The sequence below is a fragment of the Lygodium microphyllum genome, chromosome 9, assembly GCF_053477565.2.
Source record: "Lygodium microphyllum isolate KBCC chromosome 9, Lygodium_microphyllum_v1.1.10, whole genome shotgun sequence".
Taxonomy (NCBI): domain Eukaryota; kingdom Viridiplantae; phylum Streptophyta; class Polypodiopsida; order Schizaeales; family Lygodiaceae; genus Lygodium; species Lygodium microphyllum.
Genome location: NC_141143.1, coordinates 23,537,343 through 23,609,431, shown reverse-complemented (window position 1 = coordinate 23,609,431; position 72,089 = coordinate 23,537,343). Strand labels below are relative to the sequence as shown.

The 72,089-nt window shown below is 42.1% G+C and overlaps 1 protein-coding gene across 1 annotated transcript in view; it reads left to right on the top strand.

The window, feature by feature from the left end:
* The window catches only part of LOC148030870 (cytochrome P450 71AP13-like), a 2,283-nt gene extending 1,367 nt beyond the window's left edge, over nucleotides 1-916 (top strand). Inside the window, exon 2 of the mRNA XM_087684397.1 lies at nucleotides 1-916. This exon is cut by the window's left edge and continues 98 nt beyond it. Coding sequence (XP_087540523.1) covers nucleotides 1-535 — 535 coding nt within the window. The 3' untranslated portion in view covers nucleotides 536-916.
* The last annotated feature ends 71,173 nt before the right edge of the window (nucleotides 917-72,089 follow it).

Genomic DNA, 72,089 nt, shown 5'->3' with positions numbered 1-72,089 from the left:
CGAGCTGGACGCGGTGATAGGGAAGGAGCGGCTGCTGCAGGAAGTCGACGTGGCGGAGCTGCCGTTCCTGCAGGCGGTGGTGAAGGAAGGCCTGAGGATGCACCCGCCGGCGCCACTCATGTTCCCGCACGAGTCCACGCAGGCGTGCGAGGTGGCGGGCTACCACATACCGGCCAGGACGCGGGTGATGGTCAACATCTGGGCGATCGGCAGGGAGGAGAAGTCGTGGGAGAAGCCGCACGAGTTCCGCCCCGAGCGCTTCATCGGCAGCGACATCGACGTGCGGGGCCACCACTTCGAGCTGCTCCCCTTCGGAGCCGGCCGCCGCGGTTGCCCCGGCTGGACCCTGGGCCTCCTCACGGTCCAGGCCAGCATCGGCATGCTGGTGCACGCCTTCGACTGGTCCGTCCACCTGCCCAACGGCGCCTCCACCATCGACATGACGGAGAAGTACGGCCTCTCCGTCGGCAAGGCCCAGCGCCTCGTTGTCAGCGCGACGCCCCGACTGCCCAGCCACGTCTATAACCGTCAATAAACCGGCTGCCCAGCCACGTCTGCAACCAACCGTCAATAAGCACACTCACAGTAGACTCGTCACTCGACTCTCGAGTGGGCACTGGGACAGTGGGACGTATTATTATATCACTCTTGGACGTCAGCTGTAAGGAGATCACGTGTGGGTACAGACACGATTGTACAAACACTTTGTTTCTTTCCCAGACACCAAAAAAAAGAAACCCCGCAACTTGCAAGAACGGTCCGAAAAACTCGCCGCCACTCGTGTGAACACGTCAATCTAAACCGCATTATTTAAATAAAAAACTTGTGAATATGTCAACAACTATTACTTCAAACAGTCGTGTTTATCAAGTTATCAACAATCGTTTGGTGATCAGTCACATCTCTTGAAGCTCATATTGTTAATAATGCTTTTAAAGTCCATGTACGACAATTTGGTCCTCCTCATTTCCCTTAACCTTTCCTCGTCAAGTTGCAATGCTCGAATTTGAAAATTTTAATTTAAAGAGCTGCACTAAAACCTCAATTTCTTTGTCTAGACTCTAGAGAGTGGAAGGCTACATTACTCACACGTTTACTCATATCAAGTCTTCAATAATCCTTTTAGTGTAATCTGTCCCACATTCAAACTCATGCTGTGGACAATGCTTTTCTGGCATGGAGATCTAGATACATTTGGTCTCATCATGCGCCTTGACCTTCCATCCTTTTTTTATAGAACTTGCACTACAACAGAAACGAGGCATAGACGTGCAAAGTCGGGTGCGTCTATCATAGTGTCTATAAGTGCGTGTAAACGTGCGTGTAAATAGACGCGAATTGTGCGTTTATATATCCGCGCAAATAGACGCTAATATAGACGCGCCAGCAGACGCACAATTATTTAACCATCTAAAATTGCAATTCACATAATTAAAAAATTAAATTTAATAATTATTTAACCACCTGAAATTGATTCTTGAGCATGTACGTGTGCGTATGATAAAAACCATAGAATTAAGAATACACATATATTGAATCATTGAATTAAAAAAATAGAGTTAATAATTACTCAAAGTACCATTGGCATCCTCGAAGTGAGCAAGGACACCACAATCTTGGGTATTTCTCTTTTCATCTATACGTTGAGTTCGAAGATGTTTACCCTCACACCAAAGTGCATTGAATAATGTGCACTAGTCGTAAAAGATAAAAGATCAAACTAGACATGCTGGACCCTCACGAGGTGTTCAAATAACTAGATATGCTGGACCCTCACAAGGTGTCTGTAGCAAAATATACTGGGTAGATGAAAGAGCCCTTAAGCTATTGTACACTTACTTGGACCTTAAAACAAAGATCAGCATTACTCTTACTCTAGACTTGGATAAAAGTGCCAGTGAAGACTCGAGTGTTTTATGGCTCGAGACTCAATCTATGAATGGAAAAACATCACGTCCACATCTAGGTTCTATCCCACCCTTCAAGTTCAAAAAGGGCATGGGGTTTGGAATTCCTGGCTTTTTTAAAGGCAAGCCAAAACCATTGAATAGTTTGATGAAAGGCCCTCTCTTTTTCTATTTTGAAAATGTTGAGAACGTTCCCAATTCAGAGTGGGAGACCATCAAACGGAATTTTAATGGCATAGATCCAGAGTTCACAGACTCTAGATATTTTTCAGTATGGTTTAGGCTTTCCCCTGCTCCCATGACAATCTTTAAGATGCTTCCAAAAACAAAGAAGTATTGGCCATGGGATCCAAGAGAGAAGTTGAATTGCATAAACACACGGGATGCCCCTAGCACTATATGTGGATTGATTAGAAAAATATTTTCTTCCCACAAAGAAAGCAAGATACCTTCTTATCTTCAACGTGAGATTGTCCTGGCATGCAAAATATGGAACTTGGTTTGGGTCAGCCCAGGCCAAGCTGCCCCACTTGAACCCCATGAGATTGAGCTGGTGCTTGGATATGATCGTGACCACACTTGAGGCTGCTCTACCCTTTCAGATCGGTATATTGCATTGGGCAACTCATTTCAAGTCAATACTATTCCGTACAGTCTTTCACCACACTGAAAGAATTATATCCGCAAGGTTTAACAGTTCTGTCCTTATTCTCGAGCCTTGGTGGGAAAGAAGTGGCATTGCACAAATTGGGTAGAATTTTGAAGGCTGTTGTTATTGTGGAGATCAATGATAAATGTAAAAATATAATAGCCAGCTAGTGGAACAAAACCTTACAAACAGGCCGATTTCAAATGGAGGATGATGTTAGAGATATTACTGATGATAAGTTGGCTGAGATTGTGGATGCAGTGGGAAAGATTGACCTCATAATTGGGGGAAGCCCCTGCAACAAGCTCACATATAATTTTAGATAAGGTGGACCACATGTAACCAATGTGCACATGTCCTCTTTTCATCATCTTTAGCCAGTGTGTCCACTTGTTGGTGACTAATACCAACAAGCCAACTACAAATCTCTTATCTATGAAATGTATAAGTAAATTAACTTGGTTAATTTGATGAGGCCAAGTTTTCCTTCCATGGACAGTGTGGTTGGCTATATTCTACTTCAAGGTTATAGCAACTTACAGAAGTCAATGGAGCATCCTAAAAATGACGATACTTTAATTACTATATTAAGTCACTTCATGTACATATCTTTGATTGATTGATGGATAATATGCATTTCTCTATCTCTTTCGTGTACATCTTCATTGCATTATCTTTCTCTAGCTAAAAACCATTCGTGCTTTATCCACCTATTGATACGTAAGTGGGATAATATGCAATTGTAAGTGGGATAGTCTAGTAAGTCACTACATATATATGTGCCAATTGACTTGCCAATGTGTTATCTCTTATCCTCAAGCTTTGTTATATATGTCCCACATAGGTCAATTAATTCCCTAAATGCATGCATTGATTCCTTAAATTGTTCATGCGCGTCTGTAAGCGTGTGTAGCAGGAATTATTTGCGTATATACACGTGCCATTACACACGCTGACAGACGCGCCACGCAAGTATAGAAAAATTTAAAAAAAGTTGTGGCTTTCTTTTCAAACCTGTGCTTTCCTGCGTTTTTTGCGCGTTTTCTGTAGTTCGAGCTCGACATCACTACTCTGTCTATCTATCACTTCATGAAGACAATGAGGCAAGGAAATAAGAGTAAAAAGAGGACAGGAGGAAACAAGAGCCAAAGAGTAAAGAATAAGAGCCAAACAGCAAGGAAGAGAACAAGATTGAAGCAACTTACCAAGGGAAGGGAGAAGGAGGACAAGGAGCTTGCAACCTAGCCACCGCCACCTGTTGGAACAAGCAAAGAAGGTGAGTTCTTCTTCTCTCTCTCAATCTTGTTTGGTTTCTCTATTTGTTTGTCTCTCTCTTCACATGTTGGATCTTGTCATCTATGGAGGTTTTTTAGCTTTGTTTTTTAAGCAAGTTTGAGAAGAAATGGTGTGACTGTGCGCGTCTGTCAGCGCGTCCAGATGACAATGTAGACGCAGCTATAGATGCGGAAATAGACGCGCTGACAGACGTTCACAGAGACGCATGTATAGACGCACACAGAGATGCAGGTATAGACGCTGTATGTAATATGTTTTATCTGCACATGGTAATATGATTTTTCTTGTGTAGATGTGAAATCTTGGATCCTCCAGCACCCCATTCAACAAGGAGCAATTCATGGGGGAGATGACCAATTATCTTGGTCGCCCTCCCACTGCAGATGAGGTTTTCAGTGTGATGTCTGGGACACCTATCACATCTTTGCCTACACAGGGATCAGCTGAGGTACATGGATCAGCCAAAGCACGTGCATCTGCAGAAGCACGTGCATCTGCAGAAGCACGTGCATCTGCAGAAGCACGTGTATTGAGTGAGGTAGAGGGTAGTGCACGTCAAGGGAGGAGGGAGAGTGATGCGGGAGGACGAGGAGGTTGAGGGCTTTGTGGGGGTTGCCTAGGTGGTGGCTCTTGATCATCCTCACCGGAAAATGAGAGAGGTGAGCCTCCACAAATGTACTACTCTATCACTGATGTTGGTGGTATCTTGCATGACTTTGAGGGGAGGGAAGTGATAGCCTACTTGAGGAGTGTCGTGCATGCCACATACAAAGATTGTATGATTCCCTTCAAGCACCAAAAAAATGGTTTGTGGCAAGAGGTGCTGCGGGCAGTACATAAAAGGTACCCTAATCCCAAGAATTCACGATTCTCAAAAGATTGGGGACGGTCAAAGGTGAGAGACGCGCTTCATAACAAGAGGTCTCACCTTATGACGCGAGCCAAGGAGTCATTGCGGAGACAAGCGCAGGGGCGCCCTGGATATGGCCAACCACCCAATTGTCAAGATTGTGGGAGAGAAGGAAGGAGTCTCGCTTGAAGCTTTCTTGCTTGCACAATGGGGGAAGACACACAAGGGTGGAGGCTGAAAACAATTTTCCTCTTCTTAGTTGTGTAAGCCAAAAGAACTCAAGTACAAAGAAATAGAAGAACCCTATATATGGGTCTCAAACCAAACTCAACTAACTAAGGTGGCATACTAACTGAGCCACGAACTAGAGTAGATAAGGATAGCTATCATGTAGCTATTATTCATGGGCGGTGTACCAACCGCGTTTGCAACTGACAAGTCGGTGACATAAATATACAACGGTCACCCTGGCGTATCTCGAGTGGAGCTCGATATCTCAACACTCCCCCTCGAGCTCAATCCCAATTCCTGCACACCAAGCAGGTCTCTGAACTTGTGCAGCTTCTCTGCGCCCAATGCCTTCGTGAATATGTCAGCTACATGATCCTCTGTGCTGACATAAACTAGATCAATAAGACCTAGTAAAACCCTCTCTCGCACATAGTGATAATGCACCTCAATGTGCTTTGTTCTAGCATGATAGACTGGGTTATTTGCCAAGTGTATACTACTCATGTTGTCACAATAAATGACAATTGGCCCATCTGTAGACTGATGCATATCATAAAGTAGCTTATGCAACCAAGCTACCTCACATGCAGCCATTGCTACACCCCTGTACTCAGCCTCTGTGCTCGACAAGGCAACTGTAGGCTGTTTCTTGCTACTCCAAGTGACTGCAGCACTCCCAAAAGAGAATACATATCCACTGGTAGATCGTCTATCAGAAATACTACCAGCCCAATCAGCATCAGTGTATCCATGCAACTGTATCTGAACCCCAGTCTCATAAAATAGTCCATACTGCAATGTGGACTTCACATACCTAAGTATGCGTCTAGCCGCATCCAAATGTGGTTTCCTTGGAGCCTGCATAAACTGACTTACCAATCCAACAGCATAGCTCAAATCTGGCCTGGTAATAGTCATATAAATCAAACTTCCTACTATGCGTCTGTACATAGTAGGGTCTTCTAGAAGCTCACCTGCATCTGTGCTCAGCTTCACATTTTGCTCCAAAGGAACTGAAATAGGCTTACAGCCTGTCATCCCATATTTGGACAGCATGTCCAATCCATACTGCCTCTGCAAGAGCTGTATCCCACTTGGTGATCTAATCACCTCAATGCCCAAGAAATAACGCAGCTCTCCCAAATCCTTCATCTCAAACTTCTGCTTCAATAGCATTTTCACATGAAGGATATCTTCATCACTGTCACCTGTCATAATCAAATCATCAACATAAATGACAAGCAGCATAATACCTTTCTCTGTTTTTCTCACATAAAGTGAGAAATCTGCCTTGGAAATCTGAAAGCCAATAGTGACAAGATACTGTCCTATCTTGTCAGACCATGCTCTAGGTGCTTGCTTCAAGCCATACAAGGCTTTCTTCAACCTGCAAACAAACTCAGGATGAACAGCATGCACATAACCTGGTGGCTGCTCCATATAGACCTCTTCTTGCAAATCACCATGCAAGAAGGCATTCTTTACATCCATCTGATGTAAAGACCATCCCTTTGATGCAGCCATAGCAATGACTGCTCTTACGGTTGCCATCCTTGCAACCGGACTAAATGTTTCTTCATAGTCAATGCCATATGTTTGTGCATACCCCTTGACTACTAATCTTGCCTTGTATCTGTTCACAGAACCATCAGCATTGTGCTTCACCTTATAAATCCACTTACAGCCAATTGCATTCTTACCTTTAGGCAAAGGTACTAACTCCCATGTAGCATTTGCTTCCAAGGCATCCATTTCTTCATCCATGGCTTTCTCCCATTTTTCTTTTCCCATGGCTTGCTCAAAAGATGTGGGTTCTTGTTCCTATATCACTTTGACCATATATGCATAGTGAATGGCTGTAAATCCATCATATTTCAGCCTATCCACAGGATACCTAGCTCTTGTAGACCTGCGCAAAGTAGGTTCACTCCCAGGTGCTCTCAAAACATCCCTGGTCTTCCTTACTCCAGGTGTAACAATAGAAGGAATACCCAACTCATCATCAATGCTCTGTTCTGAGCCACTGGATTCACCATCCACATAAGAGTGACCTGCATTCACATCAAACATGGGCTGATCAACCTTCTCTTTTCCTTTTCGTGATACCTGCATACCACTATCTGCATTGCTTTGAGAAGATTCTCCTGATCTCAATCTGCCTGTCCATGGCGAAGAATGTGAACCACTGCTAGAGGACGCTCCAGGTCCACTAATATTTTGTGACTGCTGCTGTGAATTCTGTGTAGCATTACCATTTTGTGCATCTTCATCATCAATCACATTTACTGGTTTATACCAGCTACTCATCTCATAAAAAACAACATCTCTGCTCACTGTAAACTTACGAGTAGAAGGGTTATAGCATCTATACCCTTTTTGCTGCAGAGAGTAACCAATAAAGATGCACTTCTCAGCTTTTGGATCCAACTTGGATCTCAGCTCATCTGGCACATGTACATAGGCAATGCAACAAAAAATTTTCAAATGAGAAATATCTGGTTTCCTACCAGTATACCTCTCCTCTGGAGTCATTCCATGTATTGCTGCAGTGGGAGTCCTGTTCATTATGTAGACTGCTGTAGCAACTGCTTCAGCCCAATAAAAATCTGGCAAGTCTTTTTCATTGAGCATGGCACGAGATACCTCTCCAATATGCCTGTTTTTCCTTTCTGCAATTCCATTTTGTTGTGGGGTATAACTGCATGAATATTGCTGCTTTATGCCATGCTCCTGCAAGAACTTTGCAAACTCATTTGAGAGGTACTCTCCCCCTCCATCTGACCTTAGGCATTTTATCTGCAAGTCTGTTTCTTTTTCAACCATAGCTTTAAGAGTTTTGAAATGCCCAAAAACTTCACTTTTCTTTTTCATAAAATACACCCAAACTTTTCTGCTATAGTCATCAATAAAACTAACAAAATAATGACAGCCTCCAAGAGATGCAGCTTTAGTTGTCCACACATCAGAGTGAATTAATTCCAATGGCTTCTCACTCTCTTGAACATGTCTAAGAAATGGTTTCCTTGCCTGTTTTCCAAATTGACAGGCTTCACATACCTTATGCATTTCTGCAACCTTGAATTTGGGCAATCCTGCAACAATATTTTGGGCCTGCATTGATTTAAGTCGCTGTACATTAACATGACCAATGCGTTTATGCCAGATATCAATATCTGCAACTACACCGGTCCCATGTGCAAACATTGCTGCACTCAATTCAGACATGTCTGCATCCAATGTAAACATTCTGCCCTTCTTCTTTCCTTTTGCTATCAAGCGACCTTTATTTTTCATATCCTCAACAAAGCATCCATGAGGATTAAATCTGACCTGCAAGCCCTGTTCAACCATTTGACCAACTGAAACCAGATTCTTGGTGATATTCGGGACATGAAATACATCGGACAGGTATTTCTTTTTCCCACCCTGCATAGACAAGGGAATTTTTCCAATCTGCACAATAGGATGTGCAGTATCATCACCAGTCTCCACAAATCCTGGTTTTTCCATTTTCCTTGCATCCTCCATCCATTCTGCATGACCTGTCATGTGGTTTGATGCACCTGAGTCAACATACCATACATCATTGCTTTCTTCTGCACTTGTCATAGAATTGTTCATGTGCTGCACCATGAACAAATGCTCATTTCTGTCATCACCCTGTCTACTAGAAGATGCATAATTCCCTTGTTGCAGTTTTCCATTCATGATGTCATTCTGCTTTTTATAGCAGTCTTTAGCCATATGACCCATTTTACCACAGTAGTAGCATTCAACATTACTGTTTGCATTTTGGCCTCTTTGCCATCCACCACGACCTCTTTGGCTCCCCCTGCCTCTAGAGTTACCACGTCCTCCTCCATAGGACTGGTTTTCTTGAGTTTGCTGCATATTCTGATTTCTGCCACGGCCTCCAAATCGGCCTCCTCTACCTCTGCCTCTACCTCTTCCAGCATTTGAGTAGAAGACAGCTTCTTTTGAAGTTCCTCCTGAAGAAGATGCACCACCATTTCTCTGTTCCTTAGAAATTAGAAGAGCAATCAACTCCTCAAAATCAGGAAATCTTTCACGAACTGAAATGGATGTCCGAAACTGTGCATAATCCTTTCCTAGACCATTCAAGGTCACGGAAACTAAATCATCATCTTCCACTGGCGACCCAATGGAAGCAAGTGCATCTGCAATCTTCTTCACCTTCATGTGGTAGTCGTTGATGCTCATACTTTCTCTTTGCACATTATGCAACTCTTGCTTGAGCTGCATTTTCCTGGCTTGCGTATTTGTGCTATACATTTTTGACAAAGTATCCCATGCCTCCTTTGGCGTACTTGCATCCTGAATATGCACAATCATAGAGTCTGAAATACTGATAGACAGCCAATACATAACTTTCCTGGCTCTCTCATGCCATGTTTTAAATGCCTGCATTTGTTGTTGATTGGGAACATCAGGAAGAACTGGTTCTTCTTCATTTCCTGCAACAAATTCCCAATATCCTTTTCCCATAAGGAAATTCGTCATTCTAAACTTCCATGCCTGGAAGTTGTTCTTGTCAAGCTTTTCAGTGACAATCTGTGAAAGAGAATCAGACGCCATTACAGAATACTGCAAGAAATTCTGTCACTGCAAAAAACACAGCTTCACCCTCACAAGGACAAATCTGCAAAACTGGCGAAAGTGGTATTTGACCACACAGTCACTTCCTAGTGACGATTTTGCATAAACAGGAACCAAGGATGATTCTGAAACTCCCAATGTCTCTGCGCACAAGCATACGATGCAATTTCTACAGTAACTTTTCACCGACCTGTAGAACAGTGGTCGCACAGCATAAAACTGAGCCTTTTCTTGAGTGCGTGCAGAAAACTTCCGTCTGCAAAACAGGCCCCGAAATGGCCTCAAATCAAAAAAACAAGGTCGCCAAGGGCTAAAGCCCTTGCCCCGCAGCATATACTGCCCTCTTGCTTCACCGCGAAGGGCGTCTCAACCTGAGACAATGCACTCCTGCAATTTCCGGCTGTGCTACCTGCAGAGATCTGCTCCCAAAACAGGAAATGAAAGCAACACTACTCCTCTTACCAGACCACCGCGAGCTTGGCTTGCTTTCTTGAGCTCCTTACCACGAACAAGGCTCTGATACCATGTCAAGATTGTGGGAGAGAAGGAAGGAGTCTCGCTTGAAGCTTTCTTGCTTGCACAATGGGGGAAGACACACAAGGGTGGAGGCTGAAAACAGTTTTCCTCTTCTTAGTTGTGTAAGCCAAAAGAACTCAAGTACAAAGAAATAGAAGAACCCTATATATGGGTCTCAAACCAAACTCAACTAACTAAGGTGGCATACTAACTGAGCCACGAACTAGAGTAGATAAGGATAGCTATCATGTAGCTATTATTCATGGGCGGTGTACCAACCGCGTCTGCAACTGACAAGTCGGTGACATAAATATACAACGGTCACCCTGGCGTATCACGAGTGGAGCTCGATATCTCAACACCAATTGCCACCGCAAGGAGTGGAAAGAGGCCAAGAAGAGAGCAGCGGAGAAAATGACAAGTCGCCAGCATGCAGAGGCACGACGTATCCAGATGGCAACTGTGGGATCGTCGCATTATGGATCGGGTGGCAGGGAGTCATGGGAGGCTAAGTTTGTAAGTATTATTTGATTTTTTAAAAAAAATAAATTTTGTAATTTGTTTCACTTCATTATGTAGTGTGTTTTAATACGTTGTATGTTCAAATTGTTTTGTAGTATCATATCGTTGGTAGGATGCCTACTCCTAGAAAGGTAGGCTACCATCGAGGTCATATAACTGGGCGTCCACTTGGCAGCATTTCTACGAGGAGGGACTCATAACGGAGGAGCAATATAATCGCGCCATGAGGATTCCACCACCAGAAGAGGTATGTTTTATTTTTTATATGAAAAGTATAGATAACTCTAATTTATTATTTATAATGGTATTTATATACCTTAATCCTTTGTGTAGGCGAACCCTGATGCAGTTGAGTGTTTTATTTTCAGTATCCAATCTTCGAAATAAGCTTTCTGTGTTATCCCTAAGCATACAATTTGATGTTGATGGGGGGAAAAAAACCAGAGAGCATGTGGATTTGCAAGCCACATGCTCTCTGGTTTTTTTCTCATACCTCTATTTTGCGCATCTATCAGCGCGTCTAAATTGCAGGATAAATGTGCGTCTATTTTCGTCAAAAACTTTCAAAGTAAACGCGGTTTTAGATGCGTAGATACACGCTTGTATAGACGCACAATATGAATATGTCCACTTTTTTAAAAATATGATTATATATTTACGTAGCGCGTTTATACACGTGTCTATAGGCGCGTCTAAGTGTGTGTGTAACTCTGATCATAAGCGCGCTTTTAGACGCGATTTTGTAGACGCGCAAATAGACGCATTAATAAACACGCCCGACATTTTTTTTCACAATTCAAATATTGCGTCTACAAGCGCGTCTATGAACCCTTTTCGTTGTAGTGTTGGAAGTTAGAGGAACATTTCTTTGTCGATTAGAAGGGAGTAGCTAGCAATATGTAATATATGGCTCCAAAAAGGAATCTTCTCAAGTTATGTATGTTTCCTATCTTAAACACCAAAAATAGCATGGGTATAGTAGGATCTATGCCAACTGAGATGTATGCTCTTTCAAGTTGGTTAACAGAACGCTTGTCAAGCTAATTTCATCTCGACACAGATATCACAAACTTACATTCTTTCACATTTCTTTCAAACGGTAGCTTTGACATGACATTATATTCTCGATTTTTCAAGGTAGTAACATCCATAAAACTTAAAGCTTACGTTATCCTTCAAAAGGGCGTTTGACCTTTTGAGGGTTCTACCTTTTAAGGGAGGTTTGCAAATACGTGTGTCAAATGAAGGGTAGTGAATTTGGGAAATAATAATTAGGCTTCCGATGAAGAATTAGGAAACCTTTACCTCTCATTGTCATTATCCTTGAAACGGTAACAATAAATTGCAAAAAACACACTACCACTTGTATCAACATGTCAACAATAATTACTTGAAATAGTCATTCATATCAAGTTGTCAATAATTATTTACTTTAATCAATAAGGACATCACATGTTCGTACATTTATCCCCAGGTAAGTTACTCATGAATATATGTGTGCACCACATGGGTTCAAAATAAGGTATTTTTAAAATATCAATTTTATACTTTTTTAATATACAAAAGGTGTAATATAAAGGGGTTATTTACAGATTCAATAGAAAAGTGTTATGTTTTATTTGAAAAAAATTCATAGATAAGAATTTTTATAAATAGTCCTTGAACGCGCGTGATGTAGAGGATATACATATAGTAACTTCCCCGAGCATTTATCCCTCATTGTCATTATCCTTGAAACGGTAACAATGAATTGCAAAATTACAAGGCTTCCAATGAAGAGTTGGGCAACCCTTACCACTCATTGTCATTATCCTTGAAATGGTAACAATGAATTGCAAAAAAAACAATACAAGTCATCGTGTCAAGGTGTGAACAACCATTATTTCAAGCAGTCGTTTATATTAACCTTCAAGACCATAAAAAGACAAAATCATGAAAGCATAAATAGGGACGGATCTAAAGTAAACTATTCACAACCATTATCAATAGAGGAAAGAGAGATTGAAGAAGGCTTGGGCAAAATTCCTAGAGAAGACATACGTCTAAAGAGTAAGGATAGAAGAGTACACTCACATCTTAGGTTCATTTGACCCAGGAAGGATGATTGGAAACTCTTGCTTTGAAGAGTTTCAATGTATAAAATTGGGTTTCTTATTACGGTTTATACTGTGATTTAGTTCATTGTATCACGGTATTAAACTTGAGGGTTCTTGGATTGTATAGTGCTCTTATTTCATAATACACAAAGATTCTTCTTGGTGTTAATTGCATTCAATCTTTTGTCTTATTTGATCTCCTTATCCCCTACTACAGATTGTGGTAGATTGATACAATCCCTCCCCCTAGACAACATGAAGGTGTAGAAAAAGACAGAGAGTAGAGTAGAGTAGTTTATTATCATCCACGCAAGGCCAAATTATGACCCATGGGACCTTTCTGGATATACAACGATTCTCCTCCCCCATGGTAGGAAATGGTAGCTACATTGAAAGAACAATCTATGCAGTGTGGTTCTCCCAAAAGAGTAGCATGCGGGTGATGAGAGCCCCTAACTTCAATATACGAGTAGTGGTCAAAAATTGGTGAAGTGGCCCCTTTAAAGAGATATCAAAGTCAACCCATATGTGTGCATATGCTGGGCATGTCATAATCATGTGCTCCTGTGATTCTACACTCTGTAGTCCACATAGCTTGCATAACCTCGTCTCTCTTGCTTGTCCACTCCATGCACCTGTCTCAATCAATAAAGTGTGTGATCGAGTTTAAAGTCGTGCAATACTCTGTCTAAATACCACTGAGAGTGGGTTGGCTATGTATGGCTCCATGTGTGCCTCTGCCTACATGTAGGATTTCCAACATGAAGGATAGATATGCATACAATAATAAGCAAGTTTGCCATTTTCTCCCTTTCTTTGATGTTTTACTTGATACGCTTGTAAGAGGTTTGATTGAAATGTGTCCATGCATATATCTTCGGATGCCATATCTAGAGAGAGAGAGAGAGAGCCAAAACACATCACAAAGTGCACTTGGTTCGAGTTCATATGATGCAATTGTGAGAACAATTAAACTGATCACAAAATGAGTGCTGTGTAGGACAAAATCCAATTAAATATAACCAAAAAATGAAGATTACAGCAAATGGGACTTGAAATGACAATCATCCTAGCATGTAGAGTCAACTAATGCAAAAAATACAACTAACTGTTAGGATAACACAAATAGTACATGCATTAAATGTAGCAATACATGAATAAAATAATACAAAAATTGAAATGACAGATTTTTGTAGACAATGCAAGCAACAAATGGCTTGAAATAGGTTGATTTTTGTTAGGGATAAGTTAGTTGGATAGTAGTAGATAGAGAAATATCAACAAACAGTAGTAGACATTGAGGGCAGACTTGTAGTAGCAAAGAACAACACGTAAAGGCCAATGTTTGATACCATGTTACAAGTGGGTGTGGTGATGGATGTGTATGAAACTACCGTAATAGACTGCACAACACAAGATAGAAGAGAGAGACTACAAAGAAAGTAAAGAATATTGCAAATAGAACTTAGAAGAATTCTTGGAAAATGTAATCCATTTCCCAAGATAAGGGATAATATAGTACTAATGAATCATGAATATGCACTAACATTGCCTCCTCTACAACAATAGGATCTACATAGAGTAACAGAAGTGAATGATTGAGGAGGCACTCCAGCCTATAAATAGACAATAAATATGAAAACGTTAGCCAATAGAAAATAATCAAATAATCAAGTTGACTAGCAAAAAAATGCCTAATTTATACCAAGTGGGATACACACCAACTAGGGTTTACATACCCAGTCACATTGACGAGGGTATATAAGGTGTAAGAGCCCCAGATTAGGGCAACTGATTATTATCAAGATCATACTCTTCACCTTCATCTCATGCTTCCATGGCTTCCTCCTTTCTCCTCTCTTTTCTCCCTTTCTCTCTCCTCTTCTAGTATTCTTCCTTCTTCTTCTTGCTCTCTTTCTCTCTCTCAAACTCTTCTCCTCTCTCCTCTCAACTTCTTTCATTACAAGTGGTATCAGAGCTTCAGGCTTTGGTCCTTTTCTTCTTTCCCCTTTCCTCCTTTTCAAATCCCAAAAACCCTAGTTACTCAGCTTACAGGTACAGGTACAGCAAGAATGACTACATTTAAATTCAACTTTTTTGAGCAAGTAGGAGCTATAACTGGAGACTTAGACATATCTGGAGGTAAAACAATTAAAATAGTAGGTCGTCACTTCTTTTCATGCAAATTTTAAGGGTTCCATGCCAAGTTTGAAGTCTCAGGGGTTAGAGGAGGACGAAAACTTAGCTACTTTTTGCTTCAACCACTTTCTCTCTCCTCCCAGGCAAGCTACCATAGCCACACAATAGAGAAGAACTCTTATTTTTCCCTAGAGCAGCCATGGGAGTGCCCATGTGAAGTCCCAGGACCTTCCCCACTTGCCCCTAACCAAGGGCAACACCCTTGTGGAGGGGCACAGCCAAGAAGAGAGCCCAGGGAATAGCCTGCAAATTGTGGTGCATTTTGTGCTGTTATTCCCTACTCTGCTTGCCCTCCTCAAGCTCAAATTGTTACAACTATATATATCATCTCTCACTTGACTTGGGTCTCACCTATATATACTAACTCTACATCAATATGAATCATTCTTTGGGAGCATGTCTTGTGTATCTCTCTCATACTCTCTCTCTCTCTCAACATGGTATCAGAGCTATGGATGCGTAGCAACAACAAGGAAGATAAGTTGTTTCATTGTTTATACTTGCTTGAATTCTTTGCATAAGTGATGATTTGATACATGAACTTGTTCAAATTAGAAGTATTAGTTAATTTTGTCTTTAAAAACAAAACCAGGTCCAGGTGCGTAGCTCTCGTCGTGCTCTCGAATCCTGTCAAAAACGCTTGTCAATCGGAGTTCTGGATCAAAAGTTATGACAGTTCAGGATTCAAGACAGCAATTCTGCTCGAATCTGTGATTCTTTATTTAAAACTGTATTTCTAATTACAGTTCGTTAATCCCCAATTACAGTTTATTAATCGCTCGTCTTCGTTAATGATGTTGATTACGACAAGCAAACATCTTGCTATTTTTAGCGATGTTTTATTATCGTTCACGTTCTTTGCTCGACTGAAATAGCACTTTTCTTATATGCGTCATCTCGTCTTGCACGTTACGCCTCTCTATTTCGGGCTTTCTTTTTAGTCACTCAATACTTTTCGTCGTTCTTACGTGCATATCCCTATTTTGATTGTCATGCGTCTCAACTACGCTCGTCTGCGTCTCAACTACGCTCGTCTTGATCATGGTTTGCAGATTCTGCGATCTCATCTTATTTGTTTTCTCTCGACATACAGGCATGGCCAATTGCGTAATTGTTAACGGATATCCGTCTGGCCAACGTTCGGTTCCCTTCTTCCAAGGACAAGGCTTTCCTGGGTGGAAAGCAAAGATGATGCTAATTCTTGAAGGTGACGAATTATTTGATATTGTTTTGGGCGACCTATCTTGCCCAGTTCAACCTATTGATGTGACGAATAACAATTCTGTGATTACTGATGGTCCATTATTTGAACAATGGAAAATTGATCATACTGATTGGATTCGTCGTGACAAAGCGGCTCGTCGTTATATATTGTCTGCACTTCCTGACTCATGTTGGATGTCTTTCATCTGGAAACCTCTCATGCTATTTGGGAGTATCTTATCTCAACATTTGAGAAGAAATCGGTCACCGAAATTTTATATCTCCAAACTTGTTTGAAGAATCTTCAATATAAGGTTGGTACCTCTATGCACTCTCATATCGAGGCTTTTAAAGACATTATCAATCAGCTTGGTGCTACCGGCGCTCCTGTTGCTAAAAATCAGATTGTTACTCAACTTCTTCATACCATTAAAGATCCTTTATATGACAATATCATCACTATTTTGTCTAACAAGGATGATATCCACTTTGACAAAGCATGTATATCTCTTATTGAATATTCTCAACGTCATGAGTATCATTTGGAAAAATCTGATGCTGTTTTGGTCACTCGGGAACAAAGGGATTTTGATGCTGCTTTTGTTGCTCGCAAGCGCCCTGCTTCACGTTTTCAACAGGGTGGACGCCCTAATCCAGGATGAGGAGCATGGAGTTACTACAAAGCAACCTCGCTCGTCCAAAAGTTTTCCTCCTTGTGATTATTGTGCACATACAGATCATCCATCTCGTCGTTGTTATAAACGCAGATATGATGAAGAACGTTCTCGAGCTTATATTGTTCAACAAACTACAACTGATGATGATCATACTCATCAGGAGCTCAATTTCGTCCATTATGATATCTCTCCAGAAAAGGTACTTCATGTTCATGATGGTTCTCTATTCATCATTGATTCAGGTGCCACTGGAAACATGACATACCAATCGCAGTGGCTTCACAATTATCATTCTCTTCCTGTCAAGAAGTTTGTTTACCTTGCGGATGATACGACTTGTCAAGTCAAAGGAGTGGGTGATTTATATCTGGGGACTGTTTCATCCACTAGAATATTAAGAGGAGTTCTTCATGTTCCAGATTTGCAAAGAAATCTTCTTTCTGTTGCTCGTCTAGTTGATCTTGGTTTGTTTGTTGGCTTTGATCATAATCAATGTCGTATAGAGAAAGACGGGCATACTATAGCAGTGGCTCCTCGACATGGTAATCTATTTGAGCTATCATTGAATGATACAGTTGCAAATGTTGTTACTGCCCTTGGAGATGCAGATTGCAAATTATGGCATCAACGATTTGCACATTCCGATTTTGCCAAAATTCTTGATCTTCATCGTCATGGTCTTTTACAAGGTATGGATCTTAAATCTCATCCACGTATGGGAATATGTGAGTACTGTGCACTTGGAAAACACCATCGTTCGCCTTTCCACACTTCTACTTCATCACATTCTTGTGCTCTCTTGGATTTGGTTCATACCGATATTTGCGGTCCTTTTCCTGCCTCAAAGTCTCAATATCGATATTTTATAACTTTCATTGATGATTTCTCATGGTACACACATGTCTATCTTCTTCGACATAAGTCTGAGGCTTTATCTATATTTAAACAATACAAGATAAGTGTGGAGCTTCAAACTGGATTCTCTATAAAGACGCTTCGCAGTGACAACGGCGGTGAATATGTATCCAATCTATTTGATGACTTCTGTAAGGATCAAGGTATTCATCATGAGTTTACAGTTCCTTATTCTCCTCAGCAAAATGGTGTTGCTGAGCGCAAAAATCGCACGATTCTTAATGCTATACGTTGCATGCTTATACACACTGGTTTGTCTCGAAAGTTTTGGACTGAAGCACTTCTAACAGCTGTTTTTATTCAAAATCATCTTCCAACTATTGCACCTGCTGGTAAAATTCCTATAACAATTTGGACAGGGAAGACACCTTCAGTCTCTCACTTTCGCACATTTGGCTGCATTGCTTATATTCATGTGCCCAAGGACACTCGACATAAGTTGGATCCTCCAGGTTTGAAGGTTATTTTTCTTGGTTATTCAGATCATTCCAAAGGTTACAAATTTTATGATCCTTCTTCTCAAAAGGTCATCATTAGTCGTGATGCTATATTTGATGAGAAGACTATGGGTGGCACATGGTCGTCAGATGTTTCAGATGATACACAATCTTTGCTTAGTGCATTTCCTTACTTGCTTTGTGATTCTACTAATTCTGATGATCATAAACCTCCTTCACCTCCAAAGAAGATTGATGAAAATTTGGAGATCTATGTTGATCTTCCTATTGAGATAGAGCATGGATTCTATTCTATTGAATATGATGTCTTTGATGATGCTATGTTTGTCCAAGAGGATCCAATATCATATATGGAAGCTATCAATTCGTCTCAAAGAGATCAATGGCAAGAAGCTATGCAAGCTGAGTACGATTCTTTAATCTCCAAAGGTACATGGATTCTTACTGAACTCCCCCAAAATCGTGTTCCTATCAAATGTAAATGGGTTTATAAAACCAAGAAAAATAACCTTCAAACCTGGAGGATCCAACTTATGTCGAGTGTCCTTGGGCACATGAATATATCAAGACCAAAGCTGATGGCTCGTTTGATAAGTTCAAAGCACGACTTGTTGCAAAAGGTTACTCACAGATTGCAGGAGTAGATTATCAAGAAACATTTTCTCCCGTTGTGCGCTCCACAACTGTTCGTATGATTTTGGCTTTTGCAACACTATTTGATCTAGAAATTCACCAAATGGATGTTAAAACGGCTTTTCTCAATGGAGATCTTGAAGAAGAAATCTATATGGAGCAACCTGAAGGTTTTATGATTGTAGGAAAGGAGCATCTTGTATGTCAGCTTCATCGTGCATTATATGGATTGAAGCAAGCCTCTCGTGCTTGGTATATTAAGATTGATCAGTTCCTCACATCTAAAGGTTTTGTTGCATGTTTTGCTGACCCAAATCTTTACATCAAAAGGGAGGACAAATATTTTATTATTCTTTCTCTATATGTTGATGATACTATTCTTGTGTCAAATAATATTGCTTTCTTGGATGCTATGAAGAAGCTTTTATCGACTGCATTTGAAATGGTGGATCTTGGTGAGATACATTCTTGTTTGGGTATTCAAGTTCAACGACACCGACAATAAGGCATTCTTCTTCTTCGCCAGACAAAGTTTATTAATGATATTGTTAAGAAGTTTGGGTTGACAAATGCGCACTCTGCTAACACTCCCATTCTTTCAAGCTCTACCAAGGGTACATCTACAACACGCAATGAAGAATCAGCCATTCATCAACCTTTTGCTAATCTTGTTGGTTGTCTTCAATTTATTGGTTTAAACACAAGACCAGATATTTTATTTGCAGCTAATTTTTTGGGACAGTATCTTTCTTCCCCTTCCACTATTCATTGGAGTGCTACAAAACGTATTCTTAAGTACCTCAAGGGTACTAAGGAATTTGGTCTTATTTATCGTCGTCGAGAGGATTCTTCTTTATCTTCTTCAACTTCTATTGACCTTATTGGATATACAGACGCTGATTGGGCAAGTTCACACTTATCCATGCGATCTACAAGTGGGAATTGTTTCTTTGTAAATGGATGTTTGGTTTCTTGGTCCAGCAAGAAACAACGATGTGTTGCGGTTTCTACAACTGAAGCCGAATATGTTGCTGCATCATTAGCAGCTCGCGAGCTAGTTTGGCTTCGACAACTACTTGCAGATTTGGGACATCCTTCATCATCTAGTACACGTCTTCGATGCGATAACCAAATTGCTATTAGTCTTACCAAAGACTATATACAACATAGTAAATCAAAGCATATTGCTATTCATTATCATTATGTTCGACATGAAGTCAAGAAAGGTTCCATTATGGTGGAGCATTGTCCCAGTGATCAAATGGTTGCAGAAATCTTCACAAAAGCTCTTAGTGAAGCTCGCTTTAGCTCATTAAGACATGAACTTGGTATTGTTCCAAGTTCTTGTCTCACTGATTGAGGTATGTATCATTGTATTCAAGAAAACTTTATAGTAAATCATTTTTGTATCGTAGGTATGTGTAGGGGCTCGGGTTTTTCCCTTGTTCTCCCCAAGGGTTTTTTCACTCGCAGCTAGAGACCTTTGTTTGAGTGGGGATGTTACAACTATATATATCATCTCTCACTTGACTTGGGTCTCACCTATATATACTAACTCTACATCAATATGAATCATTCTTTGGGAGCATGTCTTGTGTATCTCTCTCGTACTCTCTCTCTCTCTCAACACAAATCTCCTCCCACCTGGCCTTCCCCATGGCATTGACAGCTCCCCCTTGCTCCTCTTGACCAAGTTTCGGCCTTCTTGTCCATCATTTGAACCCCCTCCTCCAGCAAGGCTCAGTTTGCTAATGTATCTTGCCATGAACACCCATTGAAACTCCACCCTAGCCCTCAGTTCAGCCCACAACATTAGAAGCTCAGTCTTCATGCAACCCTTCAACCCCTTTTTCTTTCCCTTAATCGAATTGAAGACATGGAGCTCAACATGCAGAGAATTTGTGGGCAGCCATGAAAGCTTCACTTGAAGATTTCCCTCCTTGAAGCTTAAGCTCGAGAACAAGCATAGGAGCCATCCTCCTTAGTAGGAGCATTCGAATGCTGAAGTCTTCTTCCACAGATGGCCCCAACCAACTGGACTTGATCGATGGAGAAATCGGACATCATGATGATTTATGCTTTAACGGTCTTCCCAAGAATTAAAGAGGTATGCCAATATGATCTTAATCTCTCAATTTAACCACTTGTTGAGCTTAATCCTTGTTGGAGAGATTAAAGATTGCATAGGTCTAATAGCTCAATCCTCTTTGTGTGCATGCATCATATCTCTTCCTGAAATTCATTGTATTGATTGACATTAATCCCCACTTTGTCTTGTAATCTTGGATAAGCCCCAAAATGAATGATAACCATTGTAAATTGGGTAAGTAGCAGCGAGTGAGTCAATGGACTGCCAAGGTAACCCCTACCCAAGCCTCTATTCATTCCTTGCATCTCATGAAAAGGGCCAATGTCTCCTTTCCAATGCATCTCATGCTAATTGCTTAATAAAAAATGTCTGCCATGTATACTCTGACTGAGAAAAAAGGCCGATGTCAGGCGAGGTGATAAGACAAAAGAGAGGTGACCCTCCCTTACCACTCAAGACCTTGAAGGGATGCACAACCCAGCGCGGGGGGAACCTTGCCTACCTCCTGGTGATCTGGAACCCGATACTTGTAGGCAGGTGCAGGTACTTCCCATGAGCTCCACTCTCCTTGATGCAATGATTCCCCCTTGGACACCTCCACAATGCTAATGGTACCCTTGTATGACACTTGAAGTGCATGCAATCAAAGGAGATGTATGGCAGTGAATTCATTTATGCATTGATGAGAGAGAAGATGGGTATGCAATGATGCTTGAGATAATGCTCAATATGCTCAGTATGCTATTGATGTTGCTGATCAGGCCTCTTGGACAAGGGTTTATCCATGTAAGGCTTTTGAAATAAGGGACATGCAGTGTTTTTTGTCACAGTCCTATAGGACAGTCAAGAACATCCTATTGCAAAAATTTCTATATTGAATTTGAAAGTTAACCCTATAAGATGGCTTTGTCCCCTCCAATTTGAATCAAAAACCTCCCTAATTGGAGCTACAATTTGAAAGTTATGCCCATTTTTGTGCACTAGGGTCATTGTGGATAGGGTGTAGACCAAGGCATAGTAAATCAATTACAAAAAATTCTGATAATTTTTTGTCAGAAAGGTTAATATCTCATCTCCAAGAGGACTTTGTCCCCTCCGACTTGAGCCAAAAACCTCATCAATCGGAGGTTCTTACAAAGAGTTATGCCCCTTTTACTGATAGCAGGTCCTGTGGATTGCATCCAGATGGCTGGTAAGAAATGCAAAAGCAAGGCCCAAGAGGAGCTATATAGGGAGATTAGAGACTCCCAGACATCCATGAATGAGAAACCAAGCTCAACACATGATTACCATGGCGACATATAGGAGGAAATGCTTGAAACAAACCCGTACACCCTTCTCAATCACACCCTCTATCAACATGAGCTTTGTCATATGGAATGGCATAATGACATGGTCACCAACCACCGCCAAATGATGTACAAGTTTGATGAAGTGATCAAGCACATGACTCTCTCAAACTCAAAGACTCAATAGACCTTGGAGCAGCTCATTGCCCTTGTTGCTCAATTAGCGACAGCTTCATCCCAAGAGAAGGCCAATGACTCTAGGCATGAGTCTAGCTGTCCTCCACATCAGGAACTATTGCATGGTCCACAAGGTATACTTGGTGCTAAGAGAATCTCCCCTTCCACCTACGAGATTGGCAAACCCTCTCATGCGCATGATGAGGCCCTGTTGAATTCCCCCATCCACCATGCAACCAACATCCATTTGAGGCCTTCTCCCACTCTTGGTCGAATTTCCCTCGCTCTCCCTAGGAGCTCCCATGCACCCCATATGAATAAGCACCATCAAGGAAAATATGGTATGAATGGCCAGCCTGGAAATCATTGACAGCATGGTTATAATGGACAACATGGGCTTAATGTACCAACATGGAATGTATGGACAACAAGGCATGAATGGCCACCACGGGATGTATGGATAGCAAGGATTTCATGGGCAACATGGCCCAAATGAATTGCGTGACAAGATCATCCTCACAAAGTGCAATGGAAAATCCCCCTCACCATCTAACTTAGAGGAATGGATGTCCAAGTTGGAGTCCTACTCTAATATCTTTCCTTGCACAAATGATCAGAAAATCCTTTTCACTTCTCTCCACTTGGAAGGATTTGCCCACACATGGTGGCGCTATATCAATCAAGAGAATCAACAGTTCATTGACTAGGAAGGTTTTAAAATGTATATGGTCCAAGTTTTTGTGTCTCCTATGGAAAAGGAGCGGTTCAAGATGATGGTACACACTTGACCAATGTAACCTCACTATGCGTGAATTCACAAATTAGTTCATGAACTTGACCATGTATGTGGAGTGTGAGAAAGTAGAGTTGCAGCATTGGAATGTGTGCATAAGAGGAAGGAGAGAGCTCAAAGTACAAGAAAAATATCTTGTTTACTAAGTTGCTTACAAGTACAACTTGGGTACACTCTCCCACACTTGATAGTGACCCAACGACTGTTTATATAGCCTCTGCCAAGCTAGGGTTAGGGTTTCCCGTGTCCCTAAGGCTATTCGCACCCATCTGCCCTTATGCACCCTTGATTACAGTGGGTTCCTATGCGTATCTTCTAACACCCCACCTCAATGCCAGGGTGGCATTGGATTACAAGGCATATAAGATGTCTCCCCCCATTAAAACAATCGGTATGCCTTTATAAATCAGGCTACAAGCGTGTTTTTAGATAGATGGTTTAAAGACTCAAAAAAGTCGATCTTCAGATGAATTGGAGGCATAATTGGCCACCAGTTCTTTGGGTACATCAGGAGTATTGGGGCATTTACTAGTGATATGCCCTATCTTCTTGCATTTGTTACATTTCATTTTCTCAGGATACTTCTTCCAACAACTGTTTACAAGATGTCATTTTTCTTACAGAAAGAACATCTAGTGAGAGTTGTATGTACCAATACTTGATCACGGGAAGTTGAAGATGCCTGATTGTTGCTGCCTTCTTTATGGTTTCTCTTTTCTTCATCCAAACAGGATTGGATGGTACTTGCCAATGTAGGATCTGGAATGTTGGTAAGAGTAGTTACAAGAGTAGGAAACACATGTTTTACAACTTTTAGGAGAATAGCTATAGCATCTTCTTCATGTATTGGAGCTTGTATTGAGGAAATATGTGCCATAAGTCCCTTCATGTGAGAGATGAATTTTCCCAAGTCTTCTCTTGATCGATATTCCAAGCTAAAGAATTCAATTTTAAGGAAGATTTTAGTATTTTTACTAGTGGATCCATAGAGCTTTTCAAGCTCATCCCATTTTTCTTTAGCAATATTTAGTTGATCAACATGATGAATCAATGATCATCTAAGTGTAACATAATGATTGCCTGGGCACATTGGTCATCCTCTATATCAACTAGATTTGCAGAGTTAACAGCTCTAGTACCTTGAATGAGAGGCCAATACCCTCTCTTCATCATTTTATACTTGATAAGTACTTGCCATGGGTCGAAATATTTGCCATCAAATTTTTGAATTTGAGGATGGACATCAGCATATGTTGTGGCCATTGGAAAGGTCTTACCACTTGTTAGAACAAGGGCAGTGTAGTCCCTTACAAGTTTGCCACTAAATGCAGAAGCAATTCAAAGTTGTAATGATGAGAAGGGCTGAAAATCATACATACGTAATATTTCAAAATATTACTTTGGTGGTCCTTTCTTAGGAGCAATCTTCTTCCAAGGTTTAATGGTCTTTTTAGGCTTTAATGATTTGAACCTCGACTGGACTTCAGGCTCCTCTTTGTGGTATGGCTCAGTGGATGACCCTTGTGTAGGACAAGGACGGTCTATGATTTCAATGCTTGTTGCTAATGATTCTGAGGAGAGTACAATGACACTCATCCTTCTAATTTCATTGACCAATATACATAAGAAGAAATCACTCAAAATATGCAATACAATTTTAGTGTATGATGGTCTATGTGTTTATACTTGTGCACATAGCCTTACAACTTGAAGCAAAGCACTCAATTGTTTTAATTTCCTGATAAAAACATTCAGATTCTGTAAGTATAAGCAACAATGATGATTAAGAAATGTGCCTTAGTGCTTACAAGCACTTAGCTCATGTTGCTAGAGATGGTAAATGTCAGTCTTGATAAGCTTGATGCCGACTTTCCAAGTGTACTAACTTCTGAGATAAGGTTCCCAGATTAGTAACTGACTCAAAAGAAGTTAACTCAGTGATGAAAATCACTATTAATGACCAAACATTGAGAAATCTGAAAGTTGAAGAAGCTTGAAGCTTCCTGGCTATGGCTGCCAGGAAACTAACAGTTAGGATTTGGCTTCTAGCAGCCAAGAGAGATGAAATTTTCCCAAGCCCTGTTAGGGGGAGATGGCCAACTAGGGGGGTTATGGAAACCCTATGGTGGCCAAGGAGATTGTGCCGCTTGCTGCCTACATCAAGCCTGAAGACGTCATGCTGTCAGAAACTATGCCGATTCTGAGATTTGGAGAATGTTGCTCATCATGTCGACTAATCCCATGCTTTGTTGTGCCAGACTGATTCACCCTGAGGTGAGGAGAAGATCTCTAGAAGGAATCAGGAGCTGAAACTCCTTCGTTTTCCAACACCAACTCCTCCAAGGTTAGGGGGTCAGGCTAGCTATGGAGGCAAGAGGTAAAAGATAAAGATGATGGAAAAAAATGTGCACTTAGTGAGGCTGAGGGTCTAGGAAGCTGAGGGGATCAGAGGAGGCTCTGATACCATTTGAGAAAGTAGAGTTGTAGCATTGGAATGTGTGCACAAGAGAAAGCAGAGAGCTCAAAGTACAAGAACAACATCTTGCTTACTAAGTTGCTTACAAGTACAACTTGGATACACTCTCCCACACTTGATAGTAACCAATCGGCTATTTATATAGCCTCTGCCAAGCTAGGGTTAAGGTTTTCCTTGCCCCTAAGGCTATTTGCACCCATCTGCCCTTATGCACCCTTGCTTATAGTGGGTTCCTATGCCTATCTTCTAACATGGAGAACATTAGCGATGATGCTAATTGCATAACTATATTTATGGGTTGCAACCGAGCCTATCGGAAGATGTCATGGCCCAAAAGCCTATCGCATTGTTTGATTATTAACCCAAGTCGAGATGGCGAATAAAGATGGTGAAAAAATGAAGGAAAAAGTGGAAAAAAGATGGAAAAAGAGCAAAAACATGCAGGCGGCCTCTAAAGCTAAGCTGGGGCAAAAAGCGCAATTTTAAATGAAAAGCGCCTCAAAAAGGCTCTAAAAACTCTTCTCAAAGAGCGCTAGGCTCCTTCCTGTGCCAATTGTAAAATATTAGATAGGTGTAGGCTAGAGGCATAAGGCTAGAAGAGGAAAATAGAGAAAGGACCTTGCCACAACGGCCTGTCATGTAAAAAAGAGATGGGTGCCCATGGAAATTTAGGGTTTTGTATATAAAGTTCAAAAAGTAAATGAGAGCTCATTCTTTTGGTGTGTGGCTAACAAGAGTTCCCTTCTTCTCTTCTCCTTGCTTGTGTGTGCTCTTGAGAGAGGGAGTGTGAGAGTGTGAGGGAGTGAGTGTGTAGGAGTGAGGGATCCAGAGGGTGAAGCTCTTCACCATCTCCTCTTCTCCTCTTCTCTTCTCTTCTTCTCTCTTTTCTTACGCGCGTGGCTATGGTGGATGGAGCTTGGAGATGGAGGCTTGAGGATGCTTGAGCTATTATCTAGCATTGTGGAGCTACCGGAGTGCGTAAGAGAAGAGGCAACTCATTTCATCATCAAGGTAAGCTCACTACACTTGTAGTATTGACGGCGCGTCGGCTAGGTGAGAGATAGCCATTAGAGCTCACTTGAAATGCTTGAAACAATAAGCGGTCCGTGGGTCTTGGCGGTTGAGCGTGAGCTTCCCCTAATTTTGGTTCTATTTTTGGGACAAATGGATTCAAGCTTGAGCACTTGTGCGCCTCATATCAAACATCGAAGTAAGGGATTTATCCCCGAACCGGAGCTTGAGATAGGTAGGAAGTTGGGTTTTTGATCTTCGAAGCAAGTAAGTATTTTGGGTTATTTTTTTTGTTTGATGATTGGAAAACATGGAGAAATCATTTCAGTTTTTTGCTTTTAACTCTTGTTGCATTTAGCGTAGGTTAGGACTAGGAAATCGAATCGGAAAAGGGTAGGATTTATTGTTGCAAAACAGGGCAAAACATGGCACAAATCATGCAAAAATGGCAAAAAGATTGCTTGGGAGGCTTAATGTCGGCAAGTGAGTGATTGGGAGTGTCCAAACCCTACCCGAGAAGGGGTTTAAGAGCCAAGAGGCCAAGGGAGAGCTCATTTGCAACCCTTGTAGTGAGTGAGAGAGAGACAGAGAGAGAGAGAGAGAGCCTGTGGAGAATCAATTCGATCTTGTTGTCGGAGAGCCTACCGATCGCTTCAGGTATATCAATCACTTCCCCTTGCACCCTAGTTATGATCTGGACGATTGTGTGTGAAGTGATTAGCTAAATTGTTAGTTTTGAGTAAAATCGCCTCGGTGCTGCCACCTCGCCCGCAACTCGGCTTGTCCAAGCGGCCGACTTCTGGGCTGAGTCCCAAAATTGGCCCTCGGCCCTTTGTAAAGCCTGATTGAGCACAAGTGCACGGGAAGAAACACACACACTGAGAGGAGATAAATTGAGGATTGTATTTAATAAGTTAAGGAACTCACTCAGATAAAGAACTCAAGGAACCCACCAATAGGAGAAGGCCCCAAGGACATAGAGAAATTATCGACACACTATCGACACACGGAGTAGGACCAAGCAAGCGGCGCCAAAGAGGTGGATTTGACAAACTTACTCAACATGATCGATAGCTTGGTGGAGCACGAGAATACAACGATGGTAGAAGAAAACCCAAACCGTAGGCCAAACGAGGAACTCAACTTAGAAGTCTTTCCAAAGGCGATTTAGCAGCTGGTTAGTAGCTACAATGCGCACCCTCGATATGAGCACCGCGACAGGACAGCAGATGCTATCATCGCAGACTTAGAAGAGGGGAGGAAGCTAGCCCACAAGGCACTGCAAAGCATAGTAGAGTACAACCGAGACCAGTAGACTAGGAGCCAAAGGCAAAGCGCAGAATTGTGTGAGGTACAACAGGTGCTGAACCTAGCTGGTAGAAACCGAACTGATCACGAGAGAGCCCTAAAAGGAGACTTAACACTGAGCAAGCTTCTCATGAAGCGAATGCTAGACAACACAGCAGCATAGCAAAGTGCCGTAGCACTAGCGACATCACTACTAGCAGGATTAGGAGCAAACCAAGGCTCCAAGAGCCAGTTCAAAATCCCAATCATTGCAAAGCAGCTGGACAAGTACCAGCCCCACGACGATCCATACAACTTCGTAGAGCAATTCGAGTAAGTCTACAAAGCTAATGGCCTCACCGACCTGACTCAGTGCTCTCAAGTGTTCAGGCTCTGCTTAGGTGACAAGGATAGGTCTTGGTATATGAGTTTAGATGCCGCAGAGCGAATCAACTTCAACGGCCTCAAGAATGTCTTCATCAAGAGATTTGCTGAGCCTGGATACTTCGACAATCTGCTAGTGCAACTAATGAATGCCAAGCAGGAGAAGGAGGATATTCGCGATTACATGACCCACATGAGGAGTCTCTTCAAGAGAATCCCTATGGGTGAGCGACCAATTGAAAGAGCGGTGTCAACTGTATTCATCAGCGAAATTCGAAATTCAAAATTGTATAAGGCTTTGGCAAGCAACTCAAGCTTGCAGCGAGACGTGCTAGCTAGGGTTTTTGAGGAAGCCATCAGAGTTGATGACCAGCTGAAAGAGAGAAGCTCCAGGAGCTTAAACTCAAAAGAAACCAAATCGCAGAGCTAAGAGAGAGCTTCAACCTCTAGCGAACGATTAGGCCCAACTACCCAAGATAAGGGGAACGCCACCGGGACAAACCAAGACTTGGCTGATGTAAAGATGGAGATAGCCAAGTTGCAAGACATGTTGAGACGACCAACACGCCCACACGTCCAAAGCATGTACTATGGCGGAAACCACTTGCCAGCTGAGTTTCAAGACCCTAGGTCAAGACCTTGCACTAATTGCGGTAGGTTCAGTCACGATGTCGCGCATTGTAGATTACCAAGAAGACTTCCATACTCGCAACCATATGGCTAGCCCTACCTATCGAATAGGCCGAAACCATTCTTCGGAAGGGGAGTCCCATTGGCCCTTCCTGTGTTTAACGACATTAAGCCGACTGTTCCTAGGATGGACATAAACCCTACATGCATACCTAGACCGCCTAGTCCCTACATGACCCATCCACCGAGTGACGTTCCAGTCCACTATGTGGAAGAGCCGAATGAGGAAGAGACTTACGTATACCCTTACGTCTCGCAAGACGACGAGGGCAACACAGTCCTTATGGACTATCGACCAATACCAGTGATGGCATTAGGAAGAGGACGAGGAAGAGGCCTAGGAGGGCAAACCCAGGATCCAATCATCTGTTGGAATTGTGGTAACCCAGGGCATGTCTCATCACGCTACCCTGAGAGGAAGCAGCAGAACAGAGACAAAGCTGACCTAAGGTGCGCTGAGTGTGGGATCACTCATCTCTTCATCGACTACCTAAAGCGAAAACCATCTTCAAGTTTAGCCAATGTGCCATTTTTCCCATTGGGACTGTTTGGTGTCGAGAAACTCAATGGGGAGGCCACACCTATCCGATTGTGGGTCATGACTCGTGCCTAGACGAAGCAAGCCGACATATCACTGCCAGGACCTAGCAACCTCGATGCAGCATCGATAGGGAAGAAGAGCCATTTGAAGAAAAAGAAGAGTTTGAAGGTAAGGTTGCACTACAAACTGAGAGTGCTACTACTCTGCCTGCTAGAAAGAAGGTCACTGATGCAGAGGTAGAAACTTCAGCCCCTAAGATGGCCAAAAAGGGAAGTGCTAAGGTAGGGGAATACCCGCATCTGAAGCGCCAACTAGAGGCCATAGAGAAAATAAAGGAATGGGTAAAAGAGGCCCAAGAGCACCTAAACAACGCTTAGTCCATCCTAGAGGACGAGATCGATGATCTCTCCAGCATCAACACACTTGTCTCACCCTCTTGACCAAGGTCAAGGGATGTGACTGCATCGCAAGCAGCACCGCTTGGGCCAAGTCTTGATGTTGCAGGCCCGCAAATCAGTAACCACGGCCATTGGCAAGGACAATCTATATTAGGAGAGAGACGGACAGTCAACGACCTCCTTACCATGCTGGTGACCACCCCTGTAACGTTAAGTCTGGGAGACCTGCTTAAGCAGCATCTCACCCTATGGCAAGACCTGAAACAGTGGGTTGAAGGATCATGAGAGAAAGATGGTAATATGCATGACCATGATGTAGAGACACAAATATCAACTCTGATGTTGCACTCTCTGCCAAAGTCCTTGCACATTAATGCCTTCTGAGAGGGCATCGAGATGCATGCAGTCTTACCAGTCCTAGCCCTAAGCGACACAATGAGAAAGGGGATCATAGACACCGGAGCTGGGGTTAGTGTGCTTAGCCATGCAGTGCTTCAGATTTGGGAAAACCCACCTATTTTAGACTGCTAAGTTCAATGTCACACTAGCAAATGGTATGAGAGTGAAACCATTTGGGATGCTGAAAAATTGGCCAGTGAAAATTGCAGGTGTCTAGTTCTCGGTTGAATTTATAGTCATGAAGGGTGTGGACTACAATATCCTATTAGGCCGACCCTGGATGCATAATACCAGAGTCATCGAAGATTGGGGTAATGGCTTAATCTTCCTTGGCAATAGAACGGATGGCGTGACGGTAGAGATGGACATGTAGAAGGCCTCACCAGCAGTTGACTTGGATGCCATCTCCGCGATGCTTAAAGGGAACGCTAAAGTCAAGAAGTCCTATGGACCCTTGACCAAGTATATTCCATGCCCAGAGGACGAGCGATTTTGGATGCATGTCCTTGCTACAATCAACCTGCCATTCTCGGACCATGAGGCATATGAGCAAGCCATCAAGACAATCAGTAAGTCTAAGGACGCACCCTCCATACGAGTTTGCATGATGGCAAAAACCCTTCAGGGGAGACCTAGACCTGTCACCTTCCAAGTGCCAAATAACAAGAGGAAATTCCAAGAGATTTTGGAATATTTAATGGGCAAGCTAGCTGGCAATCTAGCAGCAAACTTCAAACCACTCCAGGATCTCTTAGATGAATCCAAGTGAAAATGGACCAAGGTGCATGACTTGAACCTCATGTAGAATTGGGCCCTAATCCTTGATCAAAGACAAGAGATATACCAAGACCTAGGAGACAACAAGCAGTTTGATGAAGAGCACTCCAGCGACGAATACGAAGACTGCCAATTCTTCAGTGATGAAAGCGAGGGTGAGATGGATACCGTAGAATACGACACCGAGGGACGGAAAATAGAACAAATACGGGTAGACTCCAAGCCGCATAAAAAGAGTGCCTTCAGGATAGAGCGAGGGGTCATGCGCATCGATTGTGATTGTGCCTAGTTGGAACATGTAGGAGCCATAGATTTCGATCAAGTAGGCCTAGCCCAATCCGGCATGACACCAGTGCTTAGGACAGAGTCACCATCTGAGTTGCGACCACCAGGGGAGACCACCTCTTCTAGCGAAGACGTGGAGTTCGACTTTGAGTCAGAGTTAAGTTCAGATAGCGACCCAGAGATACCTGGGCCATCCAAGACTAGACACACCAAGGGGGATCTACCCATCCACTTCAGGCGCAGATGGTTGAAAGAGGAAAGGATAAAACAAACCAGGGATACACGAACGGAAGAACGAAGAAAACCGCAGGACCTCCATAAAAGATTTACGAAATTCAAGAAAGGGGATATGGTAGTGATCATGTTGGGTGCCAAATGTCAAGGACAAATGAGTGAACCGATCGAGGGACCAGCCAAGGTCAAGGAGGTGAACCTAGCCTAGGAAGGGGAGACACCTCGACCAGTCTTCATTGCCGATGACTTGATTAAGGAAGAGAAAACGGGTCTTGTCGCTCTCTTGCGAGAGTACATAGATGTATTTGCTTGGTCCTTAAAAGAGCTTAAGGGGGTAGATCCGAGTGTAGTGACTCATAACATATCCATGATGCCAGATGCTACGCCGGTCAAGCAGTGACCATACCCTATGAATCCAAAACACGCTCATGTGGTCAAAGAAGAGATTGAAAAGCTGATGAGAGCAAGATTCATTTACCAAATTGAGAACACGGACTGGGTATCGCCCATAGTCATTGTCATGAAGAAGAACGGAAAAATCAGAGTCTGCGTCAATTACAAAAAGGTGAACACTGCCACTAAGAGGGACAACTATCCATTGCCGTACACCGAGCACATGCTTGAAAGAGTAGCTAGCAAGGAAGCCTACAGTTTTTTGGACGGCTTCTCGAGATATACAACCAGGTGCAAGTGCGTCCTACCGACAGGCATAAGACTGCCTTCGCCACTGAGTGGGGCATCTTTGCTTACATAGTCATGCCCTTCAGGTTGACTAATGCCCTCGCCACCTTCCAACGCCTCATGTGCGCCATATTTAAAGACATGCTTCGCAAAGAGTTGGAAGTCTTCGTAGATGACTTGTGTGTTCACTTGACCTGGAGAGAACACTTAGACGAACTCCGAGCAGTCCTTGAGAGGTATCGCCTATATCGTCTCTTCTTGAACCCCTTAAAGTGCCAATTTTGGGTGAAGCATGGATTCATCCTAGGGCACGTGGTGTCAAAGAATGGCATTGCCATTGACTTCTCGAAAGTCAAGGCTTTTGTTGATCTTCCACCCCCAATCAACTATAAGGGAGTTCAATGCTTCTTAGGCTATATGGGATATTATCGGTGGTTTGTGTTGAATTACACGTTGATTGTCAAACCTTTATACAAGCTTCTGATTGTCTTTGAATGGGATGAAGCATGCCAAGAAGCATATGAAGAGTTGAAGAAGGCTCTAACCATAGCACCGATTCTACGAGCCCCAGATTTGACCATTACCTTCCACGTGCATATCGATGCCTCGAAATTTGCTATGGGGGTAGTGTTGTGCCAACCTGGCGAACACAACCTGGACTACCCAGTGAGCTTTGCTAGCAAACAACTCACTGAGATGGAAATGAATTACTTGATGACAGAGAGAGAGGGCTTGGGCATGGTGTTTGATGTGAAGAAATTTCGGCATTATCTATTGTCTACACCCTTTACCTTCTTTGTGGACCACCAAGCCTTGCTATATCTGGTTAATAAACCTTGCGCTACAGGTTGCATAGCTCGGTGGCTCCTTCTGCTTTTGGAGTGACTTCTCCGTGGTCGTATGAAAAGGAAAACAACACTACATGGCTCACCATATATCACGCATCCCCATGGGAGAGGTCGCTGGAGAGGGCATTGCCGATGAATTGCCAGACACACATCTCTTTAACCTTTCCAGCGAGAGAGATTTATTTAAGGATGATCTAACACCATATTGGGCAGAGGACATAGTCCAAGTGCTTGAACATGGAATATCCGAGCGACCGATAGAAAAGGAAAGACTTAAGTGACTCATCCTCAAGATCCAACCCTACCAGTTGATAACACGCCAGCTATATTGACTAGGGCAAGATGGACTGCTACGTAGATGCATGTGTGAGCATGAGATGCACGATGTGCTCTCAGAGATGCACAGTGGAATCACTGGTGGGCACTTTAGCGGAGACACGACAGCTCGCAAGGTGCTATAGTCTCCACTATGGTGGCCAACACTGTTTTGTGATGCAACACCATTCGTTAAGCATTGTGACGAGTGTTAGCAAACAAAGGTCCCGATTTGCAAGGATCAAATGTATTTGACCCTAGTCATTGCACGATAACCCTTTGAAAAAGGGGGAATTGACTTCATAGGACCCATCAGCCCAGCTGCACACTATTCACAGGCTAAATAGATCATTGTGGCCACAGACTACCTAACAAAATGGACAGAAGAAAGAGAGCGAGAGCAACATGAAAGAACAATGCTAGAACGAGTGCCAAGTTCTTATGGGAGCAGGTGATTTCACGATTCGGTTGCCCCATCGAACTAGTCAGTGACCAGGGCACACACTTCATCAATGAAGTGATAGCACATCTTCTATCCACCTTTCTAATTATCCGTAAAAAATCCTCTCCATACTACCCTCAAGAAAACGGCCAGACGGAGTCCATGAATAAGATTCTTGTAACCGTCAGGACCAAAGTAGTCTGTGCTTCGCGCAGCGACTGGGACAACAAGCTGATGGCATCTTTGTGGCTTTACTCGTCAACCAGACTCTCTTTAGGTTGATCTACGGAACTGAAGCAATTCTCCTCGTAGAGTTCTTCATTCCTAGCTTGAGAATAGCACTTCAGGAACGATGGGAAGAAAAGGAGGCATGGACGCAACGCCTGGTTGAGCTCAAACATCTCTCAGAAACTCGTCTTCTAGCCAGTCATGAACTCATATGTGAGAAGGCATGACGCAAGAACTAGTTTGACAAGCATGTCAAGCAGCACGATTTTGAACAGGGAGACTTAGTAATCATGTACTCAGTTAAGGGGCATAAGCAAAAAATGAAGTTTAGAGGTTTTGGACCTTTCAAAGTTCGTGCAATCAATCGAACTGGCAATGTTGAGCTCGAGACTCTAGATGGCGAGGGCATAGGCTTCTTCAATGGCAGTCATATCAAGAAGAACTACCCTCCCACACATCCTCTGCATGAGCCACCAATGCTAGAACCCCGAGTCAAAGTATGAGTAGCCATGATAACTGAAATGGATGATGAGGATGAGGAAGCCGTGGAACCTGCATACATACACATCACAGTCACTGCCAAGTGAACATGCACCTTCAATGCCTTGATCGATGAGGGAGTAGACATCAACGTCTTAACTCACGATCATTGGACCCAACTGGGCAAATCACCACTACAGCCCACCAATGCCAAATGAAGCCCATATGGGGGCCGCTCATACACACTTCTCTGCAAGTGCAGGGCTGCCATTTCTATCGAGTCTGAGAGTGTACCAATGATCTTCTACGTGTTGCCGAACATTGAAAACGCAGGCATGGAATCGTTGCTAGGGCAAAACCTTCAAGAAGAAAACTCACTACAATGTTGATTATGAATCACAGCATATCCACCTCGCCATAGGCAATGTTCGCATTGTTATAGCCTTCAGCAAAGGGTTGCGCGACCTCGTCAAAGTCCACAATACCACCACTAGAAATGTTAGCAGCCAAGTCTAAGGAGGGGGGTAGTGCTCGGCCACCACCCACCAAACCTCTAGAATCGCCGCTCACAGCAGCAAAGGCTAAGGTCCAACAGCCTAGGCTTCAATGGAGGCCCAAGCAGCCACAACCGCCGCCTAGAAGTCAACGCTCACATCCTCATAACACCAGAAACTCTAAACCTAGGAGGCCAAGGCACAGTTACATAAATCAACACATGATCAAACCAAGATGGGTCCCTAAAGCCCTCTTGCATGCGCAAGGCTACTATGAGAAAAATGCTTGGATATAGATCCCTAAGGCCTGCACGACCACGGAGGCACGACTCGCATACCACCCTCAAGTTTGATCACACCAAACCCCATAAAATCTCAAAACCAGAAGCCACAGCGCTTTCAAGACCCATATCCATCAAGCTCATCCGCACATACGCCCAAGAAAGTCGAACAAGCCTATCGGCCCAAATGACAAACACTGTCACATGAATCAACACCCCATAGAGCCGCTTAGACTTCCCTGATTCATACCGAAGGCAACGGTCTGTCTGATGTCACTGCTACTACCCCAACCCTAATTCAAGAGGTCCAACCACAATCTCAAGAACACCCACAACCGCAACTATTTGTTGTCAAAGGCTCTAGTTCTATTGGCTGGGTTTGTTCCACAGGTACTTGAAGACTCGGTCTATGACTGTTGAATGCTTGAGCACTGGAAACAGAAGTAATGCAAATGGTTTATGGATATTTTGGACTGAAATTAATCCCTGTTGGCAGTGCATTGGCTATTTGAAATCTGGGAATTTATTTACAATATTCATATATGCTGGTTATATACTATTTTGAGGTTCTATGCCTATGCATGGCTTGACACATGTACCCGCAGTCAACTAAGTAGTTTTTGGAACATGCATTACGTGTATCCAGGTAGAGTTTGAATTTGGAAAGGCTGCTGTAATTGCAGTTTACAGGTTTGGACTGCATGCTTTTGGACCCTGGCAGTGGGTCTGCAGGAGTTAAATCTGAACCGAACATCAGGCATATGTATTGGCAGGTGTCTTTATGAGTTGGATCAACCGATTGTGACTTTGTTTGGGCTGATATTTGACTGAAATTTACTGGTTTTTTTTCTGCAATTAATTGCAGAAAACTGTCATAAACAGTTCCGGACTGAAGTTGAACTGTTAAGAAGATCTTGGTTTGCAAGTAGCCAGGCAAGGTCTGCAACATGGCAAATGCTGATAGAACTGATAATGTAACCCAGATTGTGGGAGAAAAGCTTGATAATAACAATTATGCAATATGGAAGTTTTGCATGGAGAACTTTCTGATAGGCAAAGGATACTGGGACTTAGTGACAGGTATTGAGGCTGAACCTGAAGTTTCAGATAGGAATCCTACCGCTGATCAAAGACGAGCGCATCGAGCTTGGACGGAAAGAGCTCGCAGAGTTTTACATTGGCTGTCATTATGTATCTCGGATGCTATGGTGATGCAGATCATGAACTGTAAATCCCCAGCAGATGCATGGAACATATTGGTCAGGTACTATGGCACAACTACGAGTGCCAGGAAGATACAACTGAAGCAAAAATTCAACAACATAGAGAGGAAGAACAGATCCATACAGGACTATGTCACGGAGATTAAAACCTTAGCAGAGCAGCTCGCATCTGTTGGCTCACAGGTAGAAGATGAGGATATGGTTGCAGTGACCTTAAATGGCTTGGGTCCGGAGTACAAGTCTTTTGACACTTCAGTATCTGTGCGGGCTGAGATGCCTGATTTTAATGAGCTGGTTGCATTATTGATTCATGAAGAGGTAAAGCTTGGCTTAGCTACAGGGTCAAGCAGCTCAAGGAATAAGGATGCAGTTTTTTATTCAAATCAGCGTGGTCGTGGTAGCCGTGGTAGAGGCTATGGATCTGGCAGAGGAGGCCAGCAGAATGCATCCTATAGTAATAGCAATCAGCAGTCATCAAATGCAAGAGGTAGTGGCAACTTTCGAGGCAGGGGGAGATCTAACTCCTGTGGCAGAGGCTCATGGCAGCAGCACCGTTAGTCAGATAATCCAAATAAGGACAAGGATTGTCACTACTGCGGAAAGTATGGGCATATTGCAAAGGATTGCTGGAAGAAGCAGGGAAATCAGAAGGCCAAGCAGCATGGACATTATGCTACGTCCAGTCAGGCAGATGACTCTGGTGATAGACTGTTTGCCATGCAATATGTCAAAGATAAGGTTGCTGAAAAATCATCTAATGATGTAGTGAGGTACATTGACTCGGGGGCGTCGAATCACATGACCCCTCATGGTGATTGGTTCACGGATATGGTGGCTGAAAAGCATGGCTATGTATGCACAAGTGATGACACGCATCATAGCATTGAGCATAAAGGCAAAGTGCCTCCGGTTGTACATGATGGCAGGAAGAAGAATCTTCATGATGTTTTGCATGTCCCTTCAATTACGAAGAACCTATTGTCTGTGGGCCAAATGACAGAGCAGAACTTGCAGGTTCGCTTCAATAAGCATGGCCGCTTTATTGAAGAGTTTGGCAATGGATGCAAGTTGATCGCAAAAGGCCACAGAAATGGAAGAATGTTCACTCTTGATGCTACACTGCCAGAGCTGAATTCCGCTATGTTTGCTCAGGGTTCTGGCACTATCAGGGACTTAGAGATTTGGCACAAGAGAGTGGGGCATGTCAATTTGCAGAGGCTGCAGACCATGCAGAAGAAGCAGCTGGTAACAGGGTTACCTAGATTTCAATATTCAGTTATTGGTCATGTATGCGAGGCTTGCCAGTTTGGTAAGCAGTCACGATTGCCGTTTGTCAGGCATGTAAGGCAGAGTACACGACCACTGTAGTTAGTGCACTCTGATGTTTAGGGACTAGCTCATAATGCATCTATGGGGGGTTCCAGATACTATGTATCTTTCATTGATGACTACAGTCGATATACATGGCTTTACATATTGAAAACAAAAGATGAGGTCTTTGCTGTTTTTCAGAAATTTAAGGCACAGGTTGAGAAGGAATTTGAGTGTTACATCTCTTGCTTGAGATCTGATAGCGGTGGGGAGTATGTCTCCAATGAATTTGCTGATTTTTTGGCTGAAAATGGCATTTGAAGGCAGCTAACCTGCAGCTACACTCCGCAGCAAAACGGAGTAGCTGAAAGGAAGAACAGGGTTCTGATGGAAGCTGCTAGGGCCATGATGAATGAGAAGCATATGCCGCTTTACTATTGGGCAGAGGCTGTTGTGACAGCCACGTATATTCTGAACAGGACTCCCACTGCAGGCATTCATGACATGACACCGTTTGAGAGGCTCTATGGCTATAAGCTGGATGTAAGACACATGAAGGTCTTTGGCTGTCTTGCTTATGTGCACATTCTAGATGAGAAAAGGAAAAAGCTGGATCCCAAAGCGCATAAGAGTGTGTTCATTGGATACTCGCAGGAGAAGAAGGCATACAAATGTTATGATCCCTCTACCAGGGAGACTTTGGTAAGCAGGGATGTCATCTTTGATGAGCTGGGCTCTTGGTATGTCTCACCAGTTGCAGTGCCATCCGATCTGCCTTCCACTCATGTCTCTACAATTGATATGTAGTAGAGCACTGCTATGACAGGACCTATCAGTCCCATGGACAGGGAGATTGAGGAGCTCACCGTCCACTGACACGGGTATGTCAGTGAGGGGGAGACATGATGTCTTGGACAGCAAAGGAAAAGAGAAAGTTATTGAGGATGGTATGATGACACCTGGCAGAATGACTTCGAGCTATGAGTCTAGTGATACTTTAGACAGCGAACTTGGTATTCCAACTCTCTATACGCTTGGCACGAGGTAGAACATGTACATTCCGCCTCATGAGAGAGGTGAATCGAGTAGTGCACCACAGCCTAGACGATCGTAGAGGGTCAGATACCCTGTTGACAGGTTGACGTACTCTGGTTATTCTGCAAAGCATTATGCATACATGACAAAAGTGATGGAGATCAAAGAACCAGGTACTTATGCTGAAGCAGCAAAGGATGAAAATTGGTGCATGGCTATGGACGAAGAGATGAAAGCCTTGGCTGAAAATCAGACTTGGGATTTGGTACCACTACCTGAAGGAAAAAAGCCTGTTGGCTGCAAATGGGTTTATAAAATCAAATGTAAGTCTGATGGCAGTGTGGAAAGGTACAAAGCAAGGCTAGTCGCTAAAGGATATGCTCATCAGTATGGCTTGGATTATGATGAAACATTCAGCCCGGTTGCAAAAATGGCAACCATACGAACTATTATTGCCTTGGCCGCTGCAAAAGGCTGGAAATTGCAGCAGATGGATGTTAAGAATGCATTCCTCAATGGTGATTTAGCAGAGGATGTATACATGGTTCAGCCGGAAGGGTATGAGCACCCTGATTTCCAGCATTATGTGTGCAGGCTGAAAAAGGCACTATATGGGCTGAAGCAGGCTCCGAGAGCCTGGCATGCTAGGATCAGCAGTTACTTGCAGAGTCTTGGATTTGTTTTTGGCAGGGCTGATCACAGCCTGTTTACAAAGAAGACTGACAGTGGCTTGGTAGTACTGGTCATATATGTTGACGACCTGATAATCACTGGAGATGATGACATGGGAATTCAGCATGCTATGAAGATGCTGAAATCTGAATTTGACATGAAAGATCTGGGAGATCTGAAGTATTTCTTGGGTATTGAGGTCATACCAGCTGAAAATGGCTTATGGCTGATGCACAAGCACTATGCCATGGAAATGCTTAAGAAGTATGGCATGGCTGAATGCAAACCACTGGATACACCTCTGGAGTAGAATGTAAAGCTAGACATGAATACTGGGGCTGAAGTAGAAGATGTGACTATGTACAGGCAGATGGTCGGCAGTCTGATTTACTTGACCATCACTAGGCCTGACTTGAGCTATGCAGTAGGGCTGATAAGCCAGTTTATGCAGAAGCCGAGAAAGCCGCACTTGGATGCAGTTAGACGCATCATGAGGTATGTTAAGTCCACTGTAGACTATGGGCTGTTCTATGTCAGAGATAAGCCCTTGACATTGATTGGATACACAGATGCAGATTGGGCAGGATGCTCAACTGATAGACGATCTACGAGTGGCTATGCCTTCGGCTTTGGTAGCGGCATGATCAGTTGGAGTAGCAAGAAGCAGCCTACGGTTGCTTTATCTAGTACTGAGGCAGAGTACAGGGGGGCTGCATTGGCAGCATGTGAGATTGCTTGGCTGCTCAAGCTTATGGCTGACTTGGATATTCAGGTTGATGCTCCAGTGAAACTGTTATGTGATAATCTGAGTAGTGTACTCCTAGCCATGAATCCAGTTTACCATGCCAGGACAAAACACATAGAGGTACACTACCACTTTATTCGTGAGATGGTCATTGCAGGAAAGGTTGATCTTATGCATGTGAGGACTGATGAGCATGTAGCAGATATCTTTACCAAGTCTCTGGGTAAAGATAAGTTCTGTGGTTTTAGACAGCTACTTGGAGTACATATGCTGTCTTGAGCTTGAGGGGGAGTGTTAGAATATCAAGCTCATTTAGTGTGTGTTGAGCGACATGAGCTGGACACAGCTAGTCTAGCCATAGTAGTTAGATACATTAAATAAGTCGGTGCCTTTGGTGTGAATGGTCTTATGACCGTAGGTTGTATCTTCACTATTGTGTGGTATGAATAATTGTGTGTAAGAGAGGAAGCTAGTTGCTTTACTCTGTCCGTCATCTATCTACCTCTTTGAATTTAAACACAGAGAGGAGGATGTGGTTGATTGCATTAGATGACTTGATGCCACTTTCATGTCGTTAGCTTTGAGCTATGATCGCTTGGATTTAGGCCTACTGCAAGAACCCTTTGCAAATGAAGTTCGAATGATGCCTTGTTCTTGGGAGACGTTTGAATTTGCATTCGCAAAAGCCTCTAACTTCGTTGTTGAACTGCTCACCAGCGAGATATCCAAAAAGCAGGCCATCAAACAGTGCCTCATCACGTCCTATGATAAACAAACCACTTATGCCATTACTGACCAAGAAATCGCAGAATTATCAAAACTTGCTAATACTGAATCCCCGTTCTTAAGGCACTGGTATACTCTTCGATTGCAATGGGAAATTGAAGGATGCCAAATAATGAACAACGCTGAGCAGCACCGCGCAATCAAAACAGCGAAGTACGACCCCACTTACATCGCTCCAACCTCGTATAGAGTGTTAACCACTCTTCATGGCCGACCCATGGAAGAGCACATCAAAGGACACCCCTACATCGATCGCCTACTGATTGAGGAAGAGTTACATATTGCTAGCTATGTCGATTCTGGTGACTTCCTAACATATGTTCTCACATACATCACACACGTAGGCAGTCGACCCTTTGATCTAGACCAGAAACTCAGTTTGAGTATAACCCCAATTTCTATACTTGGCTCCTAGGTAGGTAAATCCTAGACCACATTGCAGAATTACCTTGACCTCCTAACTTTCAATCCTAGGAAGGATTCTTCTCAAGCTGGAAGGGGAAGGGGGTGAGGTGAATCAAAACAAAACTAAGGAAAATCAAGCAAATACATAAACACGTAAAAAACAAGTGAGGTAGGGAAAATGGCACGAGAACTTTGAAATTATTTTTTTTAAAAAAAGAAGAAGAAGATGAAGAAAAAAAATCAGATCTGAAGGGAAGAATCTACATTGGATTTTAATGCTTCCATTCAATAAACACATAGAGTCTTTTCGGGCAAATTATTATTTTGAAAGCACTAATGAAAACTTGGGTTCATGACAGGTACGAAAGATGTCGCAGGAAGACCGTGCCCATCGACTCCCATTCATAGAGGAGGAAAGGATGCAATATCGCATCACCCTAGAAAACCACGCCTACAACTAGCTCAAATTTCAAACCATCCAAAACATAGAGGGTATGGTGGCCAAGGAGGAAACAATCAAGAGAGTTGTCGAGAAGTGTAACCTCACAAAGTACCTTGAGAAGTTTGCACAAGAGCCTGACCACACAAAGTGTGTGGAGTTCCTCAGGTTGTACAACCTAGACCAGGAGTGTGGCACTATGACGGTGGGAAGGGGAGAAAAGGCCAAGCAGGTGCAGGTACACTTAAACCCAGCCTTGGTGGAGAAGACATTGGGGTTGGAGCCGAAGGTAGAGAAAAAGAATAAGAGAGATGTTTATGCCATGCTTAAGATGAAGAGGGAAGAAGTGCTAACCAATGACGACATCAACATCCAAGACATTCCTGATGCGGAAGCTCGTCTACAAGCAAAGCTAGTACATGTGCTCTTCTCCAGCCAGCGCTACAACTCCTTGATGCATCGAATCAGTGTGCCTGTGCTGGATAATGTGGCAGCTCAAACCTTGGACAAAGTCGAGTGGAATGGCTATGCACATAAGACCATTGACCAGGCAGCAAAATCACTATCTTTGGGTAGTAAACCAGCAGGTGGGGATTCCCAACATCCAAGACCATAGAAAGAAAGAAGGCCTCATCCAAAGCCTCTATCATTGGCTACGGAAGCATTTTGATTACCCTCATTTAGGAGGCGGTAAAACAGGCTCAGGATGCAGAGGAAGGAGAAGGAGAAACACCCGAGAGATCGCCCCCTCACTAGGACAAAGAGGTATCTAGTGAGAGAACTGAGAGTGAAGAAGAAGGGGAAGAACAGAAGGAACAGATAAGCAAGAAGACAGTAAAGAGACATGTTAAAAAGACGACACAAAAGAAGAAGCAGGATGAAGGTCAGAAAAAAGAGAAAGAGGATCTAGAGAGGGCAAAGAAGGAATCCCTCAAGGAGGCCGAAGAGAGGGAGAAGAAGAAAAAACATGAAACAAATAGATTGGAAGAAGAGTCTAGGAAAATAGAGACAGAGAGGGAGAGAAGAGCTGCTGAAGAAGAGGAGCTAAGAAGGAAGGAGGAGGAAGACTTGGCCGAAGCTACACACCAGTCAATCGAACAATAAAATAGGGCAGATGACCAGGGGGCTATGAGCCCGCCCAGAGAGGAAGAGCCCGGTTCCAGCACACACATGGTAGAAATCATACCGTCAGCCGTCACTAAGGGAAAAGGCAAGGCTCCCATTCACCCTATTCTGACCCTTCTGGTGCCTCCCACCGAAGCAATAACCCTCACCCCGAGCATCCCCATGAGTGTAGATGTCGCAAACTTCGTGAAGTGGATACATTAATTTATTAACAAAGAACTAGCCCAAGGGAAGAGCACTGAGACCACAACCACAAGGCAGAAAACGCCAGCCACGGACGTCGAGTCAAGGTAGGATCCGAAGCACCAGAAAGTGGAGGCCTTGACCACTCCCATCCACACAACAATGACGCCACCAGCTAATTACGACGAGTTTGTCGCCGAGCTGCTCTCACAATTGGAGAAGGCTAAGGAGGAAAGGAAGATAGCTGTGGTGGCTGAGTTGCTGGTAGAAAAGGAGTCGGTGGTTGCATTTCAGCTCCAAAAGACCCAAGTAATAGCCATGCAGCAAAGGGAGATCTCTAATCTCAAACAAGAGCTGAAGGCTAGGGATGACAGGGAAGAGGGCTGGAGGCAGCGATTGGAGGATAAAACATAGGAACTCGTGAAGACGCAAAGAGAATACAAGATTGTGATCGTGTAACTTGAAGAGTTGACTGCAAAAACCGATCAGATCAAAAAGCTTATGGCTGAGTTTACCGCCACGGATGAGGAAAGAAAGCAGGAGTTAGAGCTACAACAGAAAGAGATCGAAACCATGACCCACAAGCTAGACCAAGGAAAGAAAGAACAGGAAACCATGAGCAAAGAGCTAAAGGACCAGGAGCAAAAACTCGTGTCCTTGGTCCACAGGCAGGGTGAGAGCATGGAAGAGATGAAGAAGAGAGCCAAGGAATGGGCAAGGAAAAATGAAAGAAGGGTGAAGACATTAGTGTGGCGCCTAGCTCTGGTAGAGAAAGAGAAGATCCTTGCAGAGAGCAAAGCAGAAGTTGCCCATGTAGCCTTTAATACCCAGCAAAAGGCCTTCCTAGATACACTGATGGACACCACCCGCCCAGACAAAGGAGAGTCATTGGAGGTGGTCAAGAAGAAACTCAATATCGCACACAGAGCTCTACACGCAGGGCTGCACATTGTTAGAATATCAAGCTCTGGGTGTGTTGACCGACATGAGCTGGACACAGCTAGTCTAGCCATAGTAGTTAGATACATTAAATAAGTCGGTGCCTTTGGTGTGAATGGTCTTATGACCGTAGGTTGTATCTTTTCACTATAGAGTGTGGTTTTGAATATAGTGTGTGTGAGAGAGGAAGCTCGTAGCTTCACTCTGCCTTTCATCACTCTGCCTCTTTGAATCTGAACATGGTATCAGAGCCATGAATAGATGAAGACTGGGTGCCTGGGAGTGTGGCATTGGAATTGCAGGAGCTGAAGTCAGAGAAAAGGTTATTCTTCTTCAAACAGGCTGAAGCCATTGGACAATGGAAGGTATGAAGTGTATAGTGGTATGCTTAATGATCAATGGCAGGGTCAAAGGCTTGTTTGTAGCCTTGAGAGGGATGTATTGAGCACCTTAGAGTGCTTCATTGCCCTGGTTAATAGACACGTGAGCTGTGCTGTCCATCCAAACAGTCTGCGCTGTTGCGCCTGATTCAGATCCATGTCCTACAGCTACTAAATGAGGCATCCTGCATCTTCTACATGCTCTAAACAGTGTATGCTGACCCTGGGTGTGACCTTGAAGGTCTGATATGTCAATGGAAGCTTGAGTGATGAGAAGCATGGACTGTTATGCAGGTATACAGGTCTGAAACTGAGAGTACACTGCTGAATACAGTGATTTACATCAGTGTTTTTGATTCTGAAGAGCACTTGAAGCTCCCTAATAGGCTGGGAAGATTGCATTGCAGACAATACAAGTCAAGAAGTTATATGTACTTGATGTGAAGTACTTGAGCTAAATTTTTCTCAGTAAAATATTCAGATCTGAGAACTGTTCACTGCTGAAAACTGTCATGTACTGTCAGTAATAAGCATTAGATACTACTAATGCAATACAGGTCATTTCTAGAGCTCTATCACCTATGAGAGCTGTCACATACATGCTGGATGTATGGAGGCTTGAAACATTCAATGAGTATCATTGAAAACTGAAGTCTGGAGCTGAAGTGAATGCAGACATATTGTCTTGGTCAAGTACAAATGGTTCATGAGGTCTTATGCTTTGGTCAGTGAAAACAGGTTGTCTATGTATACCTAGATGCTCATGTATTGACCTCACCATTACGAAGTAAATGTATGACATGATCGGGAGACAATTTGGGGCTGATTGGAACTTGATATGCTGAACTTTGGTTGATAGTAACCTGCAATTGAATTTGTTGACACTTGTATGTGCTGTCTATGCTTATGTCTGAAGTGGCATATGTACCAGCAGTCAACTAAGCAGTTTTGGAATATGCATTACGTGTATCCAGGTGGAGTTTGACTTTGGAAAGGCTGCTGTAATTGCAGTTTACAGGTTTGGACTGTATGCTTTTGGAACCTGGCAGTGGATCTGCAGGAGTTAAATCTGAACCGAACATCAGACATATGTATTGGCAATTGTCTGTATGAGTTGGATCAACCGATTGGGACGTTGTTTTGGGCTGACATTTGACTGAAATTTACTGGTTTTTTCCTACAATTAATTGCAGAAAACTGTCATAAACAGTTCCGGGCTGAAGTTGAACTGTTAAGAAAATCTTGGTTTGCAGGTAGTCAGGCAAGGTCTGCAACATGGCAAATGCTGATAGAACTGATAATGTAACCCAAATTGTGGGAGAAAAGCTTGATAGCAACAATTATGCAATATGGAAGTTCCGCATGGAGAACTTTCTGATAGGCAAAGGATACTGGGACTTAGTGACAGGTGTTGAGGCTGAACCTGAAGTTCCAGATAGGAATCCTACAGCTGATCAAAGACGAGCACATCGAGCTTGGACGGAAAGAGCTCGCAGAGTTTTACATTGGCTGTCATTATGTATCTCGGATGCTATGGTGATGCAGATCATGAACTGTAAATCCCCAGCCGATGCATGGAACATATTGGTCAGGTACTATGGCACAACTACGAGTGCCAGGAAGATACAACTGAAACAAAAATTCAACAACATAGAGAGGAAGAACAGATCCATACAGGACTATGTCACGGAGATTAAAACCTTAGCAGATCAGCTCGCATCTGTTGGCTCACAGGTAGAAGATGAGGATATGGTTGCAGTGACCTTAAATGGTTTGGGTCCGGAGTATAAGTCCTTTGACACTTCAGTATCTGTGCGGGCTGAGATGCCTGATTTTAATGAGCTGGTTGCGTTGTTGATTCATGAAGAGGTGAAGCTTGGCTTAGTTACAGGGTCAAGCAGCTCAAAGAATAAGGATGCAGTTTTTTATTCGAATCAGCGTGGTCGTGGTGGCCGTGGTAGAGGCTATGGATCTGGCAGAGGAGGCCAGCAGAATGCATCCTATAGTAATAGCAATCAGCAGTCATCACATGCAAGAGGTAGTGGCAACTTTCGAGGAAGGGGGAGATCTAACTCCCGTGGCAGAGGCTCATGGCAGCAGCAGCGTCAGTCAGACAATCCAAATAAAGATAAGGATTGTCACTACTGTGGAAAGTATGGGCATATTGCAAAGGATTGCTGGAAGAAGCAGGGAAATCAGAAGGGCAAGCAGCATGGACATTATGCTACGTCCAGTCAGACAGATGACTCTGGTGATAGACTGTTTGCCATGCAATATGTCGAAGATAAGGCTGCTGAAAAATCATCTGATGATGCAGTGTGGTACATCGACTCGGGGGCGTCGAATCACATGACCCCTCATGGTGATTGGTTCACGGATATGGTGGCTGAAAAGCATGGCTATGTATGCACAGGTGATGACACGCAACATAGCATTGAGCATAAAGGCAAAGTGCCTCTGGTTGTACACGATGGCATGAAGAAGAATCTTCATGATGTTTTGCATGTTCCTTCGATTACGAAGAACCTATTGTCTGTGGGTCAAATGACAGAGCAGAACTTGCAGGTTCGCTTCAATAAGCATGGCTGCTTTATTGAAGAGGTTGGCAATGGATGCAAGTTGATCGCGAAAGGCCACAGAAATGGAAGAATGTTCACTCTTGATGCTACACTGCCAGAGCTGAATTCCGCTATGTTTGCTCAGGGTTCTGGCACTATCAGGGACTTAGAGATTTGGCACAAGAGAGTGGGGCATGTCAATTTGCAGAGGCTGCAGACCATGCAGAAGAAGCAGCTGGTAACAGGGCTCCCTAGATTCCAATATTCAGATATTGGTCACGTCTGCGAGGCTTGCCAGTTTGGTAAGCAATCACGATTGCCGTTTGTCAGGCATGTAAGACAGAGTACACGACCACTGCAGTTAGTGCACTCTGATGTTTGGGGACCAGCTCATAATGCATCTATGGGGGGTTCCAGATACTATGTATTCTTCATTGATGACTACAGTCGATATACCTGGCTTCACATATTGAAAACAAAAGATGAGGTCTTTGCTGTTTTTCAGAAATTTAAGGCACAGGTTGAGAAGGAATTTGAGTGTTACATCTCTTGCTTGAGATCCGATAGCGGTGGGGAGTATGTCTCCAATGAATTTGCTGATTTTTTGGCTGAAAATGGCATTCGTAGGCAGCTAACCCGCAGCTACACTCCGCAGCAAAACGGAGTAGCTGAAAGGAAGAACAGGGTTCTGATGGAAGCTGCTAGGGCCATGATGAATGAGAAGCATATGCCGCTTTATTATTGGGCAGAAGCTGTTGTGACAGCCGCATATATTCTGAACATGACTCCCATTGCAGGCATTCATGACATGACACCGTTTGAGAGGCTCTATGGCTATAAGCCGGATGTAAGACACATGAAGGTCTTTGGCTGCCTTGCTTATGTGCACATTCCAGATGAGAAAAGGAAAAAGTTGGATCCCAAAGCGCATAAGAGTGTGTTCATTGGATACTCGCAGGAGAAGAAGGCATACAAATGTTATGATCCCTCTACCAGGGAGACTTTGGTAAGCAGGGATGTCATCTTTGATGAGCTGGGCTCTTGGTATGTCTCACCAGTTGCAGTGCCATCCGATTTGCCTTCCACTCGTGTCTCTACAGTTGATATGCAGCAGAGCACTGCTATGACAGGACCTATCAGTCAGACAGTATCCCCATGGACAGGGAGATTGAGGAGCTCACCGTCCACTGACACGGGTATGTTAGTGAGGGGGAGACATGATGTCTTGGACAGCAAAGGAAAAGAGAAAGTTAGTGAGGATGGTATGATGACACCTGGCAGAATGACTTCGGGCTATGAGTCTAGTGATACTTTAGACAGCGAACTTGGTATTCCGACTGTCTATACGCCTGGCACGAGGCAGAACAGGTACATTCCACCTCATGAGAGAGGTGAATCGAGTAGTGCACCACAGCCTAGACGATCGCAGAGGGTCAGATACCCTGTTGACAGGTTGACGTACTCTGGTTATTCTGCGAAGCATTATGCATACATGACAAAAGTGATGGAGATCAAAGAACCAGGTACTTATGCTGAAGCAGCGAAGGATGAAAACTGGTGCATGGCTATGGACGAAGAGATGAAAGCCTTGGCTGAAAATCAGACTTGGGATTTGGTACCACTGCCTGAAGGGAAAAAGCCTGTTGGCTGCAAATGGGTTTATAAAATCAAATGTAAGTCTGATGGCAGTGTAGAAAGGTACAAAGCAAGGCTGGTCGCTAAAGGATATGCTCAGCAGTATGGCTTGGATTATGATGAAACATTCAGCCCGGTTGCAAAAATGGCAACCATACGAACTATTATTGCCTTGGCTGCTGCAAAAGGCTGGAAATTGCAGCAGATGGATGTTAAGAATGCATTCCTCAATGGTGATTTAATAGAGGATGTATACATGGTTCAGCCGGAAGGGTATGAGAACCCTGATTTTCAGCATTATGTGTGCAGGCTGAAAAAGGCACTGTATGGGCTGAAGCAGGCTCCGAGAGCCTGGCATGCTAGGATCAGCAGTTACTTGCAGAGTCTTGGATTTGTTGTTGGCAGGGCTGATCACAGCCTGTTTACAAAGAAGACTGACAGTGGCTTGGTAGTGCTGGTCATATATGTTGATGACCTGATAATCACTGGAAATGATGACTTGGGAATTCAGCATGCTATGAAGATGCTGAAATCTGAATTTGACATGAAAGATCTGGGAGATCTGAAGTATTTCTTGGGTATTGAGGTCGTACCAGTTGAAAATGGCTTATGGCTGATGCAGAAGCACTATGCCATGGAAATGCTTAAGAAGTATGGCATGGCTGAATGCAAACCACTAGATACACCTCTGGACCAGAATGTAAAGCTAGACATGAACACTGGGGCTGAAGTAGAAGATGTGACTATGTACAGGCAGATGGTCGGCAGTCTGATTTACTTGACCATCACTAGGCCTGACTTGAGCTATGCAGTAGGGCTGATAAGCCAGTTTATGCAAAAGCCGAGAAAGCCGCACTTGGATGCAGTTAGACGCATCATGAGGTATGTTAAGTCCACTGTAGACTATGGGCTGTTCTATGTCAGAGATAAGCCCTTGATACTCATTGGATACACAGATGCAGATTGGGCAGGATGCTCAACTGATAGACGATCTACGAGTGGCTATGCCTTTGGCTTTGGTAGCGGCATGATCAGTTGGAGCAGCAAGAAGCAGCCTACGGTTGCTTTATCTAGTACTGAGGCAGAGTACAGGGGGGCTGCATTGGCAGCATGTGAGATTGCTTGGCTGCTCAAGCTTATGGCTGACTTGGATATTCAGGTTGATGCTCCAGTGAAACTGTTATGTGATAATCTGAGTAGTGTACTCCTGGCCATGAATCCAGTTTATCATGCCAGGACAAAACACATAGAGGTACACTACCACTTTATTCGTGAGATGGTCCTTGCAGGAAAGGTTGATCTTATGCATGTGAGGACTGATGAGCAGGTAGCAGATATCTTTACCAAGTCTTTGGGTAAAGATAAGTTCTGTGGTTTTAGACAGCTACTTGGAGTACATATGCTGTCTTGAGCTTGAGGGGGAGTGTTAGAATATCAAGCTCTGGGTGTGTTGACCGACATGAGCTGGACACAGCTAGTCTAGCCATAGTAGTTAGATACATTAAATAAGTCGGTGCCTTTGGTGTGAATGGTCTTATGACCGTAGGTTGTATCTTTTCACTATAGAGTGTGGTTTTGAATATAGTGTGTGTGAGAGAGGAAGCTCGTAGCTTCACTCTGCCTTTCATCACTCTGCCTCTTTGAATCTGAACACACATGCCACCCCAACCTATGGAGGTTAAGTTGAGCCTGGATGATCAACGAAAGTACCTGTTGCTGGCCGGCCTAACCCCCCAAGAAATTGATGCGATCGGGTTTGAAGAGGGAATACAACAAGGAGATCAGCAGGGGGATGAAGCTGAACTTAAGTCAAAATGGGAAGGTTTAGAGAAGAGGTGATCTCACAGCCCCCCTCGCTGCATTCCCAATAGCAGCAAGGTCGACACATCTGTGGAAAGACAAGCCACGCTCAAGGAAAGAAGGAAAAAATTAGTATAATAAACTAGAAAGCAGCTAAGGGCCAAGCTAGTCATGCAGTTGTCCATGCCCCTCCCACCATGCCCTGATGACATTCCCGCAGGATTCCACGTAGAACTGTTAGTTTGGGAGCGACAGGAAAGAGAAAAAAGAGCCATTCACTTTCAGCTTTCTGGTGCCCAATAGCCTACAGAGGGTCTTGCCACCCAAGGTAATGGAGGACGTGATTGGGATTGGTAGCCGACTAGGATAGAAGTGGCTGGAAGAAAGAGAGAAGAACCCCACTCTTTGGGGAATTGAAGAAGCCGAGTTCTGGCAAAATAAGCAGTAAGAATGAAAATTTTCAGCAAGGTGTTGGACAACCTTGCATTCCTTCATGATTAGCCCCACACGGAGGTGGTTTTCAAGGCACTTCTATGTCCAATAACAATCCCAAAGTACCCACTTACCTTGCCTTCCATGCTGAAAGAAAAATGGGCACATTTGGGACAACATTGGGCTCTAATATTGAGAATAACTATGCTGAAAATAAACAGTCCACTGCATCACCTTCCCATGGATCTAGTAGACAATGGTTCATTTCCCCAGATGTTGTGAAGGAACGAAAGGAAAAGGGCCTAGACTTTAAGTGTGGAGATACGTACACTGCAGATCGTGCTTCCAAATGCCTATACAAGACAACCAAGGTCAAAGTTCATAGCATGTATGTCATGGAAGATTGGCACAATGATGAGGATGACCTGCCCATTGACTAGGCTAAGCCTATAGAGGATGTTGATCATGAGCAGTTCTATGATCTGGAGGATGGGTTTCCCTTCGACCTAGGTAGTGATTCATCACGGATACTTGATTTGACATCCCACCCACCTACCACTTCCCTTTGATCGATCTCTTTGGATGCTTGGATGGGTTCTCAAAGCCCTAGTACCCTTTGCATTCAAGGTAGTATCAATGGAAAGCATGTCTTCATCCTTGTGGATAGTGGTAGCACTCAAGTTTTGTCAATAAATTAGCCATTTATTGAATGAAATGTGCCCCTATGGCACTACAACACCCCTTGAAGATCCAAATAGCAAATGGAGAAGAAGAAATCATCAGACACGTATGTCTTGCGATTCCCTTATGCTTGGCTGAAAGTTATGTGGCACTAATTGATCTGATTGCCCTAGATATGGGCCCCATTGATGTTGTCTTGGCCTGTGATTGGCTAAAATAGTTGGGAAAAATTTCTATGGACTTCTCTCAGCTCTATATGGAGTTTATGATGCATGGACAGCCTATCCACCTAGAGGGAGTTCAAGATCACGCTTATTTTCAGCTCATCACAACAAAACAACTCAAAAGGGAGTTTAAGAAATGCTCACAAATCTTGTCTTGCAATTGAACAAGGACAATCCTGATCAACATTGTGCAATATCTAATGATTTAGCCTTGTAGGCCTTACTTGAGGAATACAATGATCTATTTCAGATGCCTACAGTCCTCCCTCCTAAGAGACAAGTGGACCACCCACTTGACTTAGAGCCCCATTCCAAGCCAGTAAACAAGCCCCCTTACAGACTCTCCAAGTGTGAGCATGAAGAAGAGGTTGCAAAGCAAGTCAAGGAGTTATTAGAGATGGGTTTCATTAAACCGAGTTCTTCCCCCTATGCATCCCCTATCCTATTAGTCAAGAAGAAATATGGCTCATTTTGCATGTGCATTGACTAGAGAGACTTGAACAAAATCACGGTGAAGAACCACTACCCCATCCCATGGATTGACGACTTGCTGGATGAGTTGAAAGGGGTATGCTTTTTCACTAAGATTGACTTGTGCTCTAGCTACCATGAGATTCGTATGAGGGACGGAGATGAGATCAAAATGGCCTTTAGGACTGATCGTGGACTTTATCATTTTCTATGATGCCTTTTGGGTTGACTAATGCCCCCACCACATTTAAAAGCCTCATGAACAAAGGCCTACAACCCTTTTTGCTCGGGTAAGTTACTCATGAATATATGTGTGTGTGACATTCCCGATTTCTAGGTACGCATTCCTCACATGAACCTCTACTTAAATAGGAGGTCATTAATTGAATAAGGGCAATTTTTTTTTAAAATTATCCCTCTCTCCTCCAGCCGACTGTCGTGCTGGAGGAGAAAGGAATAGCAAGAGCTATTAAGCTCCTTTTTGCTGGAGCTCGTAAGAAGATGAGGCATGCATGATGCCGCGTGGGGAGAGGGAGGACCCCCTCCCCTCACCTATATAAGTGGTATGGGATAGCCAGGGAAGGGGGGCGGCCGTAGAAGAGGAGAGGGCTATGAGAGTTGAGTAAGAGCGAAAATGCTGACGAGGAGAAAAAGGCCGCGAACAATCAGACACTGTAGATTGGGGAGTAAGGGGAGTGAAGGAGGAAGCCGGGACGCTGCTGGGCCAAGGAAGGGAAGGGAGAGGATTCTAAGAAGAAGAAGGCCATAAGTAGTGGTCATGTCGAGAGAGAGTGAGGGGAGAGTATCATCGACCATCGAAGGAAGAGACGTAGTCGTCTACGCCGCTGAGGTTGCCACCTGGAATCATGAGCCGCCACCTAGGAATTTCAAGATACCGCCAACAGTCGTTTCCTCCCCTCCACGTGGCATCTCCACGACAAGCCCAGAAGCTTTGGAAGCTTCTTGGGAAGCTTCCAAATCCCTTAGGAATCCCCCCTTCTTGTGGACTTCTTAAAGCTTCCAAAGTGGGTTTAAAAAACCTCCACCCCCCCGGGATTTAATCCCCTCATAGGCGATTTTACACTTTTTCTCCCCTTTTATTTCCACCAGGTGAATTTTAAAACCTCCACTCCCCGGGATTTAAAACCTTTCCGATTGTACACCCACAAGCCCCCTAGCCCAGACTTTGAAGAGAAGAAGGGGAAGTCTATAAGCCCCTTCCCACCCATCACCCACAAGGCCAGCCCTAGGATTTTAGGGAAGGAGAAGAAGAATTCTCAAGCCTCCATTTCCGCAAGGCCGTTCACAAGAGTCCTTTTCCAAACCCCCTCTTTTTCGAAATAAAGAAGGCCCAAGCCTAAAACCCTAAGGCCTTCCATAAGCCAAATTTCGCAAGTCGGTACTTCTGTCAAGGATCCGTACTTCCAAGGGGATCTCCGCGTATGGATATCTCACCGAGTCCACAAGTCCATGTTTTCTTCCTATTTCAAGGCATGGAAATGATTCTAGGTTGCATAAAGTAGGATTAACTCTAGTCAATTCAACTACGTAGTGGTTAGGAAAGATTGCGTAATTCTCAATCAACGTACAAATATTTCATTCAGAAATGAAGTTAGGAAAAGGTTGCATGGTTTGTTTAACATAAAACCTTAAAAGCTTAGAAGCATAAGTTGTGAATGCATATCCTAGTAGAATCAATGGAAGTTATGCGAATTTTAACATGTGCTTGGTCTTAATAAGAAAAGTTAGGAATTACGAATCTAGAGGATATGAATCGCATGCTTACATGAATTATGATGTATTACTACTAGTTTTTTTTCCCTCTTCGATCAAGACAATATCTTTAGGAATAGTTCGTCATTATCATAAGACAAGTAAATTGGATTACCCAAGACACCTAAACCACAAAGGATCCGCGTAGAAATGATTAAATCAATACAATGTACTCCAAGTGCTAACTACGGTTTAGCACGTTAAGGACTTGACCTAGTCGCACTTATTGCCAAGTCGAAACTTTCATACCCTAAAAAGTCCTGCCCACATTCACGAAATGTAGGGACAATAAGACATACCTGCAAGAAACGATCTAGGGTTTCTATCCTGAGGATTGCTCGTTAAAAAGATGAAACTCGGATTAAGTTGGAACCCTAGGACCGACGATGTCCGCCTAGTGTAATCGGGAATGGATTGGATATAAAGACACCCTAAACCCTGTTTCCTATCTAATCAAGATTTCGTGATTAGAAGACGTCATGCGGTGGGTGAAATAGTCCCATGAATTAGATGCAAAACTTGTGCAACAAGTTACAACGTCACATGATCTTGTGGTTTGATCAGAGAATGGTAAATTCATCGGAATGAGATTGGCAGATTCTTACGCAAGGTTATCTTGCAAGAGGAGAAATAATCGTCGTGATATAGTACCTTTCTTGGGTAAAGTAACCAAGATACGAGGATTAGATATTTGCTTGAAGCAAAAGACCAATTAGTAAATTGGAATAACATATTTACTGCTAATTGAACTTAAGGTATTGGTTAAGTTGGGTTAGTAGGGTACGGCCCTAACCCAAGGATATAGGGTTAACAAAACAAACCCTTGGGGATCTTGCCAAGTCGCAATTGATCCTGGATCGAGTGCTGGATGCATTCAGAGAGGAAGATTCACTCTTTAGCCATTAGCCAAATAAAATGACCACTGGAATTGATTGTGCTTGTAACAGTTTAGAAAGCACTGTTTGCATTGTTTGCTCAAGGAACTAAAGGATGAAAAGATATCTAATGCTTCAGGTTGAAATCCTGAAGGGAGAGGCAGCTTCAGTTACCCCCGACTGCCTGCCTAACCCTAACCAAGGGGGTTGTTGACCGCGCCGGGAACGTGGACCAAACCCACCGCGAGAGGTCTTTCCGTTGAGCTCCACTTGGAGCAGGAGGACGCTTGGGTGCCAGGGTAAGGGCGAAATCTTGGAATAAGTGATCCCTGTGGATTACTGGATAGCCTATTTTTAAAAGATATTTTGGGGATTTTTTATATTCTAGATTTTGGTTTTAAAAAAACCAACAAGTCAAATTTCATGTTTTTTTGAAATGTTTTTAGAGGTAAAATAAAAATTTCTAAAATATGAAAAGTATTGGACATCCCTACTCTTTGAGCTATTTCCCCCAATATTTATACTCTCTCATGGCTCTATTGTGACCTCTTCTCTATGTTTATGCAACCTTCATTAATAGAGTGAATTACTTACACCCTCCTTTCCTTTGGCACCTTTGTGTGCCTCTCTATGCCTCTGTGTGCATCTCCACTCTACCTCCTGTGATAACCAAGTAGACTCCCCATTTTTATTAATAAGTAAAATTAATACAAGAAAGAAGGAACTGCATATTGAGGTAGAGATTGAATACGTCTCACTATTCAAAAGAACCCAGCGTACTAGTGTCAAATCTCAGGTTCTATAGAGTTACATGCAAATGGGATTGGAACATATGGACTTGTGGGTTGATGGGGGAATCTACCCAATTGATCCCTTAAACAATAGATATCCAACTTTCTTAGGAATTAAAAGTTGCTAAAATATGTGTGTGAGGGTGAAAATGGGTTGCTTAGTAACACTAGGCAGCTCAATGATTAAGCATTCAAAGTATTTACAACTTGCCAAGCAATCATAAAAAATTGTCATGATGTGATTGCTGCACATCAACTTCATATATAACAGCTCATAGGACAAGTGGTACAACTGAATGACACTATAATTCAACAAAACAATCAAGTTATTACAATGTATGACACTATCCATGACATTGGTATCTCATATGAGTATGCAAATGCACAATTGGATGATCTGAGAAAGATCAACAACAACCTAACACATAGGAATGCAAACAAAAGAAAAAGCCAATCAACGAGTTAATTGTGAATAGCGGCTAGTAAAAGTGATATATCAAAACATGCAAGGTAGCTCAGAATGAGAACCTAGGTGAGGGTGAGGTTGGATCACTTATTAGTACATTTTTGAAGGAAAGTACATTACAAAAAGCTTTGAGCAATCCTAAGTTTAAGGATGTGAAGGAAAAGGTGATTGAGTGCACATTAAAATATGTGTCAAATGAGTTCTCATCTGTGGATACACAATCCATTTGTGACAGGGCGCCGATATTAGCACAATGACTTAGTCAAAGATATTCAAAGGTGTGAAGGCTGGGTTTGGTGGTGTGCTGAAGAGAAATAGAATCTTGTATTTTCCTCAACCTTCAAAGTGAATAGAGGCCCGACAGTAACTTAATGCAAAGGTTTTGGAGCTGATAGGAGATCCCATGCATGTTCAATGCATGGAAACACTAAAGGTTGGGACCACAAATGCATATGAGGTGAAGTTCACCGAACTCAACAATTATTATTGTACAAAGTACAGTTGGCAATGGTAATGTACTACAATATGTTTATTGAGGAATATAATGTAAATTGCAGTTTGTTGTAAATTTGGATGAAAGTGAGGTCGTCAAAGGAGTAAAGCTTGAAAGAGTTAGTGTAACTTTGATGAATAGAGCTTTACAATTCGACAAGAACAATTGAGGGAACTTTAATGTTTAATCTAAGCACCATGTGTGGTGTCTTGTTGCATTTGAAGTTCCCAAAAAAACATTTGAGGTGCTGCAGCTATTCTTTATGCACACAAGCATTCCAAACATCATCGATCATCAGGAACATGGTCAGATGCTCTCCGTTGAAGGTTATGGTCAATACTTGGTTGAATGACATATTGTAGGATACTTAAAAACTTTAAAATGCATGTGTGTAATTTTCAATGAGTTTGGTCCACACAAGGGATGGAAAAGTCACATTGGATAGCTCATGGTTCATAGCAAAGAAAAACCAATCATAGTTGAGGGGTGAATGGTAGCATCTAATGATCCAGTTGCTATCTTGGTGGTATAGGATTATAGTAGCGGATGAAGCTAAACTCTTACAAAAGAAACCAAATGAAAGTGTTGATGAATCGGCTGCAGACATGATGGAATTACGTCATGTCACTAAAAGAGTGTGTTATGAAGCCTGAAGTGCAAAAGAAAACTAAGCCAACTGGCTAGAAACGAGGCTTCAAGAAGGCAGCAAATGGGTTCAAAGAGAGCTAAGATAGTAAGATGAACAATGTGTCCAAGAGAGAGTGTGCATGTATGTGAATGAGTCTTACAATTTAGGGTTATATAAAAGAGGGGTTCACTTTCTATCTTATTCATTGAGTTCTCACATCTCTTCTACAGGAAAGATGGCTAGGCCTAAGGTAGTTGCAAATAAGATTTCGCTCAGAGCCCCATATTGTGATCGGCCCCTTGGAGCACCTACTAGCTCAGATGCACCCCCTTCTCAACCTAACCCAGCTTCCTCAAGATGCCCTCACAAGGGTCCTCCTTAGCATTCCCACAAGAAACACAAGTGGAAGCCATGTACGGTAGCCCTGAGAGAAATTAGGAGGTATCAGCGCTCTTTTGATCTCATCATTCCGAAGGCGAGCTTCTCAAGTCTTATTTGTGAGATTGTGCAAGGTATCTACCGCACAAAACGCAGGGTGTGGTTTTTGGCACTAGATCAGGATTGTTGAGAAATCAAATGATATATGTCCATAGAGGCTGGATGTATGCCCAAAAGAGATTGGCCCATAAGTGGCTTTGTATAGAAGATATGAGAAAAGATGTATGCTCTAGAAGCTCTAGGAAGAGATGTTCAGAATCCCATATACACACTGAGGAGAATGGTACTATCCAAAAAACTTTAAAGGCATGTACTTGGTTGACACTCATAACAAGGTAATGGAACTATCAGTTTGAGTCACTGTCAGTGTCATTGTGCATCTTACACAAGAATATGTTTATGAGTCCAAGCTAATCTATCTTGGAATCTAGTTCACTTGTGTTATAGTAAGTCTATTTAAATCTATGTCATCATGAGTTGTACATTCATCTTCCATCCTCCATAGCTTCCGCCATGCTCTAGATCCCATGTTTATCAACATGATATCAGAGCTCAGCTGAGCATGGCACTGCTTCTCTAGTCTCTCCTCACTCTCAGTCCCTCTCCATCTCTCAGTCTAACCTCAAGTTGAGTATCTAACTTCATTTCCTCACTTGAATCACACTCTCTCTACCTATTTGCCATACATAGAACATGACCGGCCCATCTTGGAGCTCCTCATTCTCTCAAACTAGGGTATATCTTCACTTGCTTTCTTCTGGGGAATTCTTTCCAAGCTCAGGGCACAACTTTTCATTAGGTTGCATCATGACATTGGCCACTCATCGGTTCAGCATTGCATGATTTCATCCTCGTTGTTTGAAAACACATCTATCTTGGTTGTACGGTTTCCACCATGCACATAGCATGCCATTGCTCCTGTGAGCTTAAGGCAATGGAAGCCCACTAAAAGAGCTTCATATGCACCAAGTGACTCACTAGATCAATCACTATGCGCACTGGAAATGGAGAAAAACTAGTCGAGCATGTTGACCTTAATTACAGGCAGCCATAACTAACTTCCTAAAGCTTCATTTTTTATTCTCTCACTCCTCCAAGCTCATCGGGGATCTTGCCACTCTAATTCCTTGGCCTACTTATTCTCTAGTAAGATCTAATCAGCAAAGAGAGGAAGTTCTTGAAGTTTTTTATGTTTTGAGGACCTTAAGCATCAACACCATAGCCATTAACATTCAAGCTTCATTTCCCGTGGCCCAATCTTGGTAAACTCAAGAAGAAGATTTGGAAGACTCCAGCTAAGCACAAGAAGATTAAGTGTCAACATCAGGCTCTTCAATAAAGTGTCTATTGACACTCCACTAGTGTCATTTGTCACTACTTCTTGTGTTCTTGGGACACTCAAGAGCAACTCACTTTCTGGTATTATCTCAGCTATTAAAGTTCATTCTCTGCAATATTTTAATGTGGAAATGTCAAATTGATAAAGCCCCTTGTAAGCCTCATTGTAAGGGACTAGACATTGCCTTGAGCATTTTCTCAATGGTAAGACCTTCCCCTGCCTTTAAAAGGGAGATTTTTAATGCACAAATGTCAAGAAAATCCAATGCTAGTGTAATGCCAAGCCATTTCAGTGAACATCATCATATAGCCACCACTGATCCAAGGCTACAAACTCTATGTATCCAAGCCAATGTCATAATGTGCTGTCAAGCAATGCATTCCAGGAAGTTCTAAAGCTATCCAAAGAGAAATATATCTATCTTGCAAAGCTGGATGGAGCCCCCAAATCTATGTATCCCAAAGTTTATGTCATGTCAAGCTACATGAATGTACCTATTTGTATCCATCTCAAACTCATTGAGAAAGAAGATCAAAAGGACCTCACAAAGAAGACTACAGCACAAGATAATGAAGAACAAAAAGATGAAGAGCATGAAGAAAATAGAACAAAGACCAAGAAGATCGAGGACATCACCAAAAGAAGCTAAAGGAAGATGAAGAAGATACTTTCCGTTGCTGACAACAAAGAATTTTCCATTAGTGGATTTCCCTTAGTGGATCTTGTTTCCCATAGTGGATATAAAAACCCTACCAAGATGTAAAGTTTCAAGCCTTAACTTGACTAGGCTGCCAAAGAGCTAGTCTCTTGGTCCATGCTCACATGCAGGGTGGGCAAAAGCCAACAAGGGTAGAGACTCATCATTTGAGGGGGGTTGTTGAGAAATCAAATGATATATGCCCATTGAGGTTGGATGTATGCCCAAAAGAGATTGGCCCATAAGTGATTTTGTATGGAGGATATGAGAAAAGATGTATGCTCTAGAAGCTCTAAGAAGAGATGTTTAGAATCCCATATGCACACTGAGGAGAATGGTACTATCGAAAAAACTTTAAAGGCATGTATTTCATTAATACTCATAACAAGGTAATGGAACTATCAGTTTGAGTCACTGTCAGTGTCATTGTCCATCTTACACAAGAATGTGTTTATGAGTCCAAGCTAATCTATCTTGGAACCTAATTCGCTCTCAACTTTAACTATGCATCTTTGTTGTATTTTCAAATCTTACTTACAATTTTTATTAGCACTATCAATTTCAATAGGAAAAATATGCAAAAATTTTCCATTTCTTGTTGAAGACTTTATTCTTGATGCCTCTGTATAGTCTATATGGTGCAAAGTTTCTATGGGCCAGTAGTTGGGATGTTGATTTTTCAATTATCAATCCATCCATAATTTTGGTATAGGATAATTTTTAAAATAGCAAATTGTATCAAAATGCGATGAAACTTCACACCCACACTCACTAAGTAGCCATGTGGCACCTAGCGAGTGTGCATGTGAAGTTTCATTGCATTCCAAGAAAAGGTTATGGATTTACGATTACACGATGGTCAGTAAATAGTATGAAGCTGTATTAACTCGATTTTGGAGTTTAAAAGGGTTAAAAGTTCATTTTTCTTCTCATTTTCAAATCTTTCTTTCTTTTCTTCCTCCATTGTCACACCCCCAACCTCTGTCTCTTCTCCATCTTGTCCTCCTTGAGCTTGCATGGCACGCATCAAGTAAGCCTGTTGTGGTTTCGACCAAGGGAAGGCCTCAGGCCAAGGACCACCACCTGGAGCACAAGGTGGAGCCTCCTCTGATGTAGCAGCAAGTGCTCCCCATAGAGCACAACAACCACCACAGAAGAGGAGGAGATGGAAACCGCGCACTATTGCCCTTCGGGAGATAAGGGGAATCCAGCGTGGATATGAGCTTCTCATCCCAAAAAGATATTTTCATAAGGTTGTTCTGGAAGTTATGCAAGACTTAGCTCAAAGGGTTGAGAAGAGTTTGGACGCGAGTATGTGATGGCCCATCGGTAGGAAAGTGGATTGTTGTAGCTATGGAGGCACTGTAAATAGCTACAGAGGGGTTTTGCATTGAATTGTTTGATAATACACAACTAGCGACCATCCATGCAAAGCATATCACAATCATAGATAAAGACATGAACTTTATCATTCAGCTTTGACACGGTAAGGGGACTCCTCCATAGATTATGAGATTAATGATGCAAGGTTTTGTAATGAGTGTTGTAGCACCATAGCATCTTGGAAGGCCAAAATTTTTTGTATACTCTACCACATTGGAATATATATATATATATATATATATATCTCATGCGATGTGTAGTACTGAATTCAATTAATTGAGTAAAGTTATTTCTTGAAACACACGACTCTTGATTTTTCTTTAACGTAAGCACACATCGAAAGTAGTAATATGCATTAAGAGTTTTTGCATAGCTAGGGAATTTTGAGAATGGGAAGTCATGGGATTCCCATAATATCTTTCTTTTTTAGCATTTGACTGAGGGGAATTCAAAGTCGTGTTTTAAAATAGACAAGTCCATCATCCACAATGAAATTTTGGTATTTGACTCTGAGCTTAGGATTAGTGTCCTTAACTAGGATTTCTCTAGGCATTAGCTGATACTTAGGATTCTTATCTGTCTCTTCTTTGGCTAGCTCAATGACTGGATTGTTAGGCATCGATATCATGGTGGCTAAAGTCTCTCCTTTAGATGGCGCTTTCATGATAAGTGCATTCAGAAAAGCTTTACGACTTAATGCATCAATGATCACATTCTCTTTTCCAGGTCCAAACTTGATTTCAAAATCAAATTCTTGCAAGACTTCAATCCACCAGCGCTGCCTCATGTTGAAGTCTGGTTGAGTAAGGATCCATTTGAGACTTTTGTGCTCAGTGAACAAAGTAAACTTGCTTCCAAGTAGATAGTGTCACCACAATTTGAGAGCATGGATCACATCTAACATCTCGAGATCATGGGTGGTATAATTTCTCTCATGGATTTTTAGTTTCCTTGAGAAATAGGCTATCGGATGACCTTACTATGCATAAGCACACGACCTAGCGCAAGAGAACTTGCATCTGTTACAACCTCAAACTCTTGATTTAGGTCAAGTGGATTTAAAATGGGTGCTATTACCAAACTTTTCTTGAGCTGCTCAAAATTGGCTTGCTCAATGGGTGTCCACACAATAGCAATTTCTTTTTTCAAAAAATCAGTGAGAGGTGCAGCTATTAGGGCATAATCTTTTATAAAAATTCTATACCATCCAGTCAGCCCTAAGAAACTTCTCACTTCCTTAACTGTCATTAGAGGTTGCCACTCTTGAACATCTCTAACTTTGATTGGATCTACTAAGAATTCTTCAGTAGATACTATGAATCTGAGATATTCCATATGTCTTTTGAAAAAGGCACACTTTCTTTTTCTTCGCATAGAGCTTGTGCGTCCTCATTGTGTCCAACACAATGCGCAATTGTAGCTCATGGTCTTCGTCCCTCTTGGAGTATGTTAGGATGTCATCAAATAAGACTAGGAAAAACTCATTAAGATAAGGTCAAAAAATGTCCCGCATTAATATATTAAATATAGTAGGGGCATTAGTTAGACCCAAAAGACATTACAAGAAATTCAAAATGGCCATATCTAGTATTGAAGGTAGTTTTAGGGATATCTTCTTCCTTGATCCTTATTTGGTAATAAATAGATCGGAGATCAATCTTGGAAAAGATTTTCACCCCTTACAGCCTATCAAGTAGCTCTTCCATTCTTGGGATCAGATACTTATTCTTGATTGATACCTGGTTTAGACCTCGGTAATCAATGAAAAGGTGGAAAGTTCCATTCTTTTCCTTTTGAAATAGTATTGGGGCTCCCCATGGTGAATTACTGGGTCTAATGTATCCTTGATCTAGTAATTGCTTGCGTTTCTCTTTCAATTTAATTACTTCAAGGATAGATATTCTATATGGACTCTTAGTAATTGGAGTGGCTCCTGGTTCAAGTCAGATATTGCGATCGACTTCTCTTTGAGGTGGTAATTCAACTAGCTCTTCTGGGAAGATGTCATCATATTCCTTCAACCAATATGGCTCTCCCTCATCTGGTTTATTCTACTCAACCTTATTTAATTTTTTGAGATAAAGAGGTAATCCTTTTCTTAACCCTTTTATTATGCGAGATGATTTGGCTAGTTGAACCTTGGGTTTTCCTGCCTCACCTTGGGTCATCACTATTTCCCCCTTTAGGTTTTGAAAAGTCACCTGGACTTTTCTACATTGAATATGTGTATCATTGGGGATTAGCCACTCCATACCCAATAGACATTTGTAGGCCCCTAAATTTATGATCCTAAATCCCATTTCAGAGAGATTACTTTCCAGGCTAAATGTCACTTTGCAATTTTTCTAAGTAGATAGGATTTCTCTTCCATTAGCAAGTTCCATAGGCAACCTAGATATAGGTATTGTGTATATACCTAATTACTTGGCAGACTTTGGTGACATGAACGAGTGTGTTCTTTCACAGTCAATCAAAATTTTAAAGGACTTACCCTCATATTTTGCTGGTGTTTGAATCACTGAAAATTGGCGATTTGGGCCTTTCTTATGGAGGGTGGCGTGAATTGATGCCCTTTCCATATCGGCTTCCATAGTTGGGCTTCCCTCTTCTTCAAGTTATTTAAGAATTATAGTATATGCTTTTTCTTTTGCAATTGAAGCTTGGTTTTGACCTCTGTACTATCCTTGGCAAGGAATTTGGCCAAGCTTTGGACACTTTCTTTTAAAGTGGTCTGGCTCATTACAGTGGAAGCACCTAGGTAACCTGAATTACTTTCCATAGGTATGAAGTTCTTGACTACATTTGTTTTGACCCTCTTTCCTTGACCAAGTGGATGCTCACCTTGGGCTTGGTTAACATAGCCCCATGAAGTCCCTTTGTTTTGATTCCAAGGCCTATTATTCCTTGGATTTGATTGAATCTCTTGAACAAGAGATGTTGCGTGAATCAAAACATCTTGCAAATCAGATGGCCGCATAGATTCAAGGCTTGTCTTCAAAGAAGCATTCAATCCGTGACAAAACTTAGACACATGCTGAGCAATAGTCATGGAAGGTGCATATTTAAGCAGTGAGATAAAATTTGAGTAATATGCATCCAGGCTCATTCCCAGTTATCTTAAGTTAAAGAACTCATTGATTTTTGGTGTGCAATAAGCTGGTGGAAAATATTGACCACACACAGCTTCTTTCAGCTTTTCCAAGGTAATAGCTGTCTCAGTGAGTCCCTAGTCTTTACACCACTATTTTCACCAAAAGTGTGCCTCACCGGTCAATTTCAACTTGGTGATCATAGCTTGATTAGTAGGGGTAGTTCACGCAGCAGTAAAGTAGTCCTCCATGGACTCAATCCAAATCTCTGCCTCTTGGCTTCAATGTCTTTGCCCTTGCCATCAAATTCTAGTGGGTTAACTTGCTTACTTCTCTTGAATTTTAGTCAAACTAGCGATAGCTATATTACCTTGGGTTATCATAAGTTTCACGATTTAGTTTAGTGCTTAAAATTTTCAGCTTCATTTTCACATTAACGTACTAGTTTTGTAAAACAATGACGGGCCAAAGAGCACAATGTTTTTTTAAAATCTAGCTGCCGTTATATTTTATTATTAGTAGCTATATGTTATGATTTTTACAAGTAAGGGATATTTATAAATGGTAGATGTTTATAAGTAGAGATACATTAGTATTGATAGGATAGATTGGATGCTATGTACAATTTCCAAAACATGATATCATTATATATTTCTTTTTCAAGGATGGATATCAGTTACATTCATGTAGAAGAAAGTATGCTAATTGCTATCTATGTCCATAAACCTATACTGTGGAAATGGAAGATTTGGAAAACCATGGATACGGTAATCTCGATACTTGCGACATCCTTGGATTATAATCTTTTCAGCTGGGATTACCTTTAGTACCTTGTCATAGACATAATGGTCTAGACGTATGTGTTGACCACTCATAATCATAAGTGGATTCCTTTTGGAGACGATAAAGATCTCAACTACTTTTAAAATTTCCATCCATTCAAGGCGTTTCAGATTAGTTTGCATATTGAAGAATCGATCGGCCTCGATGTAACAATAACGCTCATCCCAGAACCATCTTCTTTTGTGATTCACAAGGGATGGATCATATAGGTGATTGAGTATCCTCATCATTTCTCGTCTCCACTCGTCATCCATGGAGTTCAACGTAGATGTGTACATTGCTCAAAAAACAAGGAACTGGTTCCAGGCTTCATTATTCTGCCAAAGTTTATCCCTTAACAGTTAGTAGGCTCATTATTGCTTAGATCAATTGGTCTTAAAAACCATAGATATTCTTAATTTCAATTATGCTCTGATACCATGTGTCACTTGCCTACCTAACAATTCCATGGCAGCATGTTTTAGTGGTCCATTGGGGAACTATCCTAGAGAGCTTCACTTGGCACTTGCGAGAATGCACAAGGTCTATCGTCTAGGTTTCCTAGACTCCACCCCGTAATAGAAGATACCGACCGTCCCCAACCTGCAAGCTGGGGGTCCTAATTTGACAACTGAGGTCTTGATACATTAGCTAGTGTCAAGATTGTGGGAGAGAAGGAAGGAGTCTCACTTGTAGCTTTCTTGCTTGCACAATGGGGGAATACACACAAGGGTGGAGGCTGAAAACAGTTTTCCTCTTCTTAGTTGTGGAAGCCAAAAGAACTCTCATACAAAGAAATAGAAGAACCCTATATATGAGTCTCAAAACAAACTCAACTAACTAAGGTGGCATACTAACTGAGCCACGAACTAGAGTAGATAAGGATAGCTATCATGTAGCTATTATTCATGGGCGGTGTACCAACCGCGTCTGCAACTGACAAGTCGGTGACATAAATACACAACGGTCACCCTGGCGTATCACGAGTGGAGCTCGATATCTCAACAGCTAGCTCCATCGGAGGTGTCCCACAAGGGCTTCTCGTCCAACTGGAGCGATCGTAGTTACCCTTGATTCATAGAGTGCAACACCTTTTTCCAGCAACTAGTTAGGATTCAAGAAACCTTAACGGATTTTTGGCATAGCCGCCACACATTTTCCCTAAGATAATTTTTCATTAAGGTTCTAAGACCTGTCCCTATATAAGTCAACGCTCAGCTCTACCTAATTTTTCCTAATTAATGTTTCGTTCAATCTCTCGAGAGAAGCTCCAAACTTACCGAGGCCACCCATTCGTAGGACGGATCTGTCAAGGATCTCGTCCATCTACTTTCCACAAATAGTTTTCTTTAGTTTTCTAATTACCTAGCACATGAAGTTATGACATATGAAAGCAGCTTCAATAATTAACTTGTTATCATAGGTCCCTTCGCGTAATTTTACGACACAACACAAAGATAGAGAAAATAGTATTTTGGCAAAATATTTCGTAATGTTATTTACAATGCTTTTCCCCTTTTGGTTATGCAGAAGACAAACCTCCATTCACTAAAAAAATCCCTTCTATATGTGTAGAAGAAGAAAAACCCTCCAAGATTTCTGTCCCTTCACTAGTACCGGGGACTCTAGGATCCCATCCTGATTCATATGAGGGTCAGGTAGTTCCTAGGAGTGATAGAGAGATTTACAGCTAGAGCCCCCTAGCACTCTCCCCTCCTTTTGCCTAATGGATTCCTCATTGAGAGACCTCTCACCGTTGGGACCAGTCCAAAGCTCCTTGCAGCGGTACAAAACAATCCCCCTTGGAGCATGGCTCCATGTTTAGCCATGGGGGAGGCATAATGCAATCTTTCCTCTTATTATCCCGATTATATATTTACAATCAGATCTAACTACTGCAAGCACAATCAATCTTTCCAGTGCAACTATTAATGCATGAACAAATAAAAAAGAAACAATAGCAAGTGTTTTTAGCATAGGAAGTAACCCCACCCAAATCTAGGGTTTCTCTTTTAAGGTCCCACCTTATTCTTAGGATTTCACTTCCAACTTGTAACTTTTTATCGGGATCCGCAAGGTATTTCGAGAATCTAAAGTCTATTTTATCCTTATGAAAAATTTGGTAGTTCCACCTTAAAAGATAATATGGGCTTTTATACTTATGGCAGGCAATTCATGCGCTACCTTGCCCTAACCTGCAGTTAGCAGGATTTCAAATGCTTTTCAAAGTCTGTTTAGACTTTAGATTTTTTATCAAAAAATTCTTATCAATGTCCAACAAGTTTTATAGACTTTCGATATTTATTTAATTTTTTGATATTGATAGTTTGAGGGTTGTTGAGTATTTCATAGTTGTTTATACTTCAATATTTTTTATATTTTAGGTTAGGTTTTCTCGTTGATTCATACGTGGGTCAACTCATGATATTGATGCTCTTGCTAATATAATTACATTGCGTGAGTTTTTACCAGGAAAATAATTTTTATTTTATTCTACTCATATTCTATGGTTTAATCGATGATGCCCAACCATTTCTCGAACTTCAATGCAATCTAGAAAGAACAATTTTTATTTAGCTATGTCCTAAGTGCAATGATGATTGTTTTTCTGAAAACTTTATTATAGGCAATGCAACAATCATAAGTGTAATTTTTCTTTCATCTTTCAAACATTGAATTGTATTACTATGCACCTAATTTATGTGCATCTAGTATATATTTTCCTATATAATTTTCTGTTGATTTAATGTATTGATTATTTCATGAAATTATCTAAATAATTTTCTATAAATTATTATAAAAATCATATGCATCTCTTTATCATTAGCAAAATGAAATAGAGATAGTCATTTTTAAGGAAAAATTATAAAATATTCCATTTCCTAACATAGTCTATCTTTTTTCTATTATTATGATCACATGTATCATTAACGAAATAATAATAAATATCACAAAATAAATCATAATTACGATATTTTCTTAATATTAGGCATATAATCATTTTTCAAGTGAAAGAGTCTTTTCATAGAATAGTTAATTATTATATTACTTATGCTATTTTCCTAGATGACAATTCATATGCATTTTATTTAGAATGTGCTTGTAATCGTTTAAAGCTAAATATAGCAATAAGCTTATAAAATATTAATTTTTTCCAAACCGACGAGATGTTACGTCTCTCAGGTTTGTTATAATGGGAGTTTTGCCAATTCTTACTGCGTCATTTTTTCCATCGGTTGTGTTTCTTGGTTCTCTTGCTTCGAATGGGCTTCTTGAATTTTGCAACTTCGTTGAGCCATGGATTTCAAGCGAAATTGATGTGGTAGTTCAGGGAGAGTTGGTGGTCATCTTGAAAAATTTTGCCAGCGTCTTGCTTAGTAGTTTGACTGTACGGGAGGAAGGTGTAATAGGGGGTAGAGAAAATGGAAATTAGGTAGAAGAGGGATATTTTCCTCCTTCAAGCTCAAAGCTACAATGGAAAAGAGAAGTAGAGAAAATTTTGCATCATTAGGAGGTCTTCCTTCTTGCTTTCTTTGTGAAGGAGAGGGGGTGTATTTCTAGCCATGAGATCGAGCATGCAGTCAACTCATTCTTTTGGCTACTTGTCAAGAGCCAAGTGAGTTTGATTAAAAATGCATTTTAATTGCCTCTCGGGGGGTTCACTATATATATATTCTCTATATCACGTGCGCTCATGGCCTATTTATAAATATCCTAATCTGTGAATTTTTCTTGAATAAAACACAACCCTTTTCTATTTGACAAAGAGCATGCAAGAATGAGCATTGATATTGAGTAAGTTAAGTATGTCATGACTTTATAAACGAGATAAGTCATGAGGTAACTTGGCCAAAAACCACCAAATGAAGTCTTTTGGAGAAACAAAGACGTTTTTGAAAAAATAGGCAAAAAATCATGATGTTTTTAATTCTTGGAGGGAGAGAAAGCATTTAAAAATCATCCCCATGCCACCATCCAACAAGTAGGCAATCCTCGAGGGGGTCACTTATGAATATATGTATATATAGCGTGAGTTCAAAATAAGGGGTTTTTAAAATAGCATTTTTATACATTTTTTACATATAGAAGGGTGTCATATAAAGGGATTACTTACAGATTTGATCAAGGTGTCTTAATATTATTTATGAGACGTCTTTGCTTCTTGTTGGCTAAAAACATTGAGGCGTCTTCTCATTTCAGATTGCAAAATTGATTTAATGCAAGAATCGATATTAAAAATTTCATGCGTGGTCACTTATGTGATAGCTCGACAAGTAATTTTTAAAACGTCTCAAGCCCGAATTCGTTTCTTATGAAGTGTTATGGCATGAATATTACAGTGCCAGGCTCCCTCTTGTGTAATTTGTAAATGTGGATGAACATGGGTGAAGGCACAATCCAAATAGGAAGGGAATAGGAAAAGAGAACCTAGGTTAAAATGTCTAGGCATGTAAAAAAGGGATGGGTGCCCAAAGGGGATTAGGATTATATATAAAATGACAAAAAAGAAAAGTGAATGAAGAAGCTTATTCTTGTGTGTGGCCAAAACTAGCTCTCTTGTTCTCTTCTTCTTCTTGTTCTTGCTTGCTCGAGCTTTTTCTTGAGAGAAGAACTAGAAGGGAGTGAGGGAGTGTGTGTGAGGGTGAGGGGCCGTGGCAAAGAAGCTCTCCATCTTCTCCTCTCCTCTTCTTCTTCTTCTTCTTCTCTTCTCTTTTTTTCTCTTCTCTTGTCTCACGTGCAGGAATGGAGCATGTAGGTTGGAGCTTGAGGATCAAGCTTGCTTGAGCTTGCACCTTGGATCATGGAGCTAGGAGAGAGCTTGGGGGAGGAGACAACTCGATTAAGCATGAAGGTAAGCTTACTACACTCGTAGGTGTGAGAGCATGTATGGCTATGTGAGAGGTAGCCATTGCACTTGGCTTGAATTCCTTGAAATAATAAGTGGTTCGTGGGTCTTGGCGGTCAACAAAGAAGCTCCCACATTTTGGTTCCATTGTCGGAATCAATGAATTCAAGCTTTGAGTGCATGTGCCCTTCAAATTGAGCATTGAAGTAGGATTTTCCTCAAACCGGTGCTTGAGATAGGTAGGAAGCAAGGGAGTTGATATCCTTTGCAAGTAAGTTTTTCTAGTTTTTTGGATTTAGGTAAATAGACTGGATTAGTGTAAGTGGTTGCTTGTGATTAAGATGCATTTAGTTAAGGAAAAATCAGGAAAAATAGAAACACAATCAGTAGGGTTACTACTATAAACAAGGTAGAATAGGAAGAAAAAGGGGCTTCAATGCATTGAGAGAGGAAAGATCAAAGAAGCGGAGTGGGACACTAAATAATAAGGGTTTAAGAGGCAAAGAGAGAAAAGGGGAGCTCATTTTTGTATTCAGAGTTAAGAGAGAGAGGGATCTAGACAAGTTGTTTGCAAGGCAATACTCAAGCAAGGAGTGCTTCGATTCGTGTGACCAAATACATTTGTAGGCTATCGGTGAGTTGGTTTGATAGAGCTAACTTCTTGTGGTTTGATCCTAGAGATTGGCAGGAACTAGGACAAGGCATCAGGAGCATCGCGATGTATTTTTGACAGGTCTGTGTTAGTTTTTGCCATTGCATTTAGACCATTCGATTCCTAGAATCAGACCGTTCAACTACCTCAAATTCGTTCGATTTTCAACATTGGACACAATCAGATCATTCAATTTGACAAACCTTAACCATTTTTGAATCAGATGGCCCCAAAAGTCAAACAGTTTGACCATTCGATTTGGACGAATTGGACTAGGACAACCCAGAATCGGATGTTCAATTTTAGGCATCGGACAAAAAACTTGCCAATTGAATGGGAAAATTGAACATCAAATTCTAACAAACTCTAACCTCACTAGACCCTATAGAGGCCAAGCCTTAGCTGTAGGACACCTTCGTAGTTCTCTAGGTGAGTGAAAGGGGCAATAGAGTTGATTAACTTGAGAGTTGAGACTCAATAGTCCAAGAGTGACTGCAGTCATCACTTACCATATCCTAATAGAGATCAATATGTTTTATATGAATATGTCCACTACTCTAAAGAAGGCCCATGCAGAACTCTTGAGTGTGTAAAGAATTTAAGAAGTTTCTTTGCATTGGGTACATCATTAAGCCCTTGAGAATAGCACGAGTAGGTGATGATTGGTTTGAATATGCTAAAAAGCATTGTCTAAGGGTAGTAGCATATGTTGATGGAATATTAGTGGATCATGCTATTGTAGATACAAGATCCTTTGTCAACATTATGAGTTTGGAATTGATGGAGAGGTTGGGATTAGAAATAAAAAAAGATACCTCCACAATGCTCTGAATAGCTAATGATAGTTTAAGAAAACCTTAAGGTTGCATTACTAAAGTCCATGTGACCATTGCCAATGTGTGCATTTTGGACTTTAGGGTTATTAGGTTTGTAGGGCAACCTAGCTATCAAGTATTGCTAGGTAGGCCATGGAACTTACAAGAAAATTGTCAGGTTGATATACCCGCTTCTTCATCAAAATTAGATACATTTGATCCTCCATCTACTACTAAGTCATCATCAACAAGTGATGAATCCAACGAGGTGTCTGCAGAGGATATCTATCAAGTTACTTTGAATGAGCTAATAGAGGCTCAAGGATAAGGAATGCATATTTAATAGAGCTAGACCTTGGTAAGATGAATGATTCATGACCAATCAAATTAGGGTTCATGCTCAGTATGGAAGAAAGAAAGGACTATGTGTCCTTGATTCTAGAAATCCATGACATCTTTACGTAGAGTTATTATGAGCTGAGAGGTATTCCTCCAAGCCTAGCTGTTCATACCATTCCTCTAAAGGAAGGTAGCAACCCTGTGCGACAAAAGGTAAGGTGTATGTGTTTC